At 41.9% G+C, this 60,948-nt stretch overlaps 1 protein-coding gene across 2 annotated transcripts; it reads left to right on the forward strand.

The window, feature by feature from the left end:
- The first annotated feature begins 15,161 nt into the window (after positions 1 to 15,161).
- On the forward strand, positions 15,162 to 60,437 carry PIWIL4 (piwi like RNA-mediated gene silencing 4). 2 transcript variants are annotated; one of them, XM_027040041.2, is made up of 20 exons: positions 15,162 to 15,325; positions 16,516 to 16,594; positions 19,392 to 19,517; positions 21,423 to 21,637; positions 26,207 to 26,328; positions 27,746 to 27,826; positions 29,332 to 29,529; positions 31,285 to 31,396; positions 35,765 to 35,888; positions 38,282 to 38,399; positions 40,960 to 41,071; positions 43,796 to 43,980; positions 46,153 to 46,225; positions 50,337 to 50,537; positions 51,714 to 51,817; positions 55,155 to 55,225; positions 56,632 to 56,785; positions 58,559 to 58,684; positions 58,796 to 58,943; positions 59,889 to 60,437. In XM_027040041.2, the coding sequence occupies exons 1-20, from the start codon at positions 15,257 to 15,259 to the stop codon at positions 60,003 to 60,005; spliced, it is 2,535 nt and encodes an 844-aa protein (XP_026895842.1). In that variant the 5' UTR covers positions 15,162 to 15,256; the 3' UTR covers positions 60,006 to 60,437. The 2 variants fall into 2 exon arrangements, with proteins under 2 accessions (XP_026895842.1, XP_053059802.1); XM_053203827.1 differs by lacking the exon at positions 50,337 to 50,537.
- The last annotated feature ends 511 nt before the right edge of the window (positions 60,438 to 60,948 follow it).

Consider the following 60,948-nt stretch of genomic DNA (forward strand, 5'->3'; position numbering starts at 1 on the left):
CCACATATTTGTGATTTTTCTCAAATTTCTCTCAGTTACTGATAAATTTCTTTTTTTTAATTAAAAAAATTTCTCTTAATGTTTATTTATTTTTGAGAGAGAGAGAGACAGAGCGTGCGTTGGGCGAGGAGCAGAGAGAGAGAGAGGGAGACATAGAATCCAAAGCAGGGTCCAGGCTCTGAGCTGTCAGCACAGAGCCTGATGTGGGGCTCAAACCCACGAACCATGAGATCATGACCTGAACCAAAGTCAGACGCTTAACCACCTGAGCCACCCAGGTGTCCCAGTTACTGATAAATTTCTAATTCTATGCCACTGTGATAAGAGAACATATTTTGTATTATTTGCACCCTTTTAAATGTATAGAGGTTTGTGGCCTGACAATGGTTTATCCTGAAGATCGTTCCATGTGCATTTGAGAAGGATGTATATGTTGCTATTATTGGGAGAAGTGTTCCATAAATGTCTGTTGGTTTGTCCTGTTGGTTCACAATATTGTTCCAGTCTTCTCTTTTTGTTGTTGTTCTTGGGCATAGTTGTCTTATCCGTTATTGAAAATGGTATGTTGCAGTCTCCAACTATTATTGTTGTACTGTCAATTTCTCTCTTAGGTTCTGTCAGTTTGCTTGGTTATTAGGTGCATACATGTTTATAACTGTTTTATTTTTCTGAGGGATTAACCCTTTTATCATTGTAAAACGTCCCTGTTATCTCTGCTCGTATTTTTTTTAAGTCTCCTTTGTTCAATATTAGCGTAGCCTCTCCAGCTTTCTTTACAGTTGCTGTTTGCCTGGGATATCTTTTCCCATCCCTTTAAATTTTTTAATGTCTATTCATTTTTGAGAGACAGAGAGAGACAGAGTGCAAGTAGGGGAGGTGCAGAGAGAGAGAGGGAGACACAGAACTGAAACAGGCTCCAGGCTCTGAGCTGTCAGCACAGAGCCCAATGTGGGGCTCGAACCCACAGATCGCGGGATCACGACCGGAGCTGAAATCGGCTGCTTAACTGACTGAGCCACCCAGGAGCCCCTCCCATCCCTTTAATTTTAATCTATTTGTAATTAAATCTCAAGTGTGCTCTGCTATAGACACATAGTTGGTTCCTTTTTGGCTTTCATCCGAACAATCTGCACTTTGATTGACTTGTTTAATCCATTTACATTTAATATGAATACTGAGATGTTGGATTTATGAGGCATTTTACTTTTTGTGTTCTATGTCTCTCAGGTCTCTCATGTACTTTTCTTCCTCTTTTACTGATTCCTTTTTATTAAGTGGATGTTTTCTACTATAATTTTTTAATTACTTAGTGATTTTTCACTAGGTTTTTGAGTTATTTTCTTAGTTCTTTTGTCATTTTTTTCTACAGGCATTTTTAATTTTTAATTTTTTTCTTTTTATCATATATCATGTATGTTTATATTATGTATTTACATAAAAGTTTGGTTATGTTCTATGCCTCATCATTTCAATGTGGAATTTTTAAAAGCTTCTTTTTACTATGTATTCTTTCTACTGATTTTCAATCATATTTTGTTTTCAATTGTACTTATTCATTTCTTGCTGTAAGCTGCTCTTTTTCATTGTGCAATTATTTGTGTAAATTCTCTGACACCTAGGTTAAATATAGATTTCTTTGGAGATTTTTGTTTTGCTTTTTCAATGTTTGGGCCATCACAAATTCAGGGCCACTGTAAAGAGAAATCATGGCTTGAGGTTATTTTGGCCCCAAATGGTAAAGCAAATTTAGACTGCAAATGACAGAAGGGTTAGCTCATGATTGCAAATTCCCCAAAACAGCTGTTTGATCCTTTTTTTTTTTGCTGTGTCCAATGCAAATTTCCTCAGAATACTCTTGTATTAAAGGATAGAGCAGATTTTGTTTTGTTTCACCCTGACTCTGAGGATATGAATCTTGGTTTCCCAGATTTTCAGGGAGGGGATATCTCATATGCTCCCCACATGAATAAGCTCTTGGCATCATTTCCTATTATTACAACTCATGAGGCTGAGAAAGCCAAAACTAAGATTTTTCCAGATGTGACAAATGCCCTAAGGATAAAACCAACTTTTTTCTCTGGATTATTTCCTACATTTATATTGTTGGGGTAAATGATTATTCTCTTGATTATTCTACTATACTTTTAGATTTCTTAAATATTTTATCAATTGTTTTTAGTGGAAGAGGGAACTTCTGCTTCTAAAGAGATGTCGCACCAGGTCTGTCTTCTGTTCAAAACCATCTTGTAACTCCACATCTCACAGAAAAGCCAAAGCCTTTGCAATATGGCTGAGACCTACGTGAGCTAGCCAGACACGTGACCTCATTTCAATTACACTCTGCTCCAGCCACACTGGCCTCCTCGCTCTTCCTTGAACACAGACACGCTCCTGCCCATGCGTTTGCACCGGAGGCTCTCCCTGCCTGGAAAGAACTTGCCTAGATCTCCTCTTGGACAATTCATGGCTTTTAAATCTTTACTCAAAGTCACCTTCTCAATGAAGCCCATACTGACGATCCTAGTAAAACACATCTTCCTCCCCACCCCACCCTCATTTCTACTCTGGATCACCTTCCTCAAAGCAATGACCAACTGCTAACGTATACCCTTTCCTTACTTACTATGCTTATAGTATATAGTCTGCCCCTCAGTGATAGAACATCTGCTCCTCAAGGCTGGTGATGTTTACCTGGTTTTTTTCACTGGGATTTCCTAGATGCAAAAATGGTGTATCATATATCTGCCATGCAACAAATACCAGTTGAATGAATAATCAGTGTAGAGCACCTCCCTATTCTAGAGATGGTATCTTTATTAATGTGACCTTAGGCCAAATGCTGCTTTGTGGCAGCCACAGCTCACATCTGCTCACCTTGCCATCAATGCCACCTGTGCTTTTCTCACAGTGCTGCTCTCCCTCCGTCTGTTCAACCCCTCCCTCCACACCAACTTCCTGCCCCGCACACAATTATATCTCTCTCTTCAGATAAGATGATCCTCGTCTTATGAGTCCTGTTTTTTACCCAACTGTGGATCTAAAGTAGACTCTATTTTATGAATCCATGAGTTTCCATCAGAGCCACCACTTGGATTCCTGGAGTTAAGGTGCAGAGGAAGGGGGCAAGCTGAAGAGAAGGCGGAGAGCCAACAGGAATTTAATTAAGAGGAACAACTATCGGATCCCTCCTCTCTACTAATTCCAGAATCTGACTCTTTCAAAAAGATTGGCAAAGATGAAGAATAATCCAGGAAACAGGCCTAGAAGGAAGGGCAAGAGCTGGATGAGTTTGAAAATTAATCTCTCAATGCTATAGGTGCCTGTGACTGGGACTGGTAGGGACAATGACAGGCAGAATTGACTCCTTCTGCTGTCACAGATTGGGGAAGCCCGGAGGAAAATGAGACCAGAGAAGAACAGGCATCATCTAGAAGAACCCACAGAAGCAAAATATAAACACGCAAAAGATGGGGGTTGAGGGCTGCACCCAGGTCCGAACCTAGGCTGATCCAGCTACACGAAGCCCTTGCTGCTGATGGTCCTGGAAACAGGACAAGGTCCCCATGATATCCAAGTCTCTGTGATCAAAGGTCCTAGTGAGACAATGTTCTACTAAAGGGACAAAGACAAAGGAGCAGAGAAGATGACCCAGCTGAGGAGTGACCATGTGAAAGCCCACACTGCACTGAGCACTGCCCAGGCACAGGCCTCATCCATACTAGGCTCCTCACAGCCCTCTCCTCTACTCCCCTGCACCCCACCGCCCCGCAACAGACTCAGCACAGCAAACCTACAGATTCTGGAAGGTTCTCAGTGCCTCTACCTATTTCCTGTCTCAAACTTTAGGAATCTTCTCCTTTATTAACCCATCAACCCCACATGACAAGAAGTAGAAAAAAGAAATTCATATCCAGATTTTTATTTTTAATAGGGAAGAAAGATGTTACTACTCAGAGCAACATGAAGTACAGACAGGGATAGAGACAGCTCAGCCCCGCCTCTGCTGGAACCAGAAACTTGATCAGGGAAGAAACACGGAGATCGTGGTGGGGAGGGTGTCCTAGCGGGCAGAGGTGGGCCAGTCTCCCCACCTCCTCACATCATGCTAATAGGAACATAGGCATGTTCAGATGCCAGTTGCAGAAAGAGAAGTCAGGGGATCTCGAAGTCACATAGTGGGAGTATGAACAAATTTTTTTTGTCACCAGTCCAACGCAAGGCAGCTGTCTCACGTTGTAGAAAATAATCATGAACAAATTCAGGTCAGTCAAATAAGCGCTGACCTTCTCAACAGTCCATTACGTGCTTAAAATGTCCTACTGAAAGAATCTCCATAACCCCTTTGTGTCCCCCCGACCCACCCCGTCCCAACCACTCCCCCACTCCAGGCCCTCCAAGCCGTAGGCGCTGTCACTGCCTGGAACAGAACAACATCAAGGTGTGGCCAAAGCCCCGAGCTGTAACTAAAGGAGGAATCATGGGGTGGGCCAGCTGCCCCCATGGGACCAGGGGTCTCAGGGATCAACCTCCCGTAACTCACTTGTAGCCCAAGAACAGCTCCCGTCTTTTTCTCCTGTAGGAAGAAAACATCCTGTGGGAGGGCAGGGAGGAGACCGGGCAATGAGAGCCTAGACATCCCCCAGCCCAGGACCAGAGGCTCTTGGCTACACACTTGGGACCTTAGTTTTGCACTTTTAGTGGCCCATCTTTTTCCATGAAGGGTAGCCTGTGTTAGCAGGTGCAGAACTTTCTTTTCAAAGGTCTACAGTGGTTATCCTATGTCCATCCCATAACCGTATTCACGTTCCCTACCCTGCCCTGAGTCTCCAGTCACAAAAGAACTTTAGGGGCACCTGGGGGGGGGGCTCAGTCAGTTAAGCCTCTGACTCTTGATTTTGGCTCAGGTCATGATCTCACAGTCATGGGATCGAGCCCCACATCAGACTCTGCACTGAGAGTAAAGCCTTCTTGAGATTCTCTCTCTCCCCCCCAGCCAAAATAAATAAATAAAATAAATTAAAAAAAAAACCCAGAATTTTAGGACTCTATAGACTCCTTTCATTCGAAATTATTTTATTTTATTTTTTTAATGTTTATTTTTGAGAGAGAAAGAGTGTAAGCAGTGGAGGGGCAGAGAGAGAGGGAGACACAGAATTTGAAGCAGGCTCCAGGCTCTGAGCTGTCAGCACAGAGCCTGATGTGGGGCTCGAAGCCACAAACTGTGAGATCATGACCTGAGCTGAAGTCAGGCGCTCAACCAACTGAGCCACCCAGGCGCCCCTCAGACTCCTTTCATTTTATACTGTCTTTGCACCTTTTACGAAAATTTGGAATATTTACGTAAATCTATGCTTTTAAAAACTCATTTCAAAGTCCAGCTTCTACCCACTGCCTGACTCCAAAACTAACACCTCATTTAAGACTTTTGTTATGATAGCACCCTATTTCCAGATACCAGATCCTGTAGTAGTTATTATTGCTGTGTAACAGCATTATTTTTAAAAATGCAGCTTAAAACAGAAAACATTTATTATCTCAATACTTTTCTGAGAGTCCAAATTGTCAGAGCAGACTAGCTGGGCAGTTCTGGCTAAAGGTTTCTCATTAGGTTACTATCAATATGTTGGCTGGACCGGTAATAATGTGAAGGCTTGACTGGGATTGGAGGATGTACATTCAAGTTCACGCAAGGGACCTTTGGCCAAAGGCTTTGGTTTGTTGTTGGCCCCTGATTGGAAGCCCCTGCCCTCTACTTCATGGGCATCAACACATGTGAGCATCTTTAGGACATGGCACCTGCCTCTTCCAAAACAAATAATCAAAGAGAAGGAGAGGACAAGAGAGGAAGAGAGAGCAAAAGACCACAGACCCCTTTATGGCCTAATCTCTAAAGTCACACAACAACACATCCACTTTATTCTCTTCATTAGAAGTGAGTCACTGGGGCACCTGGATGGCTCAGTCGGTTGAGCATCTGACTTCAGCTCAGGTCATGATCTCGCAGTTTGTGAGTTTGAACCCCACATCGGGCTCTGTTCTGACAGCTCAGAGCCTGAAGCCTGATTCAGATTCTGGGTCTCCCTCTCTCTATGCTCCTCCCCTGCTCACATCCTGTCTCTCTCTCTCTTTCAAGAATAAAGAAAAAAAATTAAAAAAAAAAAAAGAAGTGAGTCACTGAGTCCAGTCCACTCTCAAGAGAAGAGGAATTAGTTTTATCCCTCAAGAGGAGGAGAATTAAAGAGTTTGTGAACCACCACACCCTATATGTGAGCCGTCATTATCTCCTGCCGCTTTCCAGATTTTTTTCCCTATCTTTGGCGTCCACCAGTTTATACATTGATGAGCCTGGGGCAACCTTCTTTGGTTGTCTCTTTTGTTATATTGAGCATCTTGGATCTATATGCTAAGTTGGGGGCCTTTCAGACATGATTTCTTCAAATCTTTTTTCCTGCTCTTTTTCCTCCTTCTTCTCATTTTTGAGCTCCAATCATCTGTTGCCTCTTAGGTATTCTTCCATGGGTTTCCAAGGTCTTGTTAATTTTTCATTCCTTTTTGTCTGTGTGTTTTTGGATTGGGTAATTTCTATGGACTTTTATTCAACTTCACTGCCTTCCCAGGACCTTCTTTTGAGCACATCCACTGAATTTTATTTCAGTTCGAGAATTTTGTTTGGTCCTTTTTATACTTTTCATTTCTTCGTTCAGATTTCCTGCCTATTCACTCTTGAATACCAAGATTTCCTTTAATTCCTTCAACATATTTTCATTCAATTCTTTGAATTTCTTAGAGCTGTGTGGGAGTCTTTGAATCCTGAATCCAATATTGGGACATTCTGGGAATACATTTCTGTTGACTTTCTCATTATAGGCACATGCTTCTGTTTCTTTGCATGTGGTAATATTTAATTTAAAAGTGGCTATCGGATATGTGTTTTAGGAAATCTGGAACCATTTTATTTTTCTGAGGATTGATTGCCTTTTCTCCACCCTAGAAGGTGGTTAACATGCCTGGACCACACTGTGAAATGTGAACCCCTGCAGTGTGCAACAACTGGTACGTTGGCTCCATTTACCAGCATCTACTTGTTGCATTTTTTTTTTAATTTTTTTTTAACATTTATTTATTTTTGAGACAGAGAGAGACAGAGCATGAATGGGGGAGGGTCAGAGAGAGGGAGACACAGAATCTGAAACAGGCTCCAGGCTCTGAGCTGTCAGCACAGAGCCCGACGCGGGGCTCGAACTCACGGACCGCGGGATCATGACTTGAGCCGAAGTCGGTCGCTTAACCGACCGAGCCACCCAGGCGCCCCTCCTTGTTGCATTTTTATCCCAAATGTTGAGTGATCTATCTGGCATCTGTATAATTTACTGATGAGCCAAGGATTTGGGCGGTTTCTACTCACATGTTGGCATTCACTGTCTCTGTGGTTGCCTTGTTCTTGGTATTTCCCCTAAATTTCCAAATGCACTGCCGGCCACAAATTCTGACCTTCGATACCGCAAACCAGTAAGGTTTTTGCTTTCTGCTGCCTAAGCTTTGTGCTAACTGAAGAATTCATCAGTCAAAGTATAGACGCAGAATTCACCAGGATCAGTCTGGTTCTTGCTGCTTTTTCAAGCAGTGTCTCTTCAGTGTCCCACCACCATGCACACTTTAGTGGCCAAGCAGGGATTTTGTTGCAGCTTGCATTCAGATTTGGGATCTCAACACTCCTGCTGCTCTCTTACTTTCATAGTTTTCACTCTACACTTCCAACTACTCTGCACCATGGACCCTATCACCCACCTTCTTGAGCCACTGGGGCGTCGTTATCTTCTTGGGTTAGGAGAACCCGTAGGTAAGAAGGCTACAGCCTGCAGTTCCTACCCATTTTGTTCAGGATCCAAGTAATTCAAGAGCAAAGTTCTTCTCGTGTTTTTCCCTGCCTGTATTTATTTTTCAGTGCCTTCAAATGTTTGGTTTTCATATTTTTGTCCAGTTTTCGTAACTGCCTTCTGGGGAAGACTTGCTCTGCCATGGTAATTGCCATTATCAGGAGTTCTACCCTGTGAAGATGGCCATAGGCCATCTTTTGATCTCGTGAGACTAATATGGGTCTAGGCACCAGAGATTGGCCATTTTCAGCTTTCTCAAACAGAAATAAGATTAGGCCTGGGGTCTGGGGGCACAAACTCCTCAGGGGTATCACTGACTTTACACAACCCACAATGACGAAGGATGCCCCCATCTGATTGCTTCTTTAGACTTGGAGACAACAAATTATATACCTGAGAATTTTCACACGTGTTCTTCTCTTCTCTTTTCTTTCTTCTTTCTTTCTTTCTTTCTTTCTTTCTTTCTTTCTTTCTTTCTTTCTTTCTTTCTTTCTTTCTTTTTGTGTGTGTGGGGGACCAAAGTGCAGAACTTTACATTTATTCTTTTTTTGTAAATTTATATTTATTTATTTATTTATTTATTTATTTATTTATTTATTTTAAATTTACATCCAAATTAGTTAGCATATAGTGAAACAATGATTTCAGGAGTAGATTCCTTACTGCCCCTTACCCATTTAGCCCATCCCCCCACCACAACCCCTCCAGTAACCCTCTGTTTGTTCTCCATATTTAAGAGTCTCTTATGTTTTGTCCCCCTCCCTGTTTTTATATTAGTTTTGCTTCCCTTCCCTTATGTTCATCTGTTTTGTCTCTTAAAGTCCTCATATGGGTGAAGTCATATGATTTTTGTCTTTTTCTGACTGACTAATTTCACTTAGCATAATACCCTCCAGTTCCATTCACGTAGTTGCAAATGGCAAGAGTTCATTTTCTTTGCCGAGTGATATTCCATTGTATGTATATATATACCACATCTTCTTTATCCATTCATCCATCAATGGACATTTGGGCTCTTTCCATACTTTGGCTATTGTTGATAATGCTACTATAAACACGGAGGTGCATGTGTCCCTTCGAAAAGACATACCTGTATCCCATGGATAAATGCCTAGAAGTGCAATTGTTGGATCATAGGGTAGTTTTATTTTGATTTTTTTGAGGAACCTCCACCCTGTTCTCCAGAGTGGCTGCACCAGCTTGCGTTTCCATTTCACACGTTTTCTGAATGAAGTCACCAGAAATGCAGCTACATTTGAATGGTGGCCTTGGAAGTGGTTCAGTTAAATCTGAAACAAGCTTGCTTTTGTCCTCCATCCTCCTCAGGCCATGAAATTACAATCATCTCTCATCAATCCTACAGCTGTTTGTAGCCTTTGCCAGTTAAGAGTTCCCTTTAGCGGACTCTGCACTTTCTAACTTAACGTTTTTCTCCACCTATGAGGACTATAAGTGACATGTTACTGCATTGGTGTGATCAAATCCTAGTGAATAACAACTATCAATGCCCGAGGAAAAGTTATGCATTGTCATCCCCTTTGGGGCCTTCCCTGAATCAAAATCCTAATAGGTACAAAAAGCTCCCACATAAAATGCAAATGGCACCTCTACTTGAAGGCTAAGCCTGGACCCAGAGGCCTGAGCAAACTGCACACATTGATGGTCGGTAGCACATGTATGCTTCTGCTGCTTTCCCGAACCACCGACCACCAAGGGACCTGACAACAGAAGGGCCACCTGACATTGAAGCATGGTTCACTGGTGGGACAGCTCACCTGTTCCACTGTGGCACCCCCAGAGGAGTGCTGTGGCCATCTGCTGTTTGGAGGTAAACTGCCAATGGCCCAGAGCATTGGAGACTCTGTGCAGTTAAGCTGAACATCAGTTGGCCAGAGAGCACACAATCTGACATTGACTGAAGCCCATGGACTCTTGGGCCTTCATTAGCAGACCTGCTGAACAGTCAGGTCATTGGGCTTCTGAATACTTAATTTTGAAGGGCACATCATAAGGCAAACCCTTTTATAGATGCAGGTTAGACCCCAGACACAAATTAGAACTTTATATTATATCTTTCATGCCCATGAGAATGGATTTCTCTGTTTATATAGTTAGAGGCTAAATTATTGGGGGAATATAAAATGGTCATACCTTCCTCTTGAACTGACATTATCCTTATTATGAAAATCAATCATGTATTATGATATGCCATAATTCTTCTTTCCTTAAGTCTCCCTTCTCAGACACTAATACAGCTACTCCAGCTCTTTTCTGGTTAGCTTTTTATTATATCCTTTTTTTTAAAAATTTTTTTTAATGTTTATTTATTTTTGAAACAGAGAGAGACAGAGCATGAATGGGGGAGGGGCAGAGAGAGAGGGAGACACAGAATCGGAAGCAGGCTCCAGGCTCTGAGCCATCAGCCCAGAGCCTGACGCGGGGCTCGGACTCACGAACCGTGAGATCGTGACCTGAGCTGAAGTCAGACGCTCAACCGACTGAGCCAGCCAGGCGCCCTTATTATATCCTTTTTAACACCTTCCTTCTTAACCCATTGCTTCCCAGTATTTAAAGTGAATCACTTAAACAGCTTGCATTGGGGGGTTTTCCTTATCTAGTCAGGCAATATTTGTCATTAAACTGGTAGTTTTAGCTTACTTACTTTCTTCGTTGTTTACATAGAGAAAAAAATTAATCTTCATGGGTCCATGGGTCTTCACAAAAGCCTAGAGTGTATGTCCATCACCATAGTCATGATATGGAAGACTTTCATCTTCCATAAAATTTCACCACGTTATACCCAACCTTGGCAGTAATCTGTCCTATAACCTTACAGTTTGCCTTGTCTAAAATGTCACAGAAGTAGAATTCTACAAAGTGTCACCTTTTGTGTTTGACTACTTCTACTTAGCAAAATGCATTTGAGATTCATTCATGTTGTTGTGACATTCAATATTTCATTCCTTCTATCGCTAAGTAGTATTCAGTGGTACCAATGTAACAGAGTTTGTTTATCCATTCATCTGTTGAAAGACATCGGGACTTTTCTCAGTTTTGGACGATTGTTAATACAGCTGCAAAAACAGCCAACTATACAGGTTTCTGTGTGAACATAAGTGTTCATTCTCTTAGATCAGTAAGAGTGGGATTGCTAGATTGTATTGTAAGTTTATATATGTTTAACTTTAGGTGACATTGCCAAACTGTTTTCTAAGGTGGCTTTACATTTTTACACGCACACCAACATGTATGAGAGTTCCAGTTGCTCCACGCTATTGCTAGCATTGGGCACTGTCACACTTCAGGGTGTTTTTTTTTGTTTTAGATACTGTACTAGGTGTGTAAAAGGGTCATACCATGGTTTTAATTTTCACTTCCCTTATGGCTAGTAATGTTGAGTATCTTTTCATATGTTTAGTTGCCGCCCACATATTTTTTTGGTGCTGTTGGTTTTTAAAAGTTTATTTTGGGTGGGGGAGAGTGTGCACACGTGTGAGAGAGAGAGAAGCAGAGAGGGGGGGGGAGAGAGAGAGAGAGAGAGAGAGAGAGAGAATTCCAAGCAGGCTCCACACTATTAGTGCAGATCCTGATGTGGTGCTTGATCCCACAAACCGCAAGGTCATGATTGTAAGGTCATGACCAAGAGTTGGACACTTGACTGACCGAGCCACCCACGTGCTGCTTTTTTTGGTGCTGCTTTTACTGCTTTGGTGAAGTGTCTGTTCAAGTCTTTCACCCATTTTTAAAATTGTGTTTTTCTTAATTTTCAATTTTGAGAATTTTATATATATCCTGGGGAAAAGTCCTTATAAAAATGTGCTTGGCAAATATTTCATCCCATTTTCTTTGTGGCCTTTTCATCGTCCTTACAGCATCTTACACAGAACAAGGGTACACTTTTGGTAAAGCCCAATTTATCATTTTGTTCTTAGATAGACTGTGCTTTCTATGGTGTATATAAGAACTCTGCCTAATCAAAGGTCATAAATATTTTCTTCTATATCTAATTTCTAGAACATTCCTAGTTTTGCATTTTACATTTAAATCTATATGCATTTTGAATGAATTTCTGTATAAAGTGTGAGGGATAGGTAAATTTTCCTTTTCTTGCAGATGGCGAATTGTTTCAGCACCGTTTGGTGAAAAAAATTATCCTTTCTCCACTGACTTGCGTTTAAAATTTGACAAATATCCATTTCTTGTTTTCGTGTTGTGTCTATTTCTGCTTTCGTCCTCATTATTTCCTTTCTTCTTGCATTGAGTGTACTTTGTTCTTTTTCTAGATTCTTAAGATGGAAGTTGTTAGATTACTGTTAAAAAAAAAGTGTTTAATGCTACAAATTTTTGTTGAAGCACTCCTTTAGCTGCATCCCCAAATTTTTCATATGTTTTAATTGGTCCTAATTAAAAAAAAAATTCTTTGAAACTTCCTTCTTGACCCATAGATTATTTACCAGTATGTTATAAAGTTTCTAAATATTTGGATGTCTTCTGGAAGTAACTCCATTTGTTTTCTAGTTGAATCTTACACTGGTCACAGAATATACTTTGTATGATCTCTATTTTTAACAATCCTTTAAAGTTTGTTTTCTAGCCCAGCATCCAGTTTCTCTTGGTTAATATTCCAGATGCACTTGAAAAGAACATATATTCTGCTGCTGTTGAGTGTCCTATAATGTTATTTTAAGTTTTCCCTTTTTTATGCCTGATAATATTTCTTGTTTTGAAGTCTACTCCGTCTGATAGTATAAGTTTGTTAAGTTTGCCAAGGCTGTGCCACAGCTCTAGAGGATAGAAGTCCAAAGTCAAGGTGTGAGTTCCTTCTGAAGGCCACGAGGAAAGGATCTGCTCCAGGATCTCTCGTTGGCTTGTAGACCCAGGTTCTCCCTGTGTCTCTCCACATCATCTTTCTCTTTATGTATCTCTGTGTACATTTTCCCTTTTTACGAGGACACCAGTCATACTGTAGTCGGGCCTAAGGTAATGACTTTAACATGATTACCTCCGTAAAGACCTGCTCCTTAAATCAGATCACATTCTAAGGTACTTAGGGTTAGGATTTCAATGTACAAATGTGGCGGCTCGATTCACCCCAACACATCGTAGTACAGTTACTCCATTTTTCTTTCAGTTAGGGTTTACATGGTATACCATTTTCCATTTTTTTTAGCCTATCTATATGCAATATTTAAATCAGGTTCTTTTTATAGACATTTTAATTGTCACATTTAGACCATTTATATTTAGTATGATTATTGATATGTTTGGATCAAAATCTACCCTCTGGCTAGGTGTTTTCTATTTGTTCCATCTTTTTTTTTTGTTTGTTTTTTTTGCTTTCTCGAGTTAATGGAGCATTTTTTATGATTCTATTTTATCTCCATAATTGACTTATTATTTATTTATAACTGTTCTTATAATTTTTTATTGATTGCCATAAGGCTTACTAATATATCAATAACTAGATTCCACCATTAAATACCGTTATAGTGGTTCCTGCTGCATAGTGTTACCTTACCTTATAATAGTGTATTCCCAATTCCTCCCATTTCTTGGCTATTGTTGGCATGCATTTTATTTTTATGTATGCTATATAAAACAATACATATATGCAACAACACATTGCTACTATTTTTGCTTAGGATTGCTATCTTAGAAAATAAAAATGCAAAAATACGCACTTTATTTTACATTTATTTATTGCTAGACTCTTCATTTCTCTATATAGATTCAATTTTCTGTACAGTCTCATATTTCTTTTACTTAAAGACTTCCTTTTTATATTTCTTAGAGTACCGATTTGCTGGCTTTGAATTCTCCGTTTTTGTTTCTCTGAGAAAGCGTTAATTTCACCCTCCTTTTGAAGATATATTTTCTGGCTTTAGAATTCTAGGTTTACTCTTTTTTTTTTTTTTTTTTTCCTTTGGACACTTTAGAAATGGGACTCCTTTGTCTTCTAGCTTGCTTGGTTTCTGATGAGAAGTTTGATAAGACTCTTACCTTCTGGCAAGTCGTGGCTGGTTGGAGGCCTCAGTCTCTCACCACATAAATCTTGTTTTGAGGTTGCTTGAATGTCCTCTTGATATGGCCGCTGATATTCCCCAGAACAAGTGATTTAAGAGAGACATTAAGGAGGAAGCTATAGTGTCTTCTGTGACCTACTCACAGAAGTCACATAGCATCACCTCTGCCATGTTCTCACATAGAAGAGAGTCACTAAGAGAAGCCCGTGCTTCAAGGGAGGGAATTGTACTCAGCCTTCGGAGAGGAAGAGAATCAGAGAATTTGTAGATATACTGAAAAACCACCACACGGTTTAAAGAGTCTCACTCTATAGGGGCTTGTGAAGTCAGTTTCCTGCCCTTTCCCTTACCTGTGAAGGTGCTAATTTGATTTGAATGGCTCAGTCATCACTGTTCTTCTGTTCACTGTTCTTACCAGTGGCCCTTTCCATGTGTTAACAGTTACCAGAGTTCCTAACTATCCTTCCCTGAGAGGGTAAAGTATTATATATATATATGTACATATATATGAATATATATATATGTACATATATGTGAATATATATGAACATATATACGAATATATATGAACATATATATGTATATGTATATATGAACTGTACAATGATACACGATTTTTAATGTGAACAGTACACTCTATAAAGTCAAGGAAAGAAAATATCATATAATGTCCTTGTAAACTTAGGGCAGGGAAACTTTTCCTTTGGAAAGACTCCCAAAGCACAAACCGTGGAGCTTTGACTCCATCCAAATCAAGGATCTGGGTTAGATGAAGGGCTTCCTAGTTCAAATTAACACGGAATAGATCGGGGGTAGTTATTTGCAATGTTAAAAAAATAAATAAATAAATAAAATTTCTTCCGAATCTCAAAGAAAAACACGAGAAACCCGATTTTCAAAAAAGGGCAACAGATGAAACAAAAAATGGCAGCAGATGTAAACAGACAACTCACGGAATGGAAAACGCTGTGGCTGTCACACCTAGGTGTTAACGCACACTAGTGGGCAGAGAGGACGAAAGGAGACCAGAAGTTCGAGGCAACCTTACACACGCAAGACGGGCAAAACCCAGACGGGTGGACGATGCCAAATTTGAGGGGGGTGGTGGAGAGCAAACGGAAGTCCGGGCCTCCCCCTCCCCCCACCCCAGCCACGGGCCACGGGCCACGGGATCCCGGTGGGCGGTGCACGCCCCTCCACCCACGCGCGCCTGCGTTGCGTCTCTCACCACGGTGCCCCCCCCCCCCCCCCCCCCCCCCCCCCCGGCGTCACAGCCTCGCCCTCTGACCGCCGTGGGACTAATCTCCTGACTGAGACCTCGCTGCCTTTGAAGTCGCTGTGCTCTTGGTGGCGAACATGAGTGGTCGCGCCCGCGTGAGGGCACGAGGCAGGGCCCGCAGCCCCAGCCCCGCGGACGCACCGTCGGTGTGTAGAACGCGTGGCCGACGTTGTCTCGCTCTCGCCTCTTCTGCCTCCTTCGTGGACAGCGCGTCCTTCTGCACTGACCTCTCCCTGTCTGCTGGGAAGGCGTGGCGTATCTTCCCTTTCCGCCTTGAGCCTTCCTGGGCTTTCTCGCATTTTTCCCTTCTGCGGGGGTGGGGGAGGGGTCTCATCTGAGGAAGATATTCATGGAGATATTTTGCTTAGCGAAGGGTACTGGGAGCTGGAGGCCGGTGTGTCAGTCTTTCCTACTTTCTGAGTGTTGCTTAATTACTTGACTCGGTTCTAAGTCTCCTGGTAAAAAATTCCTGCACCTTCGATAGTACTCTTATAGGGCATATAGCCTGATATGATTTGTCTCCCCAATTCATGCATAAAAATGAGTAATTTCAAGCACAGATGTGGTTTAGGTTCGATTGCTATTTCTCGACACACAAGGCAGCGAGGTTAAATTGGCTGGCAAATCAGCAACTTTTGAGCGATGTGACTTACTCCTTGTCAGTCCTTCGAGCAGTCTCGTGTACCAAAAGTACTCAAAAGTGGGTAGTCTGTGGTCATTGTGCCTTTACTTTCATGGCATTGCTTTCTCTTGACTTCATGCATTTTTTTTTTTTTTTTGGCAGTCCAAGATACTTTTCGTCTTGAACAACAAGAAATAGTTACTGCGAGAAGAGAAAATATTAAGGGTTCTTTCCGTCTATTTTTCAAACTAATTTGGGACCCATTTATTCAGGAGAGTCCTCACCCGAGCTAGTGAGCCAGGTCGCCTGGGCCCAGTTTATTTTCTTGCTACTAACGTGTTCATACTGGAGGCCCCGCGTGTGGAGGCTGTGAAGGCAGGAGCTGTGTGTGTTTGTGGGTACCACCTTCCGTGTGATGAATTTCCCCGGGCAGGAGAGTCACAGCTGCCTCTCTACACCTCCAGGGTGTGACAGCAGTGTCTGGCTCACAGTCAAGATTAAGGTCTGATAAATGGGGAAAACTATAGCTTGTCCTTGTCCTTTTTTTCTAGAATGGGCAGTCTCTTAGCATCTCTCAAGTGTTTTCCCTGTTAGCATTGGCTCATGGTAATCTGATGACTTAAAACATGATACAGTTCTTATTTTGTGTTAACCTTTGGGTTTATGATTTAACATCTTAAATGTAACCAAGGTGTTTTTTTTCTCCTATTTTAGCCTACATCTGTTGATATTAGTGCCAGTGAAGCATCCTCTACTGGTGACTTTGCAGGAACGAGCAGGATTTCCCAGACACGTAAGTGCAACCCCGTCTGTCCCATCCGGCTCCTCTCCATCTGAAGGGAACAGGAGTGACCACTCAGCGTTACAGCAGCAGGCTCACTTCTCAAACATTCCATTTACCTTTTCTTGCAGGATCCCGTGTTTGTGTGTTAGGTTTCTTTGGGACTCCCCAAACACAGTCTGCTGCTGAATTTCCTGAGACTGCTTGGTAGTTGGGTGCCCACAGGCACCAGGAATCCAGTTTTCTGATCTTTTCTGTTCACTGAATAATTAAAAAACATTTTTTAAAAATTCTTTATGAGGGGCACCTGGGTGGCTCAGTTGGTTGAGCGTCCAACTTCGGCTCAGGTCATGATCTCGCAGTTTGTGAGTTTGAGCCCCGTGTCGGGCTCTGTGCTGATGGCTCAGAGCCTGGAACCTGCTTCGGATTCTGTGTGTGTGTCTCTCTCTCTCTGTCCCTCCCCCACTCACGCTCTGTCTGTCTGTCTCTCTCTCTGCCCCTCCTCCACTCACGCTGTCTCTCTCTCCTTCGGGAATAAATACACATTAAAAAAAATTAAAAAAAAATTCTTTATGATATATGGATGCTCCTGCCACCACCCTGCGGGGATGGAAGAAACCTGGCTTACCTATGGCCACGGCTTTCTTCTTTTTTCCCCACCCACGGTAGACATCGCCATTTGATGGCAGCTCTCTTCACTGCAAACCCAGATTTGGCCTCAGGGTCTTGTCAACATGCTACTGCAAGTGGCCGCTATCACAGTGTGGGATGGCGTGCCCCTACGCTGGTTTGCGAGGGCCGCCGTGACAAAGTACCGCGGACTGGGTAGTTTGAACAATAGAAGAGTGCCATCTCTAATTCTGAAGGCTGGAAGTCCAAACCCACGGCGTCCACGGAATTGGTTTCTTCTGAGGCCTCTCTCCTTGGCTTGTAGATGACTGTCTTCTCCCTGTGTCTTCGCATGGTCTTCCCTCTGTATTTGTCTGTGTCTTGATCTCTTCTTACGAGGACACCAGTCATATTGGATTAGGGCTCATGCTAATGACATCATTTTAGCTTAATTCCCTCATCAAAGACTCCGTCTCCAAATACAGTCACATTCTGAGATATTAGGGGTTAGATCTGCAACATACGAATTTTGGGCCACCCAATTCACCCCATTCGACCACTGCCAAAACCTCTTAGCCTTCTCCCTTGTTCTGACTATGAAGTGATTGACTGATTGCTAACAACCATGTAAGCTCGAAGCACTAAGGTGCTCCCAGACTCTGTGAATCAGCAGTCTGTCCACCATCATGTGCCTGGCTGTCTTGTTCTCCGCCAGGGTTTTTCCAACTCTACTGAAGGACCCTCTGTGGTCTGAGCTCACAGAAGTGAACTGGTCCCTCAGAAGACGTGTTCTGAGAGGCTGTACCTCAGGTCCAGCACTCCTGGCACCATTCAGAGGCTAGTCCAGCTTCTCTTGGGAGTTTCTTTCCATGCCTGCTGCCCATCACTTGCGACCAGCAAGTGCTGGAGAGTGATATTTATCGATTTGTTTATTTATTGATTTATTTGTTTGTTTGTTTGATTGATTGATTGATTGGTTTGTTTGTTGATTGATTGATTGATTGATTTGTAAAAATTGTGGCAAAGTATACACAATGTAAAATGTACCATTTTAACCGTTTTTAATTGTATGACTCCATTGGCATTAAGGACATTCACATTGCTGTGACTCACATCACCAGCACCGACTCTGAGCGACTTTTTATTTTTTTAACCTTACAAAACTGAAACCCTACACTCATAAGGAATAACTCCCCATTTCCCCCTCCCTCTAGCCCCTGGAAACTACCACCTTATGGTAGATTGATTTCTTAGAAACTACCCAACACCTTTGGAAACCAAGAGCAGTGAAAGATATGGATAATATAGCAAGAATAATTTTTATAAACACCTTTTTAAATTAAATAAGTTTTGTGACTTTCCTGGGAGACTCAGACTCCACTGAGAAGGGGATGAACAGCGGTCTTGAGCAAGTGATGGTGTCATTGGGGGCAGTTGCAGTGACTTTGTCAAAAGACAGTAGTCAACTCAGAGCCCTCCGAGATTCGTGATACTATTACTTCCTAGTAATACTACTACACTTACTTTGTGACGATATTCTATATTTTTCTATTTTCATATTGTCTTTGAAGTACCAATGTTGTATCCAAAAAACCAGCATCTCTTCGTACCTGTTTAAACAGAAAATGTTCATTTGGAAACAGATTTGACTTTCATACTTTCCAGAACCTACGAGTAAATAACATGCCCCAAGTGGAAATGCTGGCTTTCATTTCCAAGGGAATGATCTAGAATAAAAACTGATGGCAGTGTTCTGGGCATTTCACAGTAAGAGATTCAGCTCCAGTCTGGGAAGAGGTTGGTGTAGACAGTCTTAGTCTGTGACTCTTAAGGGTGTTTGTTACACAGGAGTTGAGGGAGGGAGAGCTACCCTCCATAAGTGAGTGTGGAGAGGGGCCTAGGGGATAGAGCTTTTTCCCCATAGCCAAGAGGAGGAGCAGACTAGACCAAAATGTTATAAGGTAGAATTAACTCATCACTTTGTTATTTCTAACAAAACGTACCATGCTTCCTTTACAATTGTCAGTTTTTAGGCTGATGACTCCTGTATAGTCGTGATTGTTTTCAGCAGTGTGGGCCAGTTTTAATTAAAGCCACAAAAATCTGAGCTTTGGTTATCAACGCACTTTTGATACAGTAGCTGTAAGCAATATCACTGGAAAGAAATAGGAGACATTATGGCATTCTCTTCATATTTTAGATGGTGTATCTCCTGGTGATGCAAGATGTCCTTTCATCCAAAGAAGCGGGAAAAGCAGACGGGACTTCACGGATCTGGATGTCTGTACCAGAGAGAAATTGGCCCATGTGAGAGATTGCAAAACAGGTACCCTCTCTACACGGTACTTACTTTGTTACCAAAGCTTGCTTAAGGAATTTGAATTTCTAGATCTAAAGTAAACAAGTGTATGTAGTGACTTAAAAGATACTTATTGAACATCTGTTATGTTCAAGGCATTATCGAGACACTAATTGTTTTAGCCTCAATTCTCTCCTTTGTTAGTAGAAATAGTAATATTTCCCCAAAACATTTCACTTGTTCAAAAGATTTTCTACTTCCACCTGGGATAGGGGTTAAAAGAGCTGCGCTGTCTCTTTCCCAGCACTTTTCCTATATGGGAAATAATAACCTCCCTGGACTTAAGCCGTGAAAAGAAAGATCTAGCCTATTTTTGGAATTCCTAACCCAGTTTCCAGACTCACCCTTGAAATTGCACCCAGAGTTGTGCGCACGTGCATTTGGAGGAAAGTAGGTCTGTTATCTTCATGAGATTGTTGAGAGGCTTTGTGATACTGTCCCAAAAGGTAAGAGAGACTCCCTGAGGCAGATCAGTTTTCTTCAAACTCCTTAAAACCATGCAAAAAAAATTAAGGGATAGATATATTGTTATCTGTATTATATTGTATGTCTAACATACACACGCTAACACAAAAAAATTGAAACTAAGTCTCATGAGACAATGCTTGCCCTTACTCTGGTCCACTCTGTTGCATTCCTGTCATTTTGTAAAACATAATTGGTCATCTCATATATTTCCATGACTTCAGCACTAATGGGTCATGATTACAGTTTGCAAACACTGGTATAGATGATTTCCAAGCGTCTTGCCAGCTCTGATATTCTAGGATGACTCCTCTTTGTCCACGAATATGAGCAGCTAAACTATGTTGCCATTTGCCAGGATACAGGAAAAGAAAAGAAAGCTTTTCTTTAATTAAAAGAGCACAATTAGTTAATTCCTTGCTCCTAACAGATATCTACCGTATGTAGAAGCTGAGGAAATAGGCATACATGATGTTTTTTCTTTCTTACCACCTTGGGGGCTCATGTTTCCACTTCCTCCATGAAAGAAAGCAAAATAGTGCCCATTTGGTATAATTTTTTTTTTTTTTGTAACATGAACACTGGATGATTCCCTACAAGGAGAAGTTGGAAGTAACTCCGCATTTGTGCCCTCCTAGATTCTGTCCTAGAGGGAATTCATGCCATCTTGAGCACAGAACAGCTATATTGAAGCCAGCTCTGAATTTGTCCTGTAGGTTTTGAAGAAGTGAATAAAAACTTCTGTAAGGGATGCAGTTTCTGGAAGCACACGTGGCCTCCCTGTGTGCAGAAAACAGAAACCCAGAGGCCTTGTCTGTTTTTACACATAAAAGATGTGTAATTTCTTTTTCTCTCCCCTGTCCTGCCCCTCAGTCTCTTCCCTGGGACTTGTAGAGTGGTGTAACCACTGATTGAACTCTTCCAGAATTTTCACAAGCATGGGGGTTAACTTTTGATTATCTGGATTTCCAAGGGGCTGGGAGCTGTGTTCACGGAAGAACCGGACATTTCTTTATAATCCAAGAGCAGCATAATTTCAGAGCAGCATCTGAAAATATTACCTGAGCCAGTTTGAATTTCAGACGCAGAGCTGGAAGGCAAGTTTTGGAAGGAGTCCTGGGGTAGTTGAATTCTGACGCTTCTCTTTTCCCAAGGAGAAGAATGTCCGTGTCTTCTCTTATGTACTTACGAGGTCTGCTTTACACATGATCCCTTTTAAATTCCTAAATGTGTGTTTGTAAGACTCTATAAGGTTACCAGGCTATAGGTTGTTAGAGCTTGTCTTGTGTCACTGACACGAGCAACAACTATGCAGGAGCAAATAAAAGTGTTAAATGATGCGATCATTATTAGCATGGTGTGATTTTATTTTGGTTTAAAAAAATGTTTTTTATTTGTCTTCTCCAGGTTCCAGTGGAGTGCCTGTGAAGCTGGTCACAAACCTCTTTAATTTAGATTTGCCCCAGGACTGGCAACTATACCAGTATCATGTGACATATGTTCCGGATTTAGAGTCTAGAAGGCTGAGAATTGCTTTGCTTTATAATCATAGGGAACTTTCTAACAGAGCAAAAGCATTTGATGGTGTCATCCTTTTTCTGACACAGAAACTGGAAGAAAAGGTACAGTGTGGTTAATGTTTATACTTGCACACACATGCGTATACTTACACTCATCCATGTATATTTAAGAGGTTAGCTGATTGTCTTAACAGTTGGAATGAGTGTTTCACTCTCTCCTTTCCTCTTTCCTGTTCCCATGCCTGAGAGCAAAAAGATTTCCTAATTAAGACCTCATCAGTAATTGATTTCTTAATTAAGAAGCTGATGATCTGGCATTTAAAAAAATAAGAGCTGTAATACAAACACTGATTTTTTAACTACTACTTTTTTTTTTTTTAAGGCAAAGTGTCCTTGAAATAGGCATCCTTTTTAAACTTTTCCCCAAATAGATAAGACTTTAAGAAACACCGTATAGCCTGTGGATGGCTTCAGAGCTTTAAATTTACTCTACATTTTTTGCTCCTACACACTTGTATCTGTGAGTCCAAATAACTTTATATCCGTTTCTGATTCAAAAACTGTCATTTCTTTTATCACATGAAATGAGTTATTGGTACCAGTTTTAAGGATTTGTTTTAATGGTGTGATCATTGAAAATGGCAATTGCGTGATTCATATTCCTTTATCCATGTTTTTATACCTGCAACATTTTCACTCCTAAAATATATTGTTACTGACGTTTTTATCATATGCTTTGTTCGGAGGCAGTATTAAAATCACTACAACGAAAACAAACCTCATCAGTAATTGATTTCTTAATTAAGAAGCTGACGACCTGGCATTTAAAAAAAATAAGAGCTGTAATACAAACACTGACTTTTGAACTACTACTTTGTTTTTAAAGGCGACGTGTCCTTGAAATAGGCATCCTTTTTAAACTTTTCCCCAAGTAGACAAGATACAAACCAAAAAGAACCAGTTTTTTTATAAAAAAATAAAATGGAGCATTGGATTAAAACTTTATGCTTCTATTCCTGAGAAAGCTTAGTCTTTTAGTTCAACATTTTGGACAGGATAATACCAAGGCATAAATTTAAATTTCTGGACTCCACATAAATCTCTTTGCATGTCCTCAAGAAATGCATTCTTTTCATTTTTAAAAGAGTGAGAGCGCATACAGTAGGGGAGAGGTAAAGAGGGAGAGAGAGACTCTCAAGCAGGCTCCATGCTAAGTGTGGAGCCTGACACAGGGCTTGATCCTACAATTCTGGGATTGTGACTTGTGCCAAAATCAAGAGTCGGTTGCGTAACTGATGGAGCCCCCCAGGTACCTGAACAAATGCATTAATGAGCACTTTTGGGGCCTATATCTTTTTACAAGAGCCTAACATTTATAGGAGCTACTTGAGTGATTATTTTCTCTGGATATGGAATTTGAAAGTTGTACCATAGGTTTAAATTTGGTGGCTTGGAAAATCCAGATGTGTAAATTTAGAAACACTTGAATTCATCCTAAGTCCTTACTGATTTAATATTTTGTTCTATGACCAGATATTGATAGCACGCTAATATACGGCGCCTCTCATACTTGAACGATATATATTTCAGGTGTATTGTTATAATTAAAAATTATCTTGTTCTTGTACATACATCTGTAGTAACAGTAAATTAGATATGTTAGTATTATATACCCAACTCGAGTAGTCCAGCTTACTTCAATTGTAACCAAAATGGAGAAATTTTACTCTACAGATGCTCGGAATAAGTTAATATTACTTGTTTCCCATTCAAAATGAGCATGTGGTATGTACCTTATTGTTGGGGGTGGAATCTAATGAAGAGGCAGCTGAGTAAACACCTAGTGAGACAAGTCAGGCCTATCGATTTTACTTCCCAGACACAGGTGATACGGGATTTAGACAAAAGAGTGTTGTCTTGTACCTTATCGACATATGACCTGCTACCCAGTGACAGTGAACTAGAAATAGTAAAAAGAAATAGCGTCCCAACAAACAGGTTACTATGTTCACCTTTTTATTCTGGTCTTCATTTGTCTCAGGCTTGTCCGGCACTCCCATCCATCCTCTACACACTTTGCAGGGTGCTCATTTTTGTTCAAAGAGCCCCTTCCACTAATCATTCATTGTACTCCCTCACAGTGCAGTTCTAGAAGTCCTGTTCTGCTGCTCCCTGGCCTTCCGCTGTCTTGCAGACCCCATTTGTGTATCTGTGGCCATGACCTGGATGGCTGTCACTAGTCACATCTATTTGCCATTCTTATGCATTCATTCCGCACTTCGAAGGGGCCTGGTGTGTGACTGCCATCATAGAGGAAACCAGGAAACCGGGACAGATAGAACAAGGTTCTTGTCAAAACACTTCAACTTAGCGCTAAGGTCAGTTCCAACTAAATACAGCACAAGGTTATTTATAAATGAATACAGGACAAGGTGACATTATTGAGTGCGTGCTCTGCCAGGCTCTTTATATGTGTGATCTCGTTTAATCCTCTCATCACTCCTGGAGTCTCAGAAAGGTTAAGTATCTTGTCCAAGGTCTTTATAGACAGGTTGATGGAAGATCGTTCCCAGCAGGATACTTGAAGGGAAGCAATACTGGCTCCTAGGATTTGGACCAATGCAGAGGATGAAGGCAGTTAGAGGGAATTCCGAGACAGAAGGACAGGAAGGAGCAAAGGCACAATGATAGAAGCGGAGGGGCATGTTTTAGAAACTTCTGATCATTCACGTTTAGCCAGGAAGGAATGGAAGTTGTGCCTCTAACGTAGGGAGAATCTTAAATGTCCTGGTGAGGGATAGGGACTGCCCTCCATGGACCACTGAAGCCTTTGAGAGAGGGTTTCCATGAGAGCTGTGTTACATTGCAGTTGCTCTCATCATATCCCATTGAATGGTTGGCAGGAGAAAGGGGGAAGATTGATAAAGTGCCCCTGGAAAACTGTGGGCAGGGTGTCAGGGGGCCTTGAAGAAAGGTACAAAGTGCTGCCATTTATTTAACCTTCCTGAGTGCATGGATAAGGATAAGGATAAGATCAGTGAATTATCTCATGTGATTTTCACAACCTGTGACTTCGGTGAGACTTCCTCCCATTTTAGAGATGGGAAAAGGTCTTAAGGAACCATAGTAGCTTGCTGTGTATCACAGGCTGTAAGAGGCCGAGGACCAAGGTTTGTTCAATTCCCAGTCATGTGCTCTTAAGCCCTGTGGTAAATAACTGGAACAGCTAAACTAGATAAAGGTATTGTCAGTGTAGAAGTGCTAAGACTTGCAAGCCGATTAGCTGGTGGATTGACAAATGAAAGCCCGCTCTGGCACCAGCAGCCCCGGCACTGGATGTGTGGGGATGGACATTAACAGACACAGGAGCCAAGGAGTTGGCATTTGGTAGGGAGGGTATAGGCAGCATTGATGAGTTTGCTTGGAGGGCTGTTAGGAATGCAGATCCCAGATGGAAGTCTGAGTGGGGACCACTGCTGTCACCCCCACACCAGCCCCTCAGCCAATGTCCTTTGTTGTCTGAAGCCTTTGTCCTGAAGTCCCTACGGCAGTTTGAGAGCATCATGCCTGCTAGACTTCTCTCGGATGTTGATGAGCTCTTCCTGCATCCACCCCCTTCTGATTTCTCTCAATTTTATTTGAGGAAGAAATCATTTCATGCCCTGTGAAGGGACCTGTTTCTCTTTGTTTCCATACAGTAAACCATTCCTGCCCTATATTTCTGGTTGAACCTGAAAGTGATTGAAATTACACTTTAACTATAGGAAGTAGGGATAAAATACATAAATACCTGTTAATGAGCTGACCTCTTCTGATTCCTTACCCTTCTGAAAGATCCTTGGTCATTGATTTTTATTGACTGATTTGATCATTCTTTTATTCCAAAACCCTGTACCAAGTCCTATCTGGTCTGAAAAGTTTTACATTTCTTGGGGAGCTGGTATAGAAATTTTCATGCATTCATTCTTTTGTTAGAAGATTGTTCCAAATAATGAGAAGCATACGAATTTCTCTAGATGTTTCAAAAAGTAATAAAAGCAGATTCTCTATCTGTTTTCATGTCTACTGATTACTCCCCTTTCTCCTCACATTTACTTCCACTCTTGCAAATCTCCTCTCCTTATGTTTCTTCCTCTATTCTTCTCTGTTCTTCTGTTTTATGAAAAACAGTTGAGAGACTGTCTTTTGGAATCCACAAACCCAGAATGGGCAGGACGGTCCACATATAGGCTTCTGGGTGTCTGTGAACACCCTGAAAATAGGTGTATCATTGTGGCATACAGGTATGTAAAGTTTTCTTGGGACAATGCCTGCAACTTTAATCAGACTCTTGAAGTGATTTGTGACCGGCCCCCCCAAGTTGCCTCTGCTCCCCCCACCAAATAAGATGAAGAAACCTTGCTCTGGATTTCTCTTTGGATCAAGTCTCTGTACCCTAAGCCTGATTTTGATTCTCCATTAAGATCTTCCATTAAGAGGAGAGAAACATGTTGCTTTTCTAGGATTAGCAAGATAGAAAAATCCTCCAAGTGTAATGTGATTAGATGATTACATTACTAACACCTGCAGTTTTGTTTTGTTAATGCATATTAAATTGTGATGGCTGTATCATATCTAATTTTTCACACCCGGGGACAATCTGGAGTGCCTATTAAGTGCGTCTTTTCCCAGGTCACGGAGCTGTCAAGTGAAACTCACAGAGGCGGGACTGTGAAGATGACTATCACTCTGACAAGGGAGCTGCCGGCAAGTTCCTCTGTGTGCATCCAGGTCTTCAATATCATCTTCAAAAAGTGAGGCACCCCACGTGTTCATTTAATTGAGGCTAGAGACACCTTTCATCACGGAGCCAGGGTGTGACGGCTGTCAGCCATCTCGCGGGCCACCTGTGAGCAGCAGTGTCGTCCGCGGGGCACTTCCCCATGGACTTTCACGTACGCGTGCAGTACTATGCCCGCAGTCCCTCACAGCCTCTCACTGGCTCCCATCTTGTCATCCAGTGCTCCTTGAGTGGGGACAAAGAGCTTAAGGGTTGTGATGTCTCAGAGATAGCAGCTGTGGGTGGGGGAGGGTTGCCTTTTCCTTACCCTCCCTCACCCTCCATCCCAGGCTTAAATATTCTCTGTTACTTGTTACCAGCTGCTTTCTGCTCTCGCCCCACCCTCAGCCCCCTGCCCTTCCCCCCATGAACCCCTGAGGCAGAAGGAAGGGTGTGATTACACCACTCAGTGTCCTTGAAATTGATGCAAGGGTTACTTGCTTCAGTGTTATCTGGGATGAGGGGTGAAACTCCATAAAATGCAGATTTCCTCGACCCTCCCTGGACCTAGTAAACAGAACATTAAGAATGGGGCCTGAAAAATCCGTATTTTGAGTACACTTTCTAGATGACACACGGCAACACAAAGGCTTGTGAACCACAATTTTCCACACTGCTGGTGTGGACCAGCAAGATGATATGTCCAGAAACCTTTGACACCAGCCCTTTGCTCAATAATGGCCTCTGGACAGGAGGAGGACGGAGGAGTTTGGTTGTTGGGTTGGGCACGTAAAGGAATCCACCCCACCCCCGGATGTATTATTTCCTAATTCTAGTCAGACATCTTGCTGAGCAGCCTTAGGTCATGTGTTCAGTATGGTCAGATATGCAGGCTGAGGCTCAGTGTCATATGGCAGCCAAAATCATGGAGTTATAACCCATGTTTTCTGACCTGAAATGTGTATACTTCCCTCATGCGGTGGGCAGCCTCAGATCAGTGATGTGTCCAGTTCCACAGGTGACCAGGATGTTAGTTGCTGAAGAGGCAGCCATGCCATGTGGGGAGCTTGAGTAGCCTCATGAGAAGCCGCTTCCCCACCTCAAATCAGAGAAGACATCAGAAGAGCCTTCAAACATGGCTTGCCTCGCTCCATCCATGCTAACCAGTATGTGACAACCACAGTCCTATTGGTGACCACGTATTTAGCATTGCAGTTAAGCGCGGAGGACAAAAGCAATTTCAGTGATACCATTCTCAAATATGAGGAAGTGATAGTTCTCATATACACACACATGCTTATATTTAGCATCCAAACCTTCCAGCGCTAGAAGAATGAGAGTTCTATACTTTCTACATACTCTTATCAGGATGTTCAGCATGGGTACAAACTTAGAATTATACCGTTATTAACTGATGTTTACCAAATATTTAAAAATATATATACTTGCAGGATCTTAAAAAAGTTGGCCATGTACCAAATAGGACGGAACTTCTATAAGCCTTCTGAACCAGTGGAAATTCCCCAACACAAGTAGGTTTATTTATATTTTCTGTTACTCTGAAATTGTGGTAACGTGAAGAACATAATTTACGATGCAATATTATGCGATGTTATGCCATTATGCCTCCTCTGAGAGACTGTGTATTATGAAAAGTAATGGATTTTTTTAATTTTCAAGGTTTTTTTATAGAATGGTGAATGTCAGTGTGAATCTAGCAGCCTGTTTTCTTATATTAGTGTGCTAGATCATTATCATAAGTCGTGGAAGGAATTCAGAAACTGAGTTTTTTGTGCATGACAAGTAGTAATGAAAGCAGAATAAGCTATATTATGTTATACCACATATTGATACTCTGCTTTCTTGCTGACAGGAAGTTTGGTTGATGTTGGGTCAGCAGAGGTCACACGAACCAGTCAACTAAACGGGGAAGACTTTTCACTCTGAACTGGGGAGTGGTTGCTTTCGGGAAGGTGGTCGGCTATGTCTGCAACGGGTTGTCAGCTCTCCCAAATATGTGGTCAAGCTAAAGACAGAGAGGCAGTGGGTAACCCAAAGACAGATGGGTAAACAAAGGAAGGAGTGCATAAAAGAAAACGAGGGGCACAGTGTTTAGCCTGCTGGCAGGTAGGGAGAACATGGCCGGGTTTCCATATGTTAGTTCAGTGTGACAGAGTAGTCCATGGCAAGCACCCTGTTGGTGCTCTCACTTATCTCCTAACCTGGATTAGAAATTCTTGTAGGTCCAGTGTTGTGCTGGGCTGGAGTGGGTGCCCAGCGCACATGCTTGTCCTAAAGGCTGGCTGTGAATCAAGTCCGCAAAGTAAACTGAAACAATTAAAAAAAACATATTTGCCTGTTCTTTCATGTCTTTTCCATAAATTTTTCTTTTTTAAGACTTCAATCCATGATATCCATGAATGTAGAAAGGAGTTGTAGCCTCTGCTGTGGTGTCCCTTTGTGTGTTTGCATGTGATGTCATTTAGATTATTTCTTGCTCTCGTGAAATCTGTACACTGTCTTCACCGTTGAGTCTGCGTGCTTTTCTGAACCTTGAAGTTTTTGTGCTGGGATGCACAACTCCATAAATGTAGTAATCCTACAGCTGTGGCTCCCAACCAAGGGCAGGTTTGTCCCCCAGGGGTCATTTGGCAACGTCCGGAAGTATTTTCGGTCGTCACGGTGTGGAGGCTATGCCTGGCTTCTGGTGGGTAGAGGTCAGGGGATATTGCCAAACATCCTGCGGGGCTCCGGACGGCTCCTGACACAGAATGATCCAGTCCCAAATGTCGGTAGTGCCAAGGAGGGGGGATGCTGTTCTCTGGGATGCATTTATCATAAATATATGCTTAAAGACACTCCCCAGCTAGAAATAACTAAAGATTCTAGTCAGCAACTGGAAGAAATCAGACTGAAGAAAGAGTGTTCTATAAAATCAGGAAAATTGGAGCGTAAAATCAAATCATCACTAAAGATGTTTATTGTTTTATGATAGGGCATTTCAAATTTATCTATCTATCTATCTATCTATTTGAAGGTTGTCCCTTTGGCCTGGGTTTGCTATTTCTGTGTCACGGTTTGAGAGCAGGCTCCTATTTACTGCTGATGTGAGTTATAAAATACTCCGGAATGAGACTGTTCTGGAATTCATGACTGATCTCCGCCAGGAAACTACTATGTCCTGCTTTACCCAGACGTGTGAAAAACGGCTGCTGGGTCTCATTGTCCTTACAAGGTAAGAGCCTGCATTTAAGAAAACTTCCTGAGGGAATGAATTCTTTTTTTTTTTTTTTTAATTTTTTTAATGTTTATTTTTTGAGAGAGAGAGAGAGGGGGACAAAGTGTGAGCAGTGGGGAGGGGCAGAGAGAGAGGGAGACACAGAATCCAAAGCAGGCTCCGGGGTCTGAGCTGTCAGCACAAGAGCGCATCACGAGGCTTGGCTTGAACCCACGAACCATGGATAATTATCCGAACACTGTACCCAACTGTGAGATCTTGACCTCAGCCAAAGTCGGACACTTAACTGACTGAGCCACCCAGGCGCCCCGAGGGAATGAATTCTTTATGCTGTTTGGGAACAGGAATAGCCACAGGGCATTGTCCTGAGCACAGATCTGATCAGTTTACTGGCCTGTTTAGACCTGGCCATTCTCAGTTGACTAGAGTTCAGACTTCCTGGAGTGGCCTTCAGGGACCGTCCACTCCTCACACGGCCCTACAGCATCTCTTGCTGCACCCCTCTCCCCACTCCTGAGAGTCTGCACTTTGCTGCTGCAGTGCCTTTGCCTGGATTTTCCACCCTTAATTCTGCCTTTTTAAAGTTCTGTTTCCACAAAGTCCTGCTCATACCTCACTGCTTTTCTGAAGCCATCACCTGTCCACTCAGCTGGAAGTACTCAGTTACCTCCCCTGTGCTGTTCCCATAGCACATTGGTCATAACCCTTTTATTTCATTTTATTCCATCACAGGAGAGAACATCAGGTCCATGTCTCTTTTCTCTGTAAGATTAGAGGGGCTTTAAGACCAAGATCTTTCAAATCCCGAGGTTTATCTGCATATAATTTTCCCTGCATGCACATTGAACTGAGTTAAACACGGATAGATTAGGTTGCTTCCTGAGTACCAACCACAAAGCTTACCATGTCCTTCTTCAGTCCACAGACAGTTCTTCTAGAGGACGTGTTAATCCTCTTTCTAATCTGGCTTGGAATTTACACTTCAAGTTGTTTTTTCTGGGTTATATAGCAGGGCCATAGGCCTGGTTGTCTTCCATACCACCTGAGGAGAGAAGGCCACCCCTTGATCCTCTTGTCATGATTGCCAAGAATTAGCTTATCACACTATTCCAGAGTAACCTTGCAAAGAACCAAGAGCCTAGGAGACAGCGCTGACAAGGAGGTTCCTGTCTTGAGGCTGGGGCAGCATGCAAGAATATTCCAGGCCACATAGTGCTGCAGGGGGAAATAGACTTTAGAATGATCTTAGCCAGCCTGCTTTGCAGTTTGGCTGAGGGCCAGCCCTCGATGGGAGATCACGTGGGATACCCAGCTGGCATGGTTGATCAACCTTCTTCAGGTGCTTTTTAGCAGAAGAACTGTCTGGGAGCTCAAAAACTCTGAGTGATACCAGAAGCTGATGGGAAAGCTTTGAAAATGGGAAAGCTTTGAGCAATGCTTCACCCTTTGAACATAACAGGAATAATTTATCTGAAGTTAGAGTGTCTCTCATTGACAAAGATTATGGTCTAATGACTTCCTTACCAGTTTTGTTGGAGAATGGAGGTCTTCCTGTATCCTGAAGAGTTAATGAATGCTCTTCTCAGATAAGAGCCAATCATTAAAAAAAAAAAAAAAAAAAAAAAAAAGACTATTCTTGTATTACTATTGTAATTTCTGAAATTCTGGAGTCTAATACTTTGAATTAAACTGTAGTGAAATAGCCGCTTGTATGATTTGGAAACATTTGTGAAGATTTCTTGCATTTCCCAGATACAATAACAAAACCTACCGCATCGATGATATTGACTGGTCGGTGAAGCCCACGCACACCTTTCAGAAGCAGGATGGCACTGAGATCACCTATGTGGATTACTATAAGCAGGTTGGACTTTTGTACTTTATTCTCGTCTCTCTTCGTCTTAGTTTAGAGAAGTCTCTCTGTTCCTTTCCAGAGCTAACAAGTCCCCCAAATTGTCAGGCTGAGACAGCTTCTGACATAATTCTTCGACTTGTCTCTTCCCCTCCAAGCCTGCCTTCCCTGGCTTGCCTCAGACCTGATCCTGTCTCCTGTTGTCCTTCTTCCTGTAGTCTGAGTAATTTCCCTTAAAAGTGTATCTGATAATGTCATTTCCTTGCTTAAAGTATTTCCATGACTTTGTAGTACCTTAGAAGCCAGTCCTAAGCTCCTGGGCAAAGCCCCTTTATGATCTGGCCACTTCCTGCCACTGGAGCCTCATCTGTTACCACTTTCGTTTCCTTTGTTCTGCTGTGCTTATGTTTGTGGTTCCTTTAGTCAGTTACTCCTACCCACCCCCCACCCCCTTGCATCCTCATGCATGTTACTTCCTCTTCCTGGACTCCCCTTCACAGCCAGCCAGCCAGTCATCGACACTCTTCAATACTCAGCTCAGCCGTCAACTCTCAGGCAAGCCCCATGGCACTCTCCCCAGGGGCCCCTTCCTGCATTTAGCCCCATCACATTATCATGGGCAGGATGTGAAGGGTCTGACTTCCCTCCTGAACTTTGGGCTCTTTATTTCTGGATACCCAGGGGAACACGGTGCCTTGCCTTGCACGTAGCAGATACTCAAACATTTGTTGATGGAATCTCCCGCTGCCTCCAGGAGCGTGATTCACAATTATCACCATCACTGTTACCTCTACCCCCGCCTTCCCCTCTGAGTTCCTTACAGAGGCTCCTTCTCTTTCATGTACAATCGTATTTCAGTCTCCAGAATCTCACAGATATTTCAGAAAACGAACACATAGCGAAAACTCTTCCTTTCTATACTTTCAAGAATATATATGTATAATTTTTTTTTCCTTAGCTGATTTCTTTGGAAGGTCATCTTCACTGGCTCCAAGCACCTCCTCTGTTCTTCCTCCCTGAAACCTCCGTAGTCTGGCATCCAGTCTGCTGCTATGGAAATAGCTCCCTTTAAAGTCAAATTCAGCTACTGAACTTATTGTAAGGGGCTTTTTGTGGCACGTGACACCAGTGACCACTCCCACCCGACTGAGTGGCTCTCCTCTTTGACTCCTGGGCACAGCCCTGATGGCTCCCCCCCAGATTTTGTTGTTGAGTTTCAGCCTCCTTTGATGCTTTCCCCTTCTTTTCCCTTCAGGTCTTAAATGCGATTATTCACCATGGTTCCCTCATATAGGATCTCCTCTTCATATCTCCAGACCTCTCAAATACAGTATTTTTGCCCTTATTCGTGAATTATACTCATTTCCATTTTCGGACCATATTTTCATGAATGTCCTGCAGGCATTTCAGACTAACATCATTCATTCTGAATTTGTTGTCTTTCACACTCCCGTTTCTCCTTGGAAATTCAACCTCTTGCTTCCGTCCTCTTCTTTACCCTCACCTGCTCATTCAGTTGTCACCAACATCGGTCCTGCCTTCTTTACCTGTGGATTCTCCCAGGACCCCATCTCCCTTCCTCAGCCCTATAACCGCTGCATGAATGCAAGACGACTCACGGATCCCCACCTGGAAGATTTGGGTCACCCTCTTATGGTGCCCTTGCCCCAGCTTTGTCTTCGCTGTGCCCTGTTATCCTCACTGCCACCAAACACATCTTCCTGAAATGCTACCCAGAAAGGTGGTTAAGAGCATAGGCTATAGAATAAGGTACTCCTGGCACTGGCTGTGTGACCTTGAGCAAATCACTAAACCTGGAGGGTCATCTGTGAAGGGGAATCATTGATCTGCCTTCATGGGGCCTGTAGCGGAAGCATAGAATGAGGTAGCCATGCCTACAGAGCTTTTAGCCCAGTACCTGCACATGGCAAACGCTGGATAAATGCTGGAGACCCGGCCCCTCTTTTCCCAGCCTCCCCTTTCTTCATCTCTGGCATCACACACTTTGGTCCCATCTCCCCTTTCAGCCTCATCTGTCACCGCATTGCCACCAGTCACCCCATGCTGCTGTCACCCCATCCACTCACTGTCACTAAATGTTTCTCAGCCTTTGCTCGTGTCCACTAGACACTGGCATAAATCCACACCACACCTTTCCCCTTCACCACCAGCTAAACCCTTAACTTGCAAGTCACGTGTCACCGCATTTGCAAAGTCCTCTCTGACCTTGCTTCCTGTCATATTCACAGAAGAGCTAGTGATTCTCTTCTCTGAGCACTTGTATCACGCATCATGTTGCTTCTAGAATGTCTTCCTTGTAGAACAGGGATGGCATTTGGTTAACCCGTGATGAATAGCGCCTAGCAGAGCATCTTGTGCATGATGCGCTCCATAAGTGTTTGTTTATTAACCACCAAGCTTGTTGAACATTTGGGTTTCTTTCCTGCATGATTAAATTTGTTCCTCCTTGAACAGAGGTATTTTTAGGACCTGTGACATTCTGAAAAGAGAATCATGGTAAAATCCCACTCACTTTCTTTGTAATGAGTTGCGGTTCACTGCACGTATGTTGTAATTAGGGAGAAAAAGAAGGAAATTGTGCCAATTCTAGAATGTCTTCCTCTCTGTCCCAGGAAAAGGAACACTAAATTACAATGTAGTCAACTCTCAAAGTGGACATCTTGATTTTGACTTTTATATTTCTCCATTTTATTTTACCATGAAAAATATTTTCAAATGCTAAGAAAACTGGGCAAGGGAGAAAGTAAAGATTACCTTATGACACAGTTTAGGGGAGACAATTCTTGGCCACGTGCCAGGTAAATGCAATACCCTCTTCCTGGCGAATCTTTATACTCCCGTATTCTCTTCAAGGTGCTCTTTTGGGCTCTGCTTCCTTCGTGAAGCCTTCCCTGATTCACCATCCATGTATTGTCTTCCTACCACCACCTTTCTCCCCAGGGACCCAGTACTGAATGGTGTAATAAGCAGAAGTTCCCAAGTCTTAGAGGATAAATCCTGGCTGTGCTGATTCCCAGTTCTGGGACCTTGGGAGGGTTGTTTCACTTCTCATGATATTTCCTTGTCTGTGGAGGGGATGAACTAGTATCTGTCTCATAGGTTTGTTGTTAAGATTAAGTGAGGAAAAGTAGAGGTGCTTAGTATGTCATCCTTGTACTTCTCATACCTTGTTTGTAGAGGGTGTAGTTGTATCAGGGATTGTGCCTCTTCCATCTCTGTGTCCACTGTGGTCCCTGGAACGTAGTAAGCGTGAGATGTTTACTGACGAAGTCACGTACCAAACTCTCCTTCTACGAAGACTTCGCCAAGCTTTTTAGCTATAGCATTCATTGCAATCAGCGCTTCAAACTGCAATTTCCTGAATTGTTTTATTTTAATGACTAGGAGTCCTTACTGAATAGAGAAACTCTCACTTCTTGCCTCCTTAATTATGATTATTGATGTCGGCATCACATAGTGCCCAGGCATTTTGTAGATTATAATTCCAGTTGTTCTGTCATTAGTGTTGAGTAAATTACACCGGAAAAGAGTGGTAATCGGAACCTCTGCTGTTGGAAGGTAAATGAACTTTTGGCAAGGTGAGAATGTTGAAATTCAAGGTTAGGAAGGGAAAGGGGGTGGGATAGGAGTGAACAGTTGCCAAGGACTCATTAGAAACCAGACACCATGCTAGTGGTTTATGTCAGATGCCTCTGAGCTACTGTTCACCTCATTTCATAGATGAGGAAAGGTAAGTAACTTCCCCAGTGTCACAGTCCAATTAAACAGAAGAGCCAAGGATCAGGTTCACATTTGCCAGACTTCAAAGCTGCTTCCCTATAACATCAGGCTGTCCTGGAAATTAAGGAGACAGTCATGCTTTTTTGGGAAATCTGAGGTTCATTCAATATAACCCACACCCCCAATTTGTGTATGGATATTTTCAGAATGACTATAGATGCTCAGAGCCAGTTAGTTACACATGGAGTTGCAGGCCTCAGTCATCAATAGTGGAAAGGCTGGCACTGAGTCCCCTCCACTGGGGCCACTAAACTGTGTACACAGCCAGCTAGAGGCTGTTCTGACTCTGGATGAGGCAAGGAAATAACTTCTTTTCTGTTTTAATCTACAAAATGCCTGGGCATCGCATTGTAAAAGATAATCATTAAAATCATAACACTGACTCTGAGAAGTAAAAGATGAGTCCTAGGAGGGAAGTAGAAATGAGTGGGTAATCATAGGGATTCCTAGGGATTTTTTTTTCTTTATTGGAAAGATTTATCTATTCACTTTAGGATTATCTTGTGGCTTATAAGCAACGATGCTTATTTTACAGTGTTTCCATATTAATTTTTCCCTCATTAATCTTGCATTCTATAGCAATATGATATTACTTTATCTGACCTAAACCAGCCAGTGCTTGTTAGTCTGCTGAAAACCAAGAGAAATGACAACACTGAGCCTCGGGTGGCCCACCTGATACCCGAGCTCTGCTTTCTAACAGGTAACGTTTATGCTTTATACTCTATCAGTCAGGCTCTTGATCCAAGGCTCAAGGCATATGCTCAAAGCATATCAAGGCTCAAGGATCCAGGCAGTGGGCAGCTAGTGGAGTGCCAGAGCATTCATTTAACCCATGGACGGTGGGCCTGCTAAGTGATGTGTTTTATAGAGGAAAGTGGGAGGGTAGAGTGCCCTTTGGAAATTGCTTGGCACAATAAGAGTTATATAGCTTTTTTAATCTCATGCGCTCTGTTTGTTACTTTGACATAAAAGAGGCCACCAGATATTTTCTGAAAACCAAGCTTCTCTTTTTTTTACGTGCATTATTCAGTCTTTTATGTATGTATCTTGAACCACTTCATTGAGGTCGTGATTGACATGTCAAAAGCTCTGCATATTTAACTAATACCATTGAATGAGTTTGGGGTGAGTGTACACTTAGAAAACCGTCAGCACCCTGAAGGTCGTAGGCCTGTCCTTCACCTACCAAAGTTTCTTGCTGCTCCAATTATTATTATTATTATTACTATTATTATTATTTTGACGCACACTGTTCTATTTGACTTCTGTGTGATTTAAGTATAATTATAATTATTTCCATTTTATAAGTGAGGGAACCAAACCTTGCAGATTGCTTTAAGTCCCATGCCTTTTAATAGGCAGGATTAGGATTTAAACTTTTACCTGTCTGATTTCAGATCTTAATTTCTTTCTTATGGTACCTCTCACCCCAGAATAAGAAAGGGGATTCTAGGGAGTCAGTTAAGCTTAGAAGTAGAAACCTTTACTATGATGTTATCCAGTTAGAGAGCTAAAAGGGAGTAGCCAAAAAACCAGTGTGAGTTAACTTTATTTGTGAGAGACTCTAGAGGTGCTAGTAATTAATAAGAAATAAGCTCTCAAGGTTAAACTCTTCTAATACAGGAATAGTTTACAAATGGTAACACCATGTATACTGTTACCTCAGGGCCTTTGCATTAACTGTTACCTGTGCCTGAGTATTTAAAAAAATTTTTGTATTTATCTTTTTAATTCTAGTGTAATTAACATACAGTGTTACATTAGTTTCAGGTGTACAATATAGCGATTCAACAATTCTGTACATCACCCGGTGCTCATTTGGATAAGTGTACCCTTCCTCCCCTTCATCTCTTTCACTTATCCTCTCACCCACCTCCCCTCTTGCAACCACCAGTTTGTTCTTTATATTTAGGTGTCTTTCCTTTTGTTTGTTTCTTTTTTTTTCTTTGTTTTTTGTTTCTTTCTTAAATTCTATGTACGAGTGAAGTCATACGGTATTTGTCTTTCCCAGTCTGACTTATTTGACTTAGCATTATATCCTCTAGATCCATCTATGTTGTTGCAAATGGCAATGTTTCATTCTTTTTTATGGCTGAAAAATATTCCGTTGTGTATGTATGTGTATGTGTATGTATGTCTGTGTATACACACATACACACACACCAGATCTTCTTTATCCATTCTTCTATTGATGGACACTGGGTTGCTTCCATATCTTGGTTATTACAAAGAATGCTTCAATAAGCGTAGGATGTATATATATTTTCAAATTAGCATTTTCATTTTCTTTGGGTAAATACCTAGTAGTGGAATTGCTGGATCATATAAAACCAAGCTTGTTTTTAACATTTTTGAGCTTCCCTAGCATAGGAAGCAATATGACTTTGATTTTCTTCAGGTACATTGTTTGCATGGTACCAAAGTGATCCTTGTTTCCCTTTTGCATGAGTTCTAGAAAGTAATCCTCACTCTACAGTAGAATCTGAGTAACTGTCCCGAGTACTTTTGATCATGTTCATTTGATTAATAGGGCAGGACTAAGCAAGGAGGACTTTCTGCCTTTTGCATTTTGGGAATCAGTTACGATATGTATATATTTATTTCACAATTAGAAAAATTAATAAGGATATAATATTTGAAGGAAGGGATGATCCTTCTTCGTGGTATTCTAGATCTGCACAGTCCCATATGGTGGCCACTGGCCACATGTGTTTAGTGAGCCCTGGAAATGTGACTGAAGGGCCAGCTGGAGACATGCTGTGAGTGTAGAATACAGACTGGATTTCCAAGACTTAGTATGAAAAAGAGAAAAGAGCTCCTTAGTTTTTATGTAGTGATTGCATGTTGAAATGATAACATTTTGGATATATTGAGTTGAGTAACATATACTATTCAAGTAACTTCATCTGTTCTTTTTGGCTTTTTTCCAGTATGGCTGCTAGAAGATTTAAAATGACATGTGTGGCTTGCGTTTCTTTTGCATCCAGATGCTAGATCTGAGTCCGTTTAAGTGGAAAGCTTACAGTCTGCCTGAGCTGGGCTGGGTTACATTGCGTGTTCATTTTTCCACTTTGTTTTCATTTACATTCATAGGGCTGACCTGCCAGGCAACCTCTGACTTCCGGCTGATGAAGGCTGTGGCTGAAGAAACACGCCTCAGTCCTTTGGGAAGGCAGCAGCGCCTGGCCAGGCTTGCTGACGACATCCAGAGGTACTGGGCTGCTTTGTGGGGTCAGAGGATGTCCTTCCTAAGGCCTAGTTTATGGAACTGGATGGTCTACGAAACGTTTCATTCCTTGATGAACATGTCTCTTTCCTACTGACTCAGAGCAAGGCACTTTTGAATTGCGTTTGCCGGAACCAGAGGTTCACCCCAGATGCTCAGGAGTACAGCCTGTGGGGAGGTGGCGGGGAGGTGGTTGGGGTCCATGCTGACAGAACTACCACCCGGCTTCAACTAGATGACTCTTGCTTTCTTCTTTGTAAAACATGCAGGTTTGGGTAAAAAATCGAATGAAGAAAAATGTTGTAATTAAAAAAACAAAAAACCACAGCCACCTCAGCCCCCCAATATTCAGGGTCAAAAATGTTCAGTCTCAATATAGTGGCCTCAGCACAGTGACCATTAGAAGATTTCTACTGTGTGTTCTTTAAGCTTAGGAATGCTGTGTGCCCTTTGGGTTAGCCCATCTGGCCCTCAGACTGCACTCCTGTCCTCTTTCTGACAGTTGGCTGTCTCTTGGGATCCCAGCTGCTCCTGTTTTCCCTTCTGACCTAGTAAAACTTCACTGCCCCCTGCTATAGCCTCATGTAACTGTAGGACGTATGTGGCTAGTGCCCACATCTTGAAATGATCACATTTTCAACTTACTGAGTTAACGGCGTATATTTTAAAAATAATTTTATTTGACAGTTTTTACTTTTGTAATGCAGCTATTTAGAAAATTTTAAATTACATATGTGGGTTGCTTTATATTTCTACTGGACAACATTGTAGAATGGCCTTTTTTTTCTTTAAAGATACATAACTTGGAGGACAAATTTGGAAATTTATGTAGACCGAAACGTGTGTGTGTGTATTCAGTGAATGTTTGTTTAATGCGTGAACGAATCCTGATTGGTGTATATCATTTCAAATATTTTTAAATGCATGTAATAATGTTCATTTTAGGAAAATGGCATAGCACTGTGCATTGTGTTTTTTAAAAATTTTTTTTAATGTTTATTTATTTCTGAGACACAGAGAGAGAGAGAGAGAGAGAGAGAGCGTGAGTGGGGGAGGGGCAGAGAGAGAGGGGGACACAGAATTCAAAGCAGGTTGCAGGCTCTGAGCTGTCAGCACAGAGCCCCACGCGGGGCTCGAACTCACAGACTGCGAGATCATGACCTGAGCCGGAGCCGGACGCTCAACCAACTGAGCCACCCAGGCGCCCCTGTGCATTGTTTTTGTAACTTTTTCTTGAACATTTCCATAGGATAAATGTGAATCTCTAATATCATCCTCGTGATTTCATAGTTTTCCATTTTGTGGCTATGCTTTATGTCGTTCATCCTGGGTACCCCCCAGGCTTATGCCTACTTGAGAAGTCTCCTGGTTCTCTCCCCTTATTCTGGGCTCTGGATTACTCTTCCTGCCACCTCTCCCTGCCACCTTTCAGGAATCCCATTGACTTCAACCCAGTTTCCTGACTGGAGATCACCCTACCCATCTCATCTTGGGCAGATAGCATCTGCCGGAAAATAATTAATTCCAAGTATTCAATGTGACCGGACCGCACATAGCATTAACAGATGGAAATAATGAACTGTTGCACAGAGTCACTGTAAAGGGGTTTGAGCTCCTTTAAGGAGAGAGGGGAGGCTTTACTAGGCAATGCATGGGTCTCCTCAGTGTCTTCGGTGAGTGCCCGGCTTATCATGTGCCGGCTACCGTGGAGGCCAGGAGGTGAAGTCGGTATGGTACCTCTCCTGAAGGAATTTACAGCTTAATAGAGATGACCGTGTATCATAATCCGATGAGGTTATACATCAGCTGTGGTTAAGGTTTACTAAGTTATAACCTTGAAGTACTATACAAATATAAAGCGGTTAATATTGCTAATACTAATATTCTCCCCATGATCTTCCTGCTGCCATGTCTATCCAATGAGTCTTCTGAAGCCTCAGTCCATATGCTCCCTCCTTTGTCATCATTCATCCATTCCTAAGCCAACTAATTCACATATTCCCAGAAGACATCTCCACCGGCAGAAGCTCCATAATATCTCTTTGTTAGCAAGTTTATTATCAGGAAAAATAGCTCACATTTATTGAGCACATTAGCATGTGCCCGGTCCTGTGGTAGCAGTTTCCAGGTGTTGTCAGTTTAATCATTACATCACCCGTTTGAAGGAGTTAACTTTATTATGCCTACATTTTGGCAATAAGGAAACCATAACTTTAGAAGATTTGAGTCTTACTCGAGGTCACATATTAGGAAGTGTCAGCACTAGGAGTTAAACCCTGGTCCGTCTGGCTCAAAGGCCCGTTTTCCTAACCAGTGTGCCACATTGGAAGCCTTCTCCATCCCTGCGTGTCCCAAATGGGTTCAGTTGTCCCATAATTCTTTTGAGCAGGGGAAAACAATGGTGAGTAGAAATGAAAGTCAGGAATCCTAAAAAATAAAAAAAAAAAATTAGTCTTTGACTAATTCAGTAAGTTATAATTCTATCTCTAATAATTAAAATTCCTTAGAAGATAAGCGCTTTAATGATTTAAAACTCTATCAACAGAAACAAGGATGCTCGTTTTGAGCTGGAGACCTGGGGGCTGCATTTTGGATGCCAGGTGTCTCTGACTGGGAGGGTTTTGCCTTCGGAAAAAATACTAATGCAAGACCACGTAGTAAGTGCTGTGATTTTATTTTCATTTAAAAGTATTTGCTTGAGTATGTGTAAGTTTGATCATATGCCAGAGTGACTAGTGGGCTTGTAATAATCATTTAGTTTCTCTAGGGCCATGTCCATGCCTTCCCTTTGTCCTAAACCTTGACGTCCCCTGTTTTCAATCTGAGTGTACTTCTGAGGCTTAGCACCCACCGGACACGATTTAGGTCAGTGTGGTGTGGTTTCACACTTAAAAACACATTAGAAAATGGTATTTCAATCTGTGGCAATTAAAATGTTCCCACCTATTATTAATTGTTGCAGTACTTTTGTGTCACTACATAAAAGAAAAAAAAAAAATCTATAGTACCCGAAAACTTTTTTGGAGCTGGCGAAGGTTAATTCCAATAGACTATGTTTCTTGATGCCAGGTTTCTTCGCCCCCCAGCCCCCATGTGAAATGCTGCTTGGTTGCTATCAATGTGAAGAAACGCAGGGAGTCCGTCCCCAGCCGTAGCATTTAGGGAGAGAGGCACTCTGAAACCCAAGGAAACACATCTCAGTTGAAAAAATGAACCCATTTTATGCAAAAATGGTAAATTATCTTTGCACTTTCTCCTCTGTTTTTGCCCATTTTAAAAGCTAATTACAGGTGCACCTGGGTGGCTCAGTGGGTTAAACGTCTGACTTCGGCTCAGGTCATGATCCCGTGGCTCGTGGGTTCAAGCCCTGCATCCGGTTCTCTGCTGAGCCTGGAGCCTGCTTCAAATTCTGTGCCTCCCTCTCTGTCTGCCCCTCCCCTGCTCATGCTCTGTCTCTTTCTCACTCAAAAAAAAAAAAAAAAAAAAAACCCACAAAAAACAAAAACAAAAAAACCCAAACATTAAGAAAATTTTTTAAAAACTTAAAAAAAGAAGGATTTTGGCTAGAAGTCAGTAAAAAGAAGCTCAGTTTCAGTTCCACACATGAAACAGGATTTAAATATTTAGTGATCCATCTCATCATCTCTGTAAGTAAAATCATATTTCTCGGAGCTTTTTTGTTGCATTTTTTTTTTTTTTTTAGCGTGGAAACAGGTCTCCATAGGAGAAGAGGCATTAAAATAGGAGACCTGCCCGCTGGTGGTGGTGGTGACTGGGCTAGAGTTGACTGTGTCATGGGCTTCCAGACCATTTCTGCTTTTCTGAAATTGGGTTCTAGGAACTGAGTAGAAGAGAGGCTCCCAGGCCTCAGAGTGAGCCTTGGACATTTGTCCTCGGTCTCTGCCAGCCCATAGCAGGTAGGGGTGTAGGTGAGAGTGCTGTGGCTCTCCTCATACTGGTGGCAATGGAAAGAATGAACGATGACTCCAGATGAAACCGCTGATGGAGAGCTAACCTTTCCCCTTCATTCTTTAAGGTCGCCTCCTGGACCTGGCTGAGTCTCTTCCTGGCCACCTAATGCCACCTAATGGCAAGGCATTATGAGGGTGCCTGTGGTTGGATTTCAGACTGCTTGGTGGAAGGTGCCCTGATTGCAACATCAAGAAGACTGATCTAAGTCTGTCACTAACACCAGCTGGCTCCATAATCTCTCTCAGCCATAGCTTTGAAGTCTGTAAAATAAGGAGATTATAATGCTTCTTAAACATTCATATGCTGATGAATGAGTGCAGATTCTGGTGCAGTGGGTCCAGAATGGGACCCAGGACTCTGCATTTCTTTCTTTCCTTTTTTTTTTTATATTATACCATTCTTTAAAAAAAATTTTTTTTTAACATTTATCTATTATTGAGAGAGAGAGAGAAAGACAGAGCGTGAGCATGGGAGGGGCAGAGAGAGGGGGAGACACAGAATCCGAAGCAGGCTCCAGGCTCTGAGCTGTCAGCGCAGAGCCTGACACGGGGCTTGAACCCATGAACTGTGAGATCATGACCTGAGCCTAAGTCAGATGCTTAACTGATTGAGCCACCCAGGTCTCCCAAGAGCTCTGCATTTCTAACAAGCTCTCAGGAAATAGCCATGTTGTTACAAGGCAATACTGAATAGCAAGGGATTTGATTCAGGGTGGTCCTTTTAAATTCTGGCTCTTCCTAGCTCACTATACCAAAGACATTTCCATTCATTTCCGGTCTATGGATATAAGCAGAAGGCTAGTGACCAGTCCAAAGTCTCCCCTCTTCAGTGCCGGGAGCTGAGTTTTCCAGTCACCTGGGGGACCATCCAAGAGTGAGAAAGGAACCTGTGCCCTGGCCTCATCTTGGCTCCTAGACATAGCTACTTCTAGCATAAAATACACTCTTAGCTACCCTGTAGCGTGTGTGAGTTATAGTGTAGTGACCTGTAGTAGCATTAGTCAGCGTTTCTATTTGAGGTAGCATTATGCCTAAAGAGACTGAATCAGACAGCCCGTTTGCTTAGGGATTCCCATTAAAGGGCACCCATCCTAGAGCTGGAAGGGAGCCCAGAGATCCTTGAACCACACACCTTTCTTTGCACACAGCGGAAGTCCGTGAGGTAAAGGGCCTTGCCTTCTGATCTGCAGCCGGGGAGTGGCCGACCCGGTGGGGGGTATGAGGGGATGATCAGATGCCTCCACTTCCAGGAAGTCTGTGTAATCTGTCCAGATGTGCAGTCTGTGAATAGCAAGTGTCACTAAATAGCTCTCCTAGGACAAACTTGGAACAACCATCTTCGTGCTGTCTTTATTCAATCGCTTTCCGAATAAATGAGTTCAACCCTTTCATGATCATTATTTTTCTCAGTGTCAACCTGCGTCTGCAGCTGATTGGTCCAAGGATATGCGAAATTGCAAGATTTTAAGTGCACAGTCTTTGAATAAATGGTTGATTCTGTGTAGCAACAGAGCTGAATATGTGACTGAGAACTTTCTGCACTGCTTGAGAAGAGTTGGAAGTTCCATGGGATTTAATGTGGACTACCCCAAAATGTGAGAATACACAGAAAATCATGCCAACTTTTTTTTGGTATATTAATTGGGTTTGGTTAGAAGATCAGAAATAATGGCTCATGTAGCTACAAAAGCTTTATCTCAGTAAAGTTTCCCAATACAAATTACCAAACAAATAGTTCTAAGTAGATAGATTTTGCAGTGATTAAGTTTTTATAGTTAAAATATATTTTATATTGGTCTTTGTAAAACTGTTTTCATAGTTCTTAGGCAATAGTCTCATTATCTCCAAATCTTTTCAGTACTGGTTGGGGCATAAATCCGTTAACTTTTTCTCCCTAATTCTTTCATATCAGTTATTTATAAACCTTAACGGCAAACAGGGTATTGAAAAATGAAAGTTGCATTTCCTGACTTATGTGATAGACTTTACGCTTTAAAATTTAATGTAAAAATAGATCTAAAATAACCTTTCCTGATTCTGTTAACTGTAGTATAAGATTATTTAGATAGTGTTCTGATAAAACCAAGGGCAGTTAGCCTTTGAACATTTATTGAGTATCTGCTATTAGATACTATGCCAGTTGCTGGGGATGACAAAGATAAATAAATTGCTTCCAGTTTAGTAAGGGATCCCCATATACACAATCACACTCAAAATTGGATACTCTTTGCTTTAGAAAAGCAATTAAATTGCTCCTGCCTCATTTTATTGAGCTTGATATGCTTCATAAGGAGGAATGCATACTTCATTTTGTTGTTGTGATAGTGGAGGTGCAGTGTCCTAATTGGCAAGGTGGGAAGTTATTCTTTAAACACATGGCTACTAATTAATTACATCAACTGTACAAGCATTGTTGAAAGCCATGCTCATTTTACAACCAAGTCTCACTTTACACTGTAGTTTAGAATTCTCGTCTTATCACATCTGTTAACAAATCACCTGGTTTGAGTTTCACCTGCTCTAATTTCTCTTAACCCATGAGCTAATGAAGCAGGAAAAGATTAATAAAAGAAGCCACAGTCACAGACCCGGGGATGACATCACAGTCTTCTTTCTTACATGAATTCCACGAACAAGCCCTTGCCACGTTCTGTTCTTAGCCTGCTTTATCTGAAAGCCAGTATTTTATTCCATCTTTTTTCTTTCCCATGAAGTATCCATTTACCTGTTAGATTTTTTATATGCATGCTTTCTCCCATCTGAAACATTTGCCTGATGAGTTTAGAAAGAATGGACAGTAGGGTAGTCGCAGAGTCTGCATGCAAGAGATCGAACTGGAAAAGTCAGAAACATTTAGTTGTTTTTACAGAGCTGCAGGCCATTCCTGTAGCTCAGTTAGAATCAGTGATCAGGAAACAGCCGTCCCGCCACCTGCTGGGCAAGTCTGGAAAGGCCACTGGGCATCAGGACACTCCAATTATTTATACATATCAGAAGCGGATTCTACATAAAGAAACCAAAGCTGTGAATTCGTCTGTGTGGGAATTATTTCTGTAGCGTCTGGCCCCTAAGGTAAACACAGAACAGTTAAGTACTTGCTGACTAATTGGTTGAGGCAGGCTAAATATTCCAGGCTCCAAGCAAGCTGTCACTGAAAGAAAAATCTTTCAATCTGAATCATTTTGATTAGCTGAATATCTTGGTCTTATTAATCTGATGATTTTTGAAGACTTTTATTTTAAAGTTCTCATGGGGATTTTGTATTAGAGAAATTTTTTTTTAAGTTTATTTATTTAGAGGGGGTGGCAGAGAGAGAGGGAGAGAGAATCCCAAGCAGGTTCCGCACTGTCAGCGTGTAGCCCAACTCGGGGCTTGAACTCATGAACCTTGTGATCATGACCTGAGCCTAAACCAAGAGTCAGACACTTAACTGACTGAGCTACCCACGCACCCTAGTGTTAGAGAAATCTTAATCCCAATTCAACTCAAACCAGCTTCAGATGCTTGGTATTGAGACTTGTGATGTCAAAAGCTCACTTTCAACCTCATTTTGGAAAAACAGAATTATTAATTGTAGGGGTTACATATAATTGAGGAAATTGCATTTTCCACCAAACTATTTTTAGGCTAATAAAAATGATTATCACATATTTCTGGTGTATCTTGTAGTGGGATTATAAAATTCTGTTTGGAGTAGTTTTGACTGTGCATGTTATGTGCTTCTGAAAAGGGAATTACGTATTCTCAAAATGAATCTTTTCATGTAGCATAAAAGCACAAGAAGATCCAGCTGCATTCTTTAGTGCTGTACAGAAACATGTTAATCCTGATGTTCAGTTGGTAAGTATAGGATAATTTTGGTTTTGATGTATAATTTTTATTTTTTCCTTATATCTAACAGTCTTCTTTCCTTGAAAGAATGAATGTGAGCATATTCTCCCATGGTATGTTTGCAAATTGCTGTGCATTTCCCCAAGAACCCAAGAAAGGATTAATCTTAGCATTTTAATCAATATTTTATTTCCTTTTCACATTTCTAATATTAATTTTTAAATACTCGTTTTTACCCCTATCTCAGTCTCTTGGATGTCTACATATTTTTAACTTGTTGGGGGCCATCTTTTATTTAAGATTTAAGATAAAGTGACTCCCATCTTACCCCATAAATGCTGGGTACCCAGTGCTCTCTCCAGTTTTTTGGCAGATTCTTGGAGGGCTTAGGTTTTTCCATGTCACCCACGGCTGCTTCCTCTGAATTCTTGCCCCCTTTCCTGAGTGCCGTCTCCCCCTGCACTGCATCCGTTTCCACAGCTGTCTCATTTCCCAAAGTGTCCTGTGTGTGTGCGCCCCTGTGCAGCTGACTTTGCAGAGGGTTTGCGTCCGAGGCAAGGTTACGGCACACCCCAACGTCCCAGATGAGTTACAATTGACATCCTTGCTCTTAAGGCTCTCTCAACCATTTCTCTTCTCCCAGGCCTCAGCCTCCCACCGCACGGCAGTGTCTCTTACTTACCTCGCTCACGCTTCTGGGCCCCAGCATGCCAGTCCCCATCTCCTGCAGAGCAACGTAGCCGTCTCTGTTCCTCTTTTAGTCAGACACAAAAAAGGCCCATAAGGATGTTATATTAAACAAAGGGAATTATAACCCTGAGCATCTTTTTTTTTCTTAAAAATAAAATAAAACTTAACAGAAACATTGCAAGAAGAGTACAAAGAACTCCCAGATACCCTTCATCCAGATTCCCCAGTTGTTGACATTTTATTATATTTGCTTCATTGTTTCGTTCGTTCCTTCCCTCCTGCCTGCCATCCTCTATCTATCTATCTATCTATCTATCATCTATCTTATCTACCTGCCTATCTACTTACCTACCTACCTACCTATCTACCTACCATCTTTTTTCCTGAACCATTTGAGAGTAGGTTACAGACTTGATGCCCCATTGCCCTTCAGTGCGTATTTTCTACAAACAAGGTCACTCTCCTACAGAACCATAGGACAACCATCCAAATCAAGAAACAGTAAGACCAGCTAATCCACAGACTCCCATTCACATTTCTCCATTAGTCCCCAAAATGTCTTCTCCAGTGAAAGGATCTAATGCATTGCATTTAGTTGTCCTGTCTCTTTAAGACTCTCCTTCAGTCTGGAACAGTTCCCTAGTTTTCGATGGCTTTCCAATTTTGAAGGGTATAGATGAATCACTTTATATAATATCCCTCAATTTGGGTTTGTCTGATGTTTCCTTATAATTAAATTCTGATTATGTACTTTTGGCGGGATTATCACAGCAATGATTCTGTGTTCTTAATGCATCCTACCAGGAGGTACTCCGTTAATTAAGGTATCTGCCAGGTTTCTCCACTGTACATTTACTCCTTTCTTTGTGAAGCAGGTGTTTTTGGTCTGGTGTTTTGCAGGGAGATACTTTGAGACTATGAAAATACCCTGTTTCTCATCAAACTTTTACCTCTAGTTTTAGAATCCATTGATAATTCTTGTCTTTTTTTATTATTACTATTTTATTTATGTATGTGTTTATTAATTTAATTATTCATTTTATTTTATTATTATTACTCTGATGATTGCCAAATGGTGGCTTTCTGATTTCCTACATTTAGTATGCAGCTTTGTATGCCTTCTACATTTAGTGGGTAGCCTTATGTTATAAGGAAGAACTTTCTCTTCTCCCCATTTCTTTGTTCATTTATTTTTATCAGTTATGGATTCATGGTTTCCTCTTTTATTTACCAGCTGATAGTCGATTACCAATATTATTTATTTTGATGCCCAAATTGTTCACGATTTTGTTGATTGGAGACTCATTCAGGTTGGCTTCCGTGACTTTTTGACATGTCCCCATTGTTTGGGGGACACTTCCTTACCATCTGACACAATAAGGTATTTCAGGTTAATTTTGAAATTTTGCTGCCTGGCTCTGGAATTAGGTATTTCTCCAACGAGCCATGATTACTTTTGGTAGAGAACAGTATGTAGAAATCAAAATCTGGGGGGTGCCTGGGTGGCTCAGTTGGTTAAGTATCTGACTATAGCTTAGGTCATGATCTCTCAGTTTGTGAGTTTGAGCCCTGCTTTGACCTCTGTGCTAATAACATCATGGAGGCTGAAGCCTGCTTCGAGTTCTGTGTGTCCTTCTCTCTGTTCCTCCCCCACTCAACACTCTCTCTCTCTCTCAAAAATAAACATTTAAAAAAATCAAAATCTGGGCAGCTGGGTGTGCTTATTTGTTGGTGGGGTGTCACTGCCCCCAGACTTTCTCAATGGGCAAAGTTAGGAATATTGTGTACGCGTGTGTCTACATACGTATACTCAAACACTGCTGATCCTTGAACAATGTGGGGTTTAGGGGTGCAGACTCCCTGCACAGTCCAAAATCCCCGTGTGACTTTTGACTCCCACAAAACTTAACTCCTAATAACCTATTGTTGATTGGAAGCCTCATAGCGTAGTCAATTAACACATATTTGTGTATTTTATGTACTATATACTGTACTCTCACACAAAAGTAAGCTAGAGAAAACACAGTGTTATTAAGAAAATCATAAGGAAGAGGAAATACATTTACAGTACTGTATTATGTTTATTAAAAAATCTGCATATAAGTGGACTTGCATAGTTTAAACCTGTGTTGCTCAAAAGGTTATGCATACACCCTTACATCTGTGTTACTACCATGTCCGTCTATGTATATATTGAAAATGTGTTCACACTTCCAGTTGCAGTCTCAACACCACAGGAAAACATTCTCCACTGCCATATTTGTACCTCCCTTCTCTGATAAGGGGAGTGTGGACCCTGTTACCTTCCACTTATCACTTCACATCCTTGTCCCCTTGGAAGCAACCAGTCTCACTTGTCTCCCACCTTCTTTCGGCCCCCATCCCTGTTCAACCACTGCCTTGGTCTGATGCCTACCTCGCTTGGCTCCAAATTCATAGGATGGAAAGCAGGAAGACCCCCTAAGATACATTTCCCTATTTTACGTACTTAAGTGTAAGTAATTTTGGCCCTTCACATTATGATTTTGAACAGATCTATAGGTGAAAAATCTTTTTGTTCTCTGCTGATGATGACCGTGCCTGTTTTTTGTATAAATTTGGTGGGTGTTGAAGGTAGAGAATAAAGGGTGGAAAGGAGGTGGAAACAGGCCAGGAGAAGCCCTTCCGAGGGAAACACCTGCTAAGAAACAGAGGTGCTGGCAGAGATGGGTGGAATTTAAAAATACCTGAGGACCTGAAGCTTCCTTCTCCTTATTTTCCCTCCCCCCCCATAGCCTTATTCTCAGGTCACAGTAAACAAAACAGTTGTGGTTGGTTTCTTTTATTTTGGTTGTCTAGTACCTGCTGGGAAGGAGACCACCCTGTAAGCTAATCCTGCACTTGGCCTATCCGTGGGCAAGGATGGGAGAGGGATGGTGGGATGAGGGCTGGAGAGCCACAGGAAAAGCCAACAGGGGGCGGGAGGGAGCTGGAGTAAGACCTAGGTTAGGAGGGAATTTGAGGAGCCTAACAATCAAATCAGAAGAGATAGGAGGAAGGGAAAGCCAGCGGGTGGGGGGTTGGGGGGCTTTGGAGCCGGACTGCAGAGCCGATGGCTGATAAAAAGGCATTTCAAATGGGATTGTCAGTGGTTAAAGGCCATTTAACACAACTGTAGGCATTTTAATATTTGTTTCTTGGGAACTTGGAGGCAAGATGTTTAGAGGACCCATGTGTTCATTTTTTAAAAATTCTTGTTTGTTTGTTTATTTATTTATTTATTTAGAGAGAGTTCGGGAGGGGCAGAGAGAGAGAGACAGAGAGAATCCCAAATAAGCTCCATGCTGATCATTTTTTTTAAAGCGACTTAAAAGCTACTTTACTTTAAAGCTACTTCTAAACATAAGTAAATTGACTTTTTTCTCTTCTTTTTATTTTTTTTTCCTTTTAGGTAATGTGTATCCTACCTTCTAATCAGAAGAACTACTATGATACCATTAAAAACTATTTGAACTCCTTCTGCCCAGTACCCAGCCAGTGTGTGCTCACTCGGACCTTGAATAAACAGGGGATGATGATGAGTGTCGCCACCAAGATTGCCATGCAAATGGCCTGTAAACTCGGAGGCGAACTGTGGGCTGTGGAGATCCCTGTGAGCAGTCTGTCAGTCTTTCAGTAATCAGTCCATTTATTAATTGAAAAATGAAATCAGAGTACGAGACCTTTTCACATGATTCCAGAGGTATTTGTTTTGTGTGGTGGGTTTGTTATTTGTCCGCTCTGGGTTGTGGCATGACACAAGACACCGTCCAGAAGGTGAGGTGAGGCTCCTGTTCTCCAGGAGCTTTGAGTAAGCTGATAACAGAATGTTTCATGAAAGAGAATCTAGGCTGGCACAGGCTTGCGGGGTGGCTTGATCTGGAGCTTCCCGCTGCCACGTAAAATCTGTGCCCTCTGGCCTCTACTTCTACCTACTCTTTGCAGCGCACTAGCTCTCAGAGTAGCCCTGCACCCTGGAGGGGGGCCTCCCCACAGCTTGGGGGAACCGGCAGAGCTATGATTTTGAACTGTGGTGGGAACTAAAAATCCTCGTCCACTGGGTGAGGAAGTGAGGGGGTGAGAAATGAGGGGATGTCGTCCATTCCCTTCCATTTCCATAACCAGGATGCGTGCGCTGAGCCCCAGCTGCCTCCCTGGAGGCTCATGGCCAGTGGCAACTAGGATCCCTTAGACATCTGAACAATAGGGAGTGGACTTCCTCTTCAGATCCCACCAGCCCAGAAGCCAGGGATAAATGACTGATCACTTTCCCAGAATCTCTTGAGCCACATTAATGGCACTTGTCCACCTCCACAAAGGGTGGTAGCTATTTTGCACTCCAGTGAGTCTCTTAAGCAAATTAGATACCATATTCATCCCTCCATCTTTTTTTTTTTTTTAAGTAGATTTCTTTATTTTGAGACAGCTAGAGGGGGAGGGACAGAGAGAGAGGGAGACAGAGAATCCCATGCAGGCTCTGTACTGTCAGCACAGAGCCCAACAGGAGGCTCAGACCTATGAATTATGAGATCATGACCTGAGCTGAAACCAAGAGTTGGATGCTCAACCAACTGAGCCATCAAGCCCCCCACCCCACCCCATCCCTCCATCTTCAAGTCTCTTTGGTTTCTGTTTTAATGATCTGCTTCATCTGGACCTTGATCTCCCTGGCATATAGCTTAGCTTAATTTAATAACCAGGGACAGTTTTTTTCAAAACTTCATATGAAGTCATCATTTGGGGAAATGATGTCCCATTTTATTAAATCATGAAAAATTTACTTTTACAGTTAAAGTCCCTGATGGTGGTCGGTATCGATGCCTGTAAAGACGAAGTCAGCAAGGGAATGGTGGTGGTTGGATTTGTGGCCAGCATTAACCCCGGAATCACCAGGTACTTTTACAATTACCCAACATATTCCATAATTATAGTTTGCGGTTTAACTGAAAACCATGCAGCAGGAAACAGTTTGTATTCTTCCCTCATTTGAAAAATATGAACATTTTAGTCATAAATTATACTTACATATAAAGTGTGATTGATAATATTAAGATAATATGTAGCCTTATGAAAAAACTATGTTTATACACACATTAGGACAAGCTAATACTCGTATGCCAGGCAGCTTCCTCAAACGATGGATGATAGAAATTTTCATGTTATGTGCACTGTATTAGGTACTGTACTAGGAACTTATATCCAGCAGCAAGCTTTGGAATCTGATTGCTTGCTTCTGTGTCCTGATCTGCCACTTATTCTGTGTATGACATCTGGCTATTTAATGTTGCCGTGACTTAGCTGTGGTCTCATGTAAGATGGGCATGAAGATGATGCCTATTTCTTTTTTTTTTTTTTAATTTTTTAAAATTTACATCCAAATTATTTAGAATACAGCACAACAATGATTTTTCAGGAGTAGATTCCTTAGTGCCCCTTTCCCATTTAGCCCATACCCCCTCCCACAACCCCTCCAGTAACCCTCTGTTTGTTCTCCATATTTATGAGTCTCTTCTCTTTTGTTCCCCTCCCTGTTTTTATATTATTTTTGTTTCTCTTCCCTTATGTCCATCTGTTTTGTCTCTTAAAGTCCCATATGAGTGAAGTCATATGATTTTTGTCTTTCTCTGACTGACTAATTTCACTTAGCATAATACCCTCCAGTTCCATCCACGTAGTTGCAAATGGCAAGATTGCATCCTTTCTGATTGCCGAGTAATACTCCATTGTATAGATATACCACATCTTCTTTGTCCGTTCGTCCATCGATGGACATTTGGGCCCTTTTCATACTTTGGCTGTTGTTGATAGTGCTGCTATAAACATGGGGGTGCGTGTGGCCCTTGGAAACAGCACACCTGTATCCCGTGGATAAATGCCTAGTAGTGTAATTGCTGGGTCGTAGGGTAGTTCTATTTTTAGTTTTTTGAGGAACTTCCATACTGTTTTCCAGAGTGGCTGCACCAGCTTGCGTTCCCAGATGATGCCTATTTCATAGGGTATTTATGGAAGTTACATAAGATAAAATGCTTAAAACATAGCCTCCCATAGCAGACGCTCAATACATGCTTGTTGTTATTAACACTTGAAGGCAGTTGATGTAGTTGTTTACAGCTGCTGAAAACATAAGCAGGTTTGGGGATAATGCATTAAATGCTGACTCAGTATCTATTTAATTGTAGTGCCTAGAATTGTTTCATTATATGTAACTAAGCAATGTGTTTTGAGGCTATAGGAACTGTTTGCACCATATTTTATTCCTGGACTTAGGCTATTTGATTTACTCCATTAAGCCTGTGGTCAGGTATATATTTGGGCTGGTGAGAAATAGGATAAGTAGCAGTGTGCCTGTGACTTCATTCCAGGTTGTGTGAGATCCCTGTTCCATGTGTCACTTAATGTGACACATTAATGTGTTAATCAAGCAGGAAAAGGACTTCCAGTTTGTTAGCCACATTCCTAATTGTGTCATTATTGGCATATATAATAATGTTGATGCGCACTTGCACAAAGTCATGATCTTCATTTTGCAAGTACTTTTGTTTACCTAATGTCTTTAACAATAGAACTTCTTCTGAAATTTAAAGAAGTTAATCATGTTCAGATTTCAAGTCCAAAAGCCTCTCCTATGGAAGTGGAACTTTATGCTTGAGAAATCTTTGAATATTTTTTTGTTTATTTGTTGTTGTTTTTTGTTTTTTTACTATGTGATTCCATTTATTTATTTAATTTTAATCAATTTAAATTTTAGTTACAATACAGTGTGGCATTTGTTTCAGGGCTAGAACCCAGCGATTTAAGACTTACATATACCGCCGAGTGCTCATCCCAGCAAGTGCCCTCCTTAATGGCCCATCACCCACTTAGCCCATCCCCCTCCCATCTCCCCTCCAGCAACCCTCAGTTTGTTCTCTGTATTTGTCCCTTATGGTTTGCCTTCCTCTCTGTTTCTTATTTTATTTTTTCTTCCCTTCCCCTATGCTGTTTTGTTTCTTAAATTCCACGTATGAGTGAAATTATATGATACCTGTCTTTCTTTGACTGACTTATTTTGCTTAGCGTAATACACTCTAGTTTTGAATATTTTGAAAGTAAATTTGGTAAACTAATAAATTCCTTTATAATAATAACATAGTGTTCCTATTTATGATTGCTTATCTTGTGCTAAGTACTTTCTATATATTATCTAATTTAATTTTTATAACAACCTTGTGAGGTAGTAACTACCTTACCATCTTGTGTGTTTCCTTGGTACGGATGAGGAAACTGAGACTTAGGTTGACGTAGCAAAGTCACATGGCTGATGAGTATGCCAACCAGGATTTGAACCCAAGCGTGTCTGATGTCAGCACTATGCTTTTAGTTTCTCTTATCGATAAATTTCTTTTGAGGAGGGGAGGTTTTTAATATAGTTATGATCGTATAACATATATAGGCTCATGAACATTAAATTTGCTCATAATGTCTAGTTCTTTTTATTTTGATTGAGGTGTAATGGCATACAACATTGTATGTTCATTTGTTGTGTTTCTCAGATTCCACGTAAGAGTGAAATCATATGATACCTGTCTTTTTCTGACTTATTTTGTGTAGCATAATACACTCTAGTTCCATCCACATTGTTGCAAATGGCAAGATTTCATTTTTTTCATCACTGAATAGTATTCCATTGTATATATATGCTACATCTTCTTTATCCATTCGTCAGTTGATGGGCATTTGGGCTCTTTCCATACTTCGGCTATTGTCGATAGCACTGCTATAAACATTGGGGTGCTTGTGCCCCTTTGAATCAACATTTTTGCATCCTTTGAACAAATACCCAGTAGTGCAATTGCTGGGTCGTAGGGTAATTCTATTTTTAATTTTTTGTGGAACCTCCACACTGTTTTCCAGAGTGGCTGCACTGGTTTGCATTCCCACCAAAAGTAGAAAAGTGTTTCCCTTTCTCCGCATCCTTGCCAACATCTGTGTTTCCTGAGTTGTTAATGTTAGCCATTCTGACAGGTGTGAGGTAACATCTCAGTGTGGTTTTGATTTGTATTTCCCTGCTGATGAGTGATGTTGAGCATCCCTTCATGTGTCTAACAGCCATCTGAAGCATCACATTTTCTTCACCCATTCTTCCGCTGATGGACACTTAGGTTGTTTTCTGTTTCTTCATTTAATGCTAATGCGTTTATGGTAGACATTTTGAAGTTGGACATTCTTTTCTTTTCTTTTCTTGCTTTAGGTGGTTCTCTCGGTGTATCCTTCAGAGAACGGCGACCGATGTTGCAGATTGCTTAAAAGTTTTCATGACCGGTACTAAAAGTATAGCAGTGGTGGTGGGCCCCAAGCGCTATTCCTTCAGGCCCCAGAGTCCACGTGCCTATAGCAGACCAGATGGTGGAAGCAGACTCCCCAAAGCCTGCCTGAGTCAACCATCACCCAGATGGAGATTCCCAAAGCTGTATCCTGATCCACGCTAACAGATGCTGTAGAATTTACATTTGTCATCTGTGTATGATAAACAGAAAGCCTCTAAGAGGCAGGGGAGTTTGTAGCTGCTGGTGGCTCTGGCAAGCAGTGTGAAGGCCAAAGGAATCTACCTGGAGAGACAGGGATTATGACAGAGTGCTGTGAGGTCTAGAAATAGGAAAGAAGCCTGTGGGGTGGGGATAGGAATGCTGGCAGATGAGGGCTGGCATCGCAGGAGAAGATGGGGAAGAAGGCAGACAAGGAGGGGAGCCTATTCACAGTGGGGTACAGTGGGAACAGATATCTGGGGCTCCCGTGCCCTGCCCAGCCCTGGCCAGGATCTGGCTTTGCCACTCCCTGTAGTACTTCTTGTGTGATTCACTCCGTCTCCTGATCCTCATTTTCCCATCTATAAGTTTGGGAAAGCGGTGTAAGTACTTTTTCCTAAAAAATTGAATTTGCTGATGGACATGCTGTTTGCTGATGGACATGATGTGAGGCCATTGGTTACGGCCTTACAGATATGATCATCTTCTATTGAACGCAAATGGATTTCCTGGACAATGAAGTCTTCTAAAACAGTTGCACAGTATATACATGAAAATAATTATTATATTACTTTGCCCTCACTTCAAAACTTGGTTCTTTTTTTTAAGTAGTTGTGAAAAGTTTCTGTTGAGTAGGAGTTACTGTCTGGTCTCTGCTCTTTAGGCAATTTCTAGTTGGAGTGGGTGGAAATGTTTTCAGAGTTCATATTGTCAGTGCAACTTAGAATCAAATTGGGTGAGTCCATGGTAAGAGATGCTTCCAGAAGATCAGCCACGACCTCTCCTTATGTTTTCATAATTATGCTTATTGGAGATGAAAATGACATGAAATTATCCAGTCTGTATCCATTGATAGCATGTGAAGAGTTGAAGAAACTAAATTAGTATTAATTTGGTTTTGGGAATTAATCTATTGCACAACTTAATTTATTGATTAAATATTAAAATTTTACTAAAGGGATATGTTAAGTTTAAGAATATGTTTTGCCACAGAAACCAGTATGATTCCTCAAATAGCAGATGCCAGATGTTAGCCCTAAAGTTATCCATTTTTATATTAGTGCAGTCATGACTCAAATTAGGTAGTACCCTATATTACAGTGGTCGGAAATAATGAACTTAAAACATTGAACTACATGGGAATTTTGTTCTTTGTTGGCATTGGACAAGTCATTCTTTTCTTCCTGACAACAAATTCTGCAGGAGCACTCAACAAATGGTACAAGCACAACCATGGCTTGCCGGCACGGATAATTGTGTACCGGAATGGGGTAGGGGACGGTCAGCTAAAAACACTGATTGAATACGAAGTTCCACAGCTGCTGAGCAGTGTGACAGAAGCGAGTGCAAACACCAGGTATTGAGTTATGTTTTTTTCCCCACACTTGCAACCAGGGCACGTTTTATCGTAGCTATTCAGATTACTGCACGCCAGCACCTTGTTTTCATGAGGGCGAGCTTCGCTCTCGTCTGCATCATGTGAGTACAGCTGGACGGACGGACAGGTTTCCCCTAGACTGGAGGGTGGTTGAGATGGTCCTCTGTGAATAGGGTGACATGAGCCTGGGTGGGGGCCCCCGGAGGAAGGCAAGTGTCCCCCAGAGCAGCTGACACTGAGACTCCGCACGAGGGTGAAGACACTTCATACATATTGCTATGCCACGGGATTAAACAAGCGCTGGTTTCCAATTCGAGGCCCAAATCCCCACCAGGGGCTCAAGTCCCTGCCGTGCAGGCCCTGGTGTGCAGGTGGAGGTCGATGGAGGTGCTGAAAGGAGTGTGAGGGCAGTGCAGGCTGCACTGCAGATGGAAGTCAGACCGCCCTCATCTCCCTTGCCTCATTTCTTGATTCAGTGTTGCAGTGCATTTTCCTCGGTGAGTACGTCAAGTGGCGGGAGCAAGAAGAATATTAGAAGTGGCAATTCGGGGAGGATGATAATCTTAAATGGGCTTCCTAAAATATTCGGAAGGCATCCTATTCCAAGCAGGGCACAGCATTCATCCATCAGGTGTGACTGTCATCACCACCATCAACCGAAATTGCAGCCACAGGCCACAGGGGGACTGAGCCTTGACCTCACCGGTGACTGTCAGAGTGGAGGGAGAGCACGGTGGCTTGGGGGACAGTGTCATCTTCCCCTGAGTCCAAACCCTAACAGCCAACCCTGTCTCCCTCCCACTGACCTCAGGTGACTGTGCAGAATCACAAGTATGCAATTTTGGGCTAGCAGGAGTGAATTTAGCAGCTGACAGTGCTAAGGAGTTTTGTTGCAGTATAACATCAGCTTTTGAAAGTTTCAATACTGAAAACCAATAATATATTTTTAAGATAATTAAACTGCTTGAAAGTGAAATTTCCCTGCAATCTTTGCCTCCCAAAAGTTCCTTTGGGAATTATGGCCAGTAAATGGATTTGACCCTGGCTTTACTAAATCCTGACTTTAATATTTGATCATTCAACATTTGGCACAAATGTACATTTGGTCTGTCCATCCATCCCCCCAGGTGTGTGTCTTGCAAGATTCAGAAGTGATGATCTGAGGAATGAGAGAACTTGCGGGTCTCTTTGCTATTCAGAAATTGAGAGGAAGAGTGAAAGTGAAATAGGGACACTATTGCTAATGGAAAAAGAAATCTTGTCTCTATGGAATATTCTGGAAAGCCCTCCTTTAGAAATGTGAATTGAAGTTCGTTGCCCTATTAACTGTTCCTCCCTGCCCCCTTCAAATGATATAAACCAGCCAAGTGACTGGACACACCACACTTTTGCAACAAAGAAGGACAATCTCTAATTTTAAAAACTATATGGGGAGCACCTGGGTGTCTCAGTCGGTTAAGAGTCTGACTCTTGATTTCAGCCCAGGTCATAATCTCACGGTTTGTGGGTTCTCTCTCTCTCTCCCTCTCCCCCCGCCCCCCAAAATAAATAAACTTTAAAAAAATAAAAAAAACTGTGTACGCAGCTCTGAGAGAGGGGATAATTTTTATTTTCTTCATTTTTGCAGTGTTCTTCTAATGAATGAATTTATTTATTTATTCCATTTAGAAATTACCAAAAAAAGGTCATTAGGTAAGCTGTAAGCTTGGTTTTAGTTCTCTGCATCTTTCCTTTTGCCTTTCTGGTTCCAAGCTCCAAACTGTCCGTGATTGTGGTCAGGAAGAAGTGTACGCTGCGATTCTGCATGGAAATGAGCCGATCCCTGCAGAACCCGCCACTTGGCACCGTGGTGGACTCAGAAGCGACGCGTCCTGACTGGCAAGTGCCGTTAGCAAATCTGTTCTTAATGAAACGTTTGCCTTGTGTTCTTCAAGTGAGGCCTTATTCTGTTTGCCTTCTTTCTCATGTTCATTCCGTTTTCCCCCTCAGGTATGACTTTTACCTGATTAGTCAGGCTGCCTGTCGGGGAACTGTTAATCCCACCTACTATAATGTCATCTATGATGACAATGGCTTGAAGCCCGACCACATGCAGAGACTTACGTTCAAACTGTGTCACCTGTACTACAACTGGCCGGTGAGTGACAGCTGTGTACTTGTGTGGGTACTGACTCTCAGGGTTCCCACCCAGGAACTGTCACCCAATTCACGTTTGTATCCCTATGTCCTGACTTCACAAAGGAGGAAAGAGTGAATGAATGAATGAGTCCTTGAGAGAAACACAGTCTGTCATAGAAATCAAGTAGCAATAACTGTTAACATCATCATTATCATCGTTATTATTTGTAACATTAGTATTTACAATTTCTGGAGGACTTCATTCTATGCATTATCTTTTTTTTAATTAAAAAAATTTTTAACATTTATTTTTGAGAGAGAGAGAGAGAAAGAGAGTGTAAGCAGGGGGAGGGGCAGAAAGAGGGGGACACACAATCTGAAGCAGGCTCTGGGCTCTGAGCTGTCAGAACAGAGCCTGATGTGGGGCTCGAACTCTTGAACCATGAGATCATAACTTGAGCCAAAGTCAGACGCTCAACTGACCGAGCCACCCAGCAGCCCCATATTCTATGCATTGTCTTATGCAAGCCTGGGAGGAAATCAGGGTATTGTTATTTCCGAGTTACAGTTGAGGAAGTTAAAGCCAACTCAGATGCTGTCTCATGGGAAGGTAACGGGCTCGTCTGTCCTATGTTCCTGTGCGCGAAGCCAGGAGCTGCTCTCGAAGTCCAAGGCCAAGATTTGCTCTGAGCCCCTTGGAGCATCAAGTCACGGGAAACTTAGATTAGTGCTAGGTGTGATGGCACCCAGTGCTCAGCTTCATGAAGGCAGACTGGGCCTCCATCCCCTCTTGCCCAGCGAGCTTGTGTTCCCCATGGATGAGGTTGCCCTTGGTTGAGTTTAGTCACTGTGTACTCACAAATGCGTTCTATCATATGTAACTAGTAGGGGATAAAACTCAGGAAAATGTATTACTTTGGAGAAAGTTATCCTCTTAACTGCTATCAGTATGTTTTCTCCTCAGGGCTTAATCAGTATCCCAGCGCCTTGTCAGTATGCGCACAAGCTGACCTTTCTGGTGGCACAGAGCATTCATAAAGAACCCAGTTTGGAACTAGCCAACTCTCTCTTCTACCTGTGATGACGTGAACTGTGGGCACCCGAGATGAGCAATCTGAAAAGTCGTTGGTGTATTTTGTGCAAATCTGCCGTAAGTGCAAGGCTGTGTCTCAGGAAAGGAGATTGAGCTTAGTTTCAACTTCCTGAAAAAGCACCCAACACAGCTTCATCTGAAATGGTTCAAAAGAAATGTATGTTGTTTTAAAGAGTTTTATGCTTCGTGGAAATTCTCATTATGGTACATGGAATTAAAATGTACCATCGTCTGTAAGTAATTCCACGAAGCTAAACATCCTCTGAGAAAAGAAGTGTTTGCTTGATGTTTTGATGATAGGGAAATGGGGTCTGATTCCCACCCTAAGTTTTGCACAAGTTTCCTTAAATAATGTTATAGAACGTTTTATAGAGTGGTTTAAACGGTTATATGAAAATAAAGGAAATTCAGAGCATCGCATATATGTTTATTGTTATTTGCATTTCAATTGAAATTACATGCAAACCTCGTCATTTCCGGAAAAGGCTCTTACATGCTAAACTACATTGCCGTCACTCTTTGAATGATTATTTCTTTTTTTTTTAATTTTATTTTTTATTTTTTAAAATTTACATCCAAATTAGTTAGCATATAGTGAAACAGTGATTTCCGGAGCAGATTCCTTAGTGCCCCTTACCCATTTAGCCCATCCCCCCTCCCACAACCCCTCCAGTAACCCTCAGTTTGTTCTCCATATTTATGAGTCTCTTCTGTTTTGTCCCCCTCCCTGTTTTTATATTATTTTTGTTTCCCTTCCCTTATGTTCATCTGTTTTGTCTCTTAAAGGCCTCATATGAGTGAAGTCTTATGATATTTGTCTTTCTCTGATTGACTGATTTCACTTAGCATAATACCCTCCAGTTCCATCCACGTAGTTGCAAGTGGCAAGATTTCATTCTTTTTGATTGCCGAGTAATACTCCATTGTATAT

This window comes from Acinonyx jubatus, chromosome D1, assembly GCF_027475565.1.
Source record: "Acinonyx jubatus isolate Ajub_Pintada_27869175 chromosome D1, VMU_Ajub_asm_v1.0, whole genome shotgun sequence".
In the NCBI taxonomy this organism is placed as follows: domain Eukaryota; kingdom Metazoa; phylum Chordata; class Mammalia; order Carnivora; family Felidae; genus Acinonyx; species Acinonyx jubatus.

Coding starts and splice junctions, on each gene's coding strand:
- PIWIL4 (XM_027040041.2), top strand. CDS start 15,257: ATGAGTGGTCGCGCCCGCGTGAGGGCACGAGGCAGGGCCCGCAGCCCC. Junction 35,889..38,281: donor CGAGCTCTGCTTTCTAACAG/GTAACGTTTATG, acceptor TTACATTCATAG/GGCTGACCTGCCAGGCAACC. Junction 41,072..43,795: donor TACTAATGCAAGACCACGTA/GTAAGTGCTGTG, acceptor TATTTTTCTCAG/TGTCAACCTGCGTCTGCAGC.